The sequence below is a fragment of the Chelonia mydas genome, chromosome 6 (assembly GCF_015237465.2).
Source record: "Chelonia mydas isolate rCheMyd1 chromosome 6, rCheMyd1.pri.v2, whole genome shotgun sequence".
Lineage (NCBI taxonomy): Eukaryota > Metazoa > Chordata > Testudines > Cheloniidae > Chelonia > Chelonia mydas.
Window position 1 is genome coordinate 16,743,474 of NC_051246.2, and position 69,516 is coordinate 16,812,989.

The 69,516-nt window shown below is 54.6% G+C and overlaps 2 protein-coding genes across 4 annotated transcripts; both read left to right on the top strand.

The window, feature by feature from the left end:
• Positions 1-2,158: 2,158 nt before the first annotated feature.
• On the top strand, positions 2,159-16,623 carry ANKRD13D (ankyrin repeat domain 13D). Of its 2 annotated transcripts, XM_037899362.2 has the most exons (15): positions 2,159-2,376; positions 4,781-4,916; positions 5,359-5,483; positions 6,269-6,314; positions 6,710-6,853; positions 7,261-7,450; positions 9,176-9,242; positions 9,604-9,685; positions 10,714-10,775; positions 11,012-11,142; positions 11,525-11,682; positions 12,826-12,990; positions 13,208-13,371; positions 13,804-13,883; positions 15,477-16,623. In XM_037899362.2, exons 1-15 carry the CDS (start codon positions 2,287-2,289, stop codon positions 15,766-15,768), a joined length of 1,932 nt encoding a protein of 643 aa, XP_037755290.1. In that variant the 5' UTR covers positions 2,159-2,286; the 3' UTR covers positions 15,769-16,623. The 2 variants fall into 2 exon arrangements, with proteins under 2 accessions (XP_037755290.1, XP_037755291.1); XM_037899363.2 differs by lacking the exon at positions 12,826-12,990 and having other exon boundaries at positions 2,182-2,376.
• A 140-nt stretch (positions 16,624-16,763) lies between these two features.
• On the top strand, positions 16,764-48,545 carry SSH3 (slingshot protein phosphatase 3). Of its 2 annotated transcripts, XM_037899358.1 has the most exons (15): positions 16,764-17,298; positions 19,032-19,255; positions 21,552-21,589; positions 22,309-22,474; positions 24,147-24,265; positions 24,656-24,727; positions 26,032-26,097; positions 31,194-31,388; positions 31,746-31,839; positions 32,085-32,213; positions 32,576-32,622; positions 33,065-33,211; positions 46,315-46,515; positions 46,730-47,189; positions 47,387-48,545. In XM_037899358.1, exons 2-15 carry the CDS (start codon positions 19,190-19,192, stop codon positions 47,939-47,941), a joined length of 2,355 nt encoding a protein of 784 aa, XP_037755286.1. In that variant the 5' UTR covers positions 16,764-17,298; positions 19,032-19,189; the 3' UTR covers positions 47,942-48,545. The 2 variants fall into 2 exon arrangements, with proteins under 2 accessions (XP_037755286.1, XP_037755287.1); XM_037899359.1 differs by lacking the exon at positions 19,032-19,255.
• Positions 48,546-69,516: the final 20,971 nt, after the last annotated feature.

Genomic DNA, 69,516 nt, shown 5'->3' on the forward strand with positions numbered 1-69,516 from the left:
TGGCAGTAGACAGGCAGGGCTGGCACTAGGAGGTGCTGTGCTGTGCTGAAGGGAGCAGGGTGGGGACTCAGTTGAGGGCATTGTGTCCCCTTGCAGTCAGTGCTGACCCCAAAGTACCTGCAGAGTGCATGCTCTGGGGGAGGGGGGGTGTCTTTCTCATGCCTAGCCAATCTGTGCCTTGTGCCCCTTGTGGTGGGTAAAGATCCCTGGCACGTTTGGGGAGAAGCAAGTTCATCATCCTGGCTTCCCGGCCAGCTTGACTGACTCCAGCCTGCCTCCCTGCATTCCTTCGTCGGCATTCCCCATGATTCACCATCACTGCCTTTCCTAACCTCTCATTATCCCTGCAGAATGTGGTGCCCTGTACCCCGTGGGGGGGCACCTCCCCAGATCCAGATGCCCTCGTGCCAAACCAGCTCTGCCTGCAAACAGGAAGCACAGATGGCAGCAGGGCTTGCATCACAGCAACTGACCCAGCCTCCCTGAGATCCTCCAAGCTGGCCTGAAGCAGCCAGGATGCCCAGGGTAGCCAAGTCCCGGGCTTGCAGCGAATGCAGGACCCCAAATTGGGAGATGCCTCAGCAAGCTCCCAGGCAGAGGTGTATGGGTGGGAAGCAATCAGAGCAAAATGTAACCATTCCTGCTAGCCAGATTTTTGTGATGGGGGTTGCTCTGGTCTTTTAAACTGCCACTATGGCTCACCCCAGAGGTGACTGCATCTCATCGTTGGGTAATGCTTATAAATATGGCTGCTGCATCCCACCCCAGAGGTGGCTGCATCTCCATGTTGGGTATTATTTATATATATATGGCTGCATCTTAGTGCCTGGTTTTAGTTATATATACAGCCACTGCATCCCACCCCAGAGATGGATACATCACAGTGCCTGGTATTACTTACATATAGAGCAGCTGCATCCCACTCCAGAGGCACCTGCATCTCAGCACCAGGTGAGGGATCCCAGTGTAAACAGCTACTGCACCATGCCCCAGAAGAAGCTGCATCTTAGTGCTGCTGGATTAAGCAATTCCACCCTCATGCTATGTAGCTGGTTAAAGAACTTTCTGGTCGGCCAAGATGAACAGTGCTGCAAAAAGGGGATGAGCCAATTTGAGGCTGATTTCACTGGAAACTACATTCCACCCATAGGGGCAGCGGTAAGGTTGCAGGTAGTTATTTACATGGTAGTAGCACAAGAGCCCAGCAGTGTACCAGGACCCCTGTTGTGCTAGGTGCTGTACACACAGAACACAGTCCCTGCCTCAGAGAGCTGACAGTCACAGGGTACAGTGTTACAGCCAGTGGAGGTGGCAGACCTGTGCTAGCCCTAAACTAGCCGGGGTAGGGAAGAAAAGCCATAATGATATGGCGGTTTGGGCTAGCCACCCCAATACCAGCCTGTCCTGGAGCCTGAGTACAGGCTGCGGGTGCCAAGAGTCCTGCTATGGCCAAGACTCCATGCATCTGAAAAAGTGGGCTTTTTACCCACAAAAGCTTATGCCCAAATCAATGTTAGTCTTTAAGGTGCCACCGGACTCCTGGTTGTTTTTGTGGCTTCAGACTAACATGGCTACCACTCTGATAAGAGTCCTGGCATTGCTAGTCCTGCCCACATGACAACTGCACCTTCACTTTGGAGTGTAGACGCATACTGTGTGCTTCCACAGTACAATAAGGTACTATTATCACGGCTTTATCACAGGGGGCGGCTCAGGTGACCTATGGGGCAGGCAGGGCTAAGATGCCCAAGGGGGACAGTTAAGATGCAGGTGGCCCATGGAGGGGGGCAGTTAAAATGCAGGAGGCGGGCAGAGCTAAGGTGGCCTCAGGGGAAGGGAACAGGGATCAGATGCCCCAAAGGAGGGCAGTTAAGATGCAGGGGGCTGGGCTAAAATGCCCCAAGGGGGCCAGTTAATCTATGGCTGGGCAGGGCTGAGATGCCCCAAGGGGGTAGTTAGGGTGCAGCGGGGCAGGGCTGAGATACCCCAAGGGGGGGTAGCTGGGGTACAGCGGGGCAGGGTTGAGACTCCCCCGCGGGCAGTAAGCTGGGGGGCAGGCGCGGGGCGGCCCCCCAGGGCGGTGTAGGGCTCGGGCGGAGCAGGGTCGGGGGCGCCAGGGCCCAGCGAGGCCGCCCGCCGCGCTCCGCCCAGCGACGCGCCGCGCTCCGCCCCGCCGCCCCCGGCCGCTGCAGCGATTCCGGGCCAGGCCCCGCGCCCGCCGCCCGGAGCCGCCAGCGCCGCGCAGGGCAGCCGCAGCCTCGGCCGGGCTGGGGACATGGTGACGGGATGGCCCGGGCCGGAGACGCCTTCCCGCTACACCTGCTGGCCTGGCACAACCTGCACCAGGCGCTGGAGAGCGAGCTGCGCACGGGGCAGGTGCGGGACCCCCTGGGATTTTCCCCACCCCGCCGGGCACCCGCGGGAACCCCCACCCCGCCGGGCACCCGCGGGACCCTCTCCGGGACCCCCCACCCCACCCTGCGGGACCCTCTCTGGAACCCCTACCCCGCCGGGCACCCGCGGGAAGCTCCCTGGGACATCCCACCGGACCCCACTGGCACCCCTGGGGATCCCCCCGCTCTGTTGTGCACTCCTGGACCCCCCGGGATCACCTCACCCCACCAGGCACCCCTAGAACCCCCCTGCTCCACTAGCCCTGGGATACCCCCCACTCCGCTGGGCACCCCTGGGACTTCCTACCCAGCTTTGCCCAGCACCCCTGGAACTCTCCCCAGGACTTATCCCACCCCACCAGGACCCCCCACATCCCGCCAAGCACTATGGGATCCCCTAAGCTCCCAGAATCCCCCCATCCCATTGTGACACCACCAGAACCCCTCACTCGAGCACCCACTACCCTACCAGGCACCCCTGGGCAACACATTGCGGGCACCCCCACCCTGCTGGGTGACTCCCTATTCCTCCAACCCCCCACCCCCACCCCCACCCTGGACCCCCTTGCATTCTCCACCCCACCAGACACCAGCCATTCCTTGACTCCCCAGCACTCTCCACCCCAGGACCTCCATCCCGCGAAGCACTCCCCATTCCACTGACCCCCGTCCCAGCAAGCACCCTGCCAGTCTGCTGGGTACTGGTCACCTGGCAACCCCTATACCCCCAGGACCCCCCATTCTGTTGGGACTGCCCAGAATCCCCCACTCCACTGGGCATCCCTACCCTGCTGCAGCCACCCGTGGTACCCCCTGGGGAACCCCACCCATCAGGCACTTCTGGGACTCCCTAATCCCACCAGGAGCCCCACCCTACCAGGCACCCCTCAGGACCTCTCACCCCACCAGGCGCACTTGGAACTCCACACTGCTGGGACCCCCCAGGGCACCCCACCCCCCCATGGGTAGCCCCACCACAGGGACCCACTAACTCCTCCCAGGACCCCCACCCCACTGAGCACACCCCTCCCCTGGGGCTCCCTCCATGGGGACCCCTGGGACTTCCCCCACCCCATCAGGAACCCCCACCATAGGTACCCTGTAACCCACTTGGGATATCCCACTCTGGCGCGCACACACACACACACCACTGAGCATCCCCTACTAACTCCTATTCCTACACTAGGTACCTCCCACCCCTGAACCTCAATCCAGCATCCCACTAACCCTGCATCACCACTCTCCAGGTGTCCCCTAATCCCATATCCCCCCACTGGGTACCCCCTAAACCCGGGTACCCCCTAATCCCCATTCCTCTACCCAGGATCCCCACTCTCCATTTCTCCACTCTGGTACCCCCACCCCAACCCAATACCCTCTCTACTCACCCCTCTGGGTAGCCCCCATCCTCCATCCCTTCACCTGGTACCCCACACCAGGACCTCTATCCTTTCCACTTTGGTACCCTCGCTAGGTACCCCCTAACCCCCTCCTTCTGGTACCCCCCAGTACCCCCATCGAGGAGTCACCCCACATCCTCACCCCAGTATCTGCACCAGGTACCCTCTTAATCCTACCCCTATCATTGCCCCATTATATACCCCGACCCTGGTACCCCCACCCTCCATTCCTCCACCTGACGCCTCTACCCAGCATCCACCCCACCAGGTACCCCCCACCCCAGGTTCCCCTGGTTCCTCTTTCCCTCCACCTGCCCCCTCCCTCTCCACCAGCATCACTCCAAATGGCACCAGGTACTGGAGAGCAAGCAGCACCCGGGCAGCCCGTGGCCCTTACTTCCCAATCAGCTCCCCCTGCCCCAATCCCTCTCACTAGGTCCCCACATTCCCCAACTGGTACCAGGCACTGGAGTGTGATCTGCTCACAGGGCAGGTGTGGGATCCACCCCAACCCATAGCCCAACCAGCACTGGGCTCTGGAGAGTGATCTCGGGGCATAAACCCACATCCCCTGCCCTCAGCGCCCCCCATGACCCGTATCTGCCTGCAGCCCTCCAGAACCACAGTCAGGAGCTTGACAAGAAGTTGGGAGGAGCCATAGGGGAAGGGGGCAGGACAAGGCACCCCCACGTCCCCTCACTGCCATGGGAGGGGCACCTCTGTGCATAAGTGAGGCTGAGGAGCTGGGCAGGAGAGTCCCCTTGTGGGAGAAGGGGGCAGGCAGGAATGGGACCCAGGAGTCCGGGATGGCAGTGGGGGTGTTCACCCATAGAGGCCCAACAGCTTCCAGCCCCAGCAGAGAGGCCAGAGCCCAGGATGGTGAGTGGGACCCAGGCCTCCAGAACGGCAGTGGTACAGTTGGGGCCCTAGCTTAGCCCATTGGGGAGTGGGGGGTGTACAGCTGTTGACCCTGCGGTTCCCGTTCAGCACGATATCGAGTTGATCGACCCACGGGGCCGCACGCCCCTGGAGCTGGCCGTGTCGCTGGGCAACCTTGAGTCGGCCCGGGTGCTGCTGCGGCACAACGCCAACGTGGGCAGGGAGAATGCCAATGGCTGGACAGGTACTGGCAGGGGGAGCACACGGAGCTGGGGGAGGGCAGGTATTGGGAGCTGGGGGAGGGCAGGTATTGGGAGTCGGGCGGCTCTGGTGCCAGCCCCTCTGCTGCATGGCTCCTGCCCTATGGCACGGAATTTCTCCCCCACCAGCTGCTGGAGGTCTCAGCTGGAGTCTCAGCCTCCCCTCTGCCATGCTCCTCGGGGCTGGTGCCCATGGACCTGGCATTCAGACCTGGACTTTGCCAGCAAAGGGCCCTGTGTTGTGCCATTGGGTACCTGGCTTTGCCTGCCCAGGGCAACGGGTTGGTGCTGGCCATGCCCGGAGGTGTGTGCAGGGGAGGGAGCTGGCTTGGATGCCAGTGTGCAGGGGGGACAGGCAGTGCCCTGCACCTGATGGCTCCGTGTTGCTCCCTCTCTACTCCCCCTCTCCTGCCGTCCCGCCCCCAGTCCTGCAGGAGGCCGTCAGCACTGGGGACCCTGAGATGGTGCAGCTGGTGCTCCAATATCGTGACTACCAGCGTGCCACTAACCGCCTGGCTGGCATCCCCGAGCTGCTCAACAAACTGCGCAGGGTCAGTGTGTGCGTGTGCCCCCAGCCAGCTTTGCCCTGGGGTACAGACACCCCCCCGGGACCCCAGCCCCCTGGCACCCCCATTCTGGGGTACAGACACCTCTCCCGGGACCCCAGGCCCTTGGCACTCCCGCCGTGGGGTACAGACCGCCCCGGGACCCCCGCGTGGGGTACTGAGCCCCCGGGACCCCAGCCGCCTGCCAGCCCTGCCCTGGGGTACAGGCCCCCCTCCCCACCCCCCGGGACCCCAGCCTCCTGCCATCCTCGCCCTGGAGAACAGACCTCTCCCAGAACCCCAGCCCCCTGGCACTGCTGCCCTGGGTACAGATGCCCCCTCCCCGGGACCCCATTCCTCTGGCACCCTCCCCCTGCCAGCCCCTAGGTGCTCCCTGAAAGCTAAGCCCTGGGCACCTGCAGTGCAGTGGATCCTCCTGCTGCCCCTCTGGGGATGCATCTGGGATCCCCCAGGATCTCGGACAGGAGCACACCTCGGATCTCACCCAGCCCTGGGGATTTCCCAGTCTGAGATCTGTCCCCCAGGATCTCTGCTGGGATCCCCTCACTTCCCCTGGGATCCTGTTCTTACCCCCCACTCCCAATCAGGTCAGGGAATTCCCCTCATCTCCAGATCCGGATCTCTCTTCCCCTGCCCCTCCCCGATCTGATCACTGCAGGGAATCCCCCCATGATCTCCCAGACCCCAATCTCTGCAGGGATTCCCCCCTCCCCGCAGACCCTGATCTCCCCCAACCTGATCTCATCCCTTTGCTGTCTCCTCTCTTCCAGGCCCCTGATTTCTACGTGGAGATGAAGTGGGAGTTCACCAGCTGGGGTGAGTCCGTCCCTGGGGGCTCACAGCAGGACACCCCCAGTCGCCTTCCCCAGTGCCAGAGACCAGGGCTATCCGGCTACATGGAGGGGGGAGACTAGAGCCCCTTGGTCATTGTGCCCACCCAGCCCCTATCCTGCCCCTGATCTGCCAGCAGCTGGTGCCTCCCTTTCTGGGAGCTGAGCCCTAGGGTGGGGGTTTGGGGTGAGGGAGCACTGCCTGGCAGTGTGAAGCCCAGCCCCATACTGGAGTTCCCGGTGGCTGGGAGGAGGAACTGCAGGCATGTAGACACAGACCCTCCCCAGCAGGGCGCAGGGCTGGGCTGTCAGCATGCAGGTGGGGCAGCTGCCTCCACTGCCACGCCCCTCCCCTGCTCACTCTCTGTCCCTCCCCCACAGTGCCCCTGGTCTCCAAGGTGTGCCCAAGCGACGTGTACCGGGTGTGGAAGCGCGGCGAGAGCCTGCGGGTCGACACCACCCTTCTGGGCTTCGAGCACATGACCTGGCAGCGCGGGCGGCGCAGCTATATCTTCAAGGGGGAAGGTCAGAGATGCCCCCAGCCTCCCCGGGTGGCAGGGCCCCCACCCCGTTCCTGTGCCCCTGGGGGAATTGGGCTCTGCTCCCTCTGGATGTCTGTGCAGGATGCACCTCCCCGATCTGGCTGAGTAGTAGAGCTGGGCCTCTTTCCACTCCCCCACATGAGGAGCTCCCAGAGATGGGACTGAGACCACAGCTGGCCCAGCCCCAGGGAGGGGAATGGGGTCACTGCCAAAGGGAGTTGGTGCTCCATTGGGATATGGCTGCTGGGAAGGGCCAGGGAAGCAGTCTGCCTGCACCTAGAGTCCCAGAGGATCCTGGAGGGAGGTGAGGCGACATCACCATGGCACCTCCAGCCCAGCCACGGGTGGGGTGCGGCTGTGGCACTGATATGTCCCTTCTCCCCCGGCCAGAGGAGGGCGCCGTGGTGATGGAGGTGGATCACGACAAACAGGTGGTCTACACAGAGACGCTGTCGCTGGCCCTGCACGAGCCGGAGCTGATGCTGGCTGCCATGCAGCCCACCGAGGAGCATGTGGCCAGCCGGCTGACCTCACCCATCGTCTCCACCCACCTCGACACCAAGAACATTGCCTTCGAGCGGTGAGCTGGGGAGTGGAGGCACGCATGGGGGGCATTCCTGCAGGCTGACCGCATGGGAGCGGGCCTCTGAGAGGGGAGCAAGTGTGGGAGGCAGGGTGCACGAGGACATCCATGAGGGAGGTGGGGGAGTACATGACTGGGGAGGGAGGCTAGTGAAGGAGGAGCATGCGAGGAGTGCACAGGTGGTGGATGAGGTGGCTGTGCACGAGATGTGCTTGTGCTAGAGGCTGTGGACAGTGGGGGAGGGGGGATAGGCACAACTGACATTTGTGTGGTCGCAAATGGTGAGCGGGGCCGTGGATCCATGTGTGTGATGGGCCCTTGTACAACCACGTGTGCTAGTGAGCAGGGCAGGGGACCTGCATGTGTGATGGGCCCTTGTGTGACCGCGGGCGCTAGTAAGCGGGGCAAGGGATCCGCATGTGTAATGGGCTTTTGTACGACCGCATGTGCTAGTGAGCGGGGCAGGGGATCTGCATGTGTGATGGGCCCTTGTACGACCACGTGTGCTAGTGAGCAGGGCAGGGGATCCACATGTGTGATGGGCCCTTGTACGACCATGTGTCCTAGTGAGCTTGAGGTGGGGGGATAGTCTGTGTGTGCGACAGGCCCTTAAACAACCATGCATATTAGTGAGATAGGCAGGGGATCCTCATACAACTGCATGTGCTAGTGAGAGGGACAGAGGAATCCACATGTGCAACAGGCATTCATGTGACCACATGTGCTAGTGAGTGGGATGGGGGTGTCTTCATGTACAACGGACCCTTGTACGACCGTGTGTGCTAGTGAGAGAGGCAGGGGGTCCACATGTGCAATGGGCTCTCGTATGACCACATGTGCTAGTGAGCGGGGTGTAATCTGTGTGTGTGATGGGCACAACAGTGTGCGCTAGTGAGTGGGATGGGGCAGGAGTCCACATGTGCAATGGGCTCTCGTATGACCACATGTGCTAGTGAGCGGGGAAGGGGGGGTCCGCATGTGCAACCGGCCCTTGTATGCAATGGGCCCTCATATGGCTGCATGTGCGAATGAGAGGGGTAGGGGGTCTGTATATGCAACAGGCCTTCATGTGACTCCATGTGCTAGTGAGTGGGGTGGGAGATCTGTGTGTGTGACAGGCACAACTGTGTGTGCTAGTGAGTGGGTCGGGGGGTCCGCATGTGCGATGGGCCCTCATATGGCTGCGTGTCTGAATGAAGGGGCAGGCAGTCCGTATATGCAGTAGGCCTTCATATGATTGTGTGTGCTAGTGAGCAGGGCAGGGGATCTGCGTGTGTGATGGACACAATTGTGTGTGCTAGTGAGTGGGACGGGGGGGTCCGCATGTGCAATGGACCCTCATACAACTGCATGTACTAGTGAGCAGGGTGGGGGGATGTGCATGTGACAGACCTTCATACGACTGCTCATGCTAGTGAACAGGGTTGAAGGGTGACCAGGCCTTTCCTTGGGCATCTTGTCCTTCAGCACCATGCCTGCCCTTGGGGCTGGGAGGTGCACGTGCCTGCAGCTCTTGTGCAGCAGCCCTACTCACACCTAGACACTGAAAGGAAGCGCCAGGGAGGAGCAGAGCTGGGCTTGAGCAGCTCCTGACTGGAGGGAGCCTGGGGGAGACGCAGCCAGGCATTGGGGCATATGGGGGAGGGGAGGGGTCTGTCTAGGGCAGGCTGGGGCAGAAGTGGAGGAACGCAGCATCTGACCCGGCCATTCCCATCTTGGCAGGAATAAGTCTGGGATCTGGGGCTGGCGCTCAGAGAAGATGGAAGTGATCAGTGGCTATGAAGCCAAGGTAAATCCCCATCCTGGGGGTGCAGGGGATGGGAACCTTAACTGGGAGGGGAAGACTGGGATGGGGTGGGACCTAGACCTCTGGGATGGCAGTGTGAAGTCCTTGCTTGTAGGGGCTTCACAGCTCACAGTTCCCCGAGGGAGGAGAGACTAGGACGGGGAATGGGACCCAGGTGTCTAGGAGCAGGAGGAGGTGCTTACCGATACGGGCCTCGTACGACTGCATGTACTAGAGACACCAAACCAGCAAATGGGACCCAGGTGTCCAGGATGGCAGCACAAGGTGCTCACCCCTCAGGGGAGTAGCTTATGGGTGGGCCAGGGGGGCTGGGAAAACTGATTTGCACCCCATGTCCTGGCAGGTTTACAGCGCCAGCAACGTGGAGCTCATCACTAAAACAAGAACCGAGCACCTATCGGACCAGGACAAGTCCCGCACCAAAGGTAACACGCTGTCCCTAGCCAACCAATCAGAACATGCAGTCTGCAATGACCCGCCCCCTTCCCCTCTGACACACCGACCCTGGACATCCAATCACAGTGCCAGATCCACACACATGCACAGCATAGGATTGCCAACTTGCTAATATTCAAAAGCTGGGTACTCCAGCAGGAGTGCCGGAACCTCCCTTGCCCCGCCTCTTCCCCTGAGGGGCCCCCCCTACTCCTTCCCCCCCCCTTCATCCCTGTTGCTCGCTGCTTTTCCCCTCCCACCCCCCGGGTCAGGATGGGCTTGCCTGCGGAGCCAGGGCTGGGAGCTGCAGCTGCCCGATAAAGGCAGGAGGTGGCCGTGGCTGAGTGGGGCTGGAGCAGGTGATGACCCAATGCCTCTCCACCTCCCACACCCGAAGTAACTGGACACTGGGCGTCCAGTCAGTAGATCTGACCAGACACTGTCAGGTCCCCATTTCAGTCGGACTTTCCAGTTGAAAACCGGACACTTTGCCACCCTAGCACAGCACCCCTTCCCCTGCGACTGTCCACTCTGGCCCCAGCCCTCTGTTCAGACTGCCCCCTCCTACTCTGATATACCCACTCTGGACATCCAATCACAGCACCCCAACCCTCCCCCTCTGACATGCCAACCCACTGTGCCCTGTACTTCCCCTTTTGACAGACCTTCCAATCACAGCACCCATCTACAAGGGCCTGGCCCCACGCCCTGACCCTCCCATTACAGTACCACACCCATCCCTCCCCTCCAGTCACTACCCCACAGACAACAGCCCGTCTCTCCACCTGTCCATCATGGCTCAAGCCCCACTCCCCGAGCACTTGTGTAAGCTGCCCCCCGTGCTGAGCATTCTGTATCCACACCCACATCAGACCTGATTGGCCCTAGCAGATTAGCCTACCCCAGTTCTCAGAATGAGCGTGGTGGGTGTTTCCTCAGGGGGCGGGGGAGGTGTGGGAGGGAATTCATACACTCTAGGGAGGTCTTTGAGTCTAACCTACTCCCACCCACCCCATAGGCTCCAAGACACCCTTCCAGTCCTTCCTGGGGATCGCCCAGCAGCATTCCTCCCACAACGGGGTGAGTGATGGGCCCCGCATCTGCTCTGGGAACTCGAGACGCGCGCCTAGTGTGGCAGGGATCAGGGCAGAGGTGTCACGTTCCCAGCCACGAGGGTAGAATCTGGGGATGGGGCTGTTTGAGGGTTAGGGGTGGGGGGAATACAGCAAGTGAGGGGGAATTCAGCACAAGGGGCACAGCCAGAGAGCATGTGAATGGGGGATCTGACTCCCCCTCCTCATGCCTGCCCTCTCCAGGCCCCGGTGCTGCAGTCCGCCACCCTCACCAACCCCACGGCCATCACCCCGGAGGAGTACTTTGACCCCAGCTTCAACCTGGAGGCCCGCAACATTGGCCGCCCTATCGAGATGTCCAACAAAGTGCAGAGGTGAGGTGCGGGGTCGGAGTCTGGGATGACAGCAGAGTGGGAGAATGCGCTAGAGGAGTGGGAAGAGTCGCTCTGCACTCTCAGCCAGTGATACGGCGGGGCATGGAAAATCCACCCTAATTCTAGCTCCCCTCTGCCAGAGAATGGGACCCAGGTGTCTGGGATGGCAGGGCAGGTGTTCACCCCTAGAAATTCCTGCAGCTCCCAGCCCCCAGAGTGAAGGAGAGGCCAGGACAAGGAATGGGACCCAGGCATCTGGGACAACAATGTTGAGTGCTCGCCCCTAAAGGGCGCCAGGCCTGGTCCCTTGCTCTGCGTAGCCAGTGCTGTGCAGGAAGAGGGGCTGGGGCAACTGGTTGTGATGCTCCCCCGGCCATGACAGGTTCAAGGCCACGCTGTGGCTATGTGAGGATCACCCCCTGTCACTGGTGGAGCAGGTGACGCCCATAATTGACCTCATGGCCATCAGCAATGCCCACTTCGCCAAGCTGCGTGATTTCATCACCCTCAAGCTGCCGCCTGGATTCCCTGTCAAAATCGGTGAGTGGGGCTTTTGGGGAAGGGACGGGGCTGCAAACAGGGGAGGGGCAGTGGTGAGGGAGAGAAGGGAGTAGATCTGATGGGGAGTGGCCTGGCTGGATTTGGAGAGCAATAGACGTGGGCAGGGGATGGGTGGAGGGGAAGGAATGGCTAGTATCTGGGGAGTCTGAGGGGCACAGGGATGGCTGGAGATGTGGTGGGAATTGGGGGAAATGAGGGCCAATTGTGGGGGGGATGAAGGTTGGCAGGGGTCCCCCAGAGTGGGGGGGAGTTGGAGTGGGGTGGCAGGGATTGGGGGCAGGGGAGTTGGGAGGGGTGGCAAGGATCATGGAGAAGGGTGACTGGCATGATGGGCAAGGAGTAGCAGGGATCATGATGGGGACAGGTGGCTGGGGGCCATGGGGAGCTGGGTTGGGGAGAATGGGGGAGCTGGAGAGGGGTGATTATGGGGCAGGGGAGGGGCAGCAGGGATCACGAGGGGGACTGGAGGATGGGGGAGCTGGGGGGGGTCTGAGGGGCAGAGGAGGTGTGGCAGGGATCATGAGAGGGAGGGGTGGCTGGGGTTGTGAGGAGCTGGGCCGGGGGAGGTGGGGAGGGGTGGCAGGGATCATGAGAGCAGTGGGGTCTGGGGGCCAGGGAGGATAGGGCAACTGGGGATGAGGGGCGGGGGAGGTGCAGGGGGGGGGGAGGTGCAGCAGGGATCATGAGCAAGGAGGGGTGTCTGAGGGCTGTAGGGAGCTGGGCCGGGGGGGCTGGGGGACGGAGAGGATGGGGGAGCTGGGGAGGGGCAGCAGGTATCCTGAGGGGGAGGGAGGCTGGGAGCCAGAGAGAGTGGGGGAGCTGGGGAAGGGAGTCTGAGGGGCAGGGGAGGTGCGGCAGGGATCATGAGGGGGAGGGGTGGCTGGGGGCTGTAGGGAACTGGGCCGGGGGACTGGGGAGGATAGGGGAGCTGGGGAGGGGTGGTTATGGGGCAAGGGAGGTGCAGCAGGGATCATGACAGGAAGGGGTGGCTGGGGGCCATGGGGAGCTGGGCTGGGGGGGCTGATGGGCGAGGGGCATGTCTGGGGGCTGTACCATCTGTTGCTCCCAGTGTCTCACGCTGTCATGTTCATACACACACACACACACACACACACACACCAGAGATCCCCCTCTTCCATGTGCTCAATGCACGAATCACCTTCAGCAACCTGTGCGGGTGTGATGAGTCGTTGAGCTCCGTGCGGGTCTGTGGCCCTGCCCCCAGCTCCTCTCCAGGGGACGCCAGAGAGCCAGCTGCAGGGGCAGAGGCGCCCCCCAACCCCAAAGGTAGGGGAACCTGCAGGGGGCTGGGGGGCTGTGCACACCAGGCATCCCACTGCAAATCCCACAGTGACCCCAGTCTCCATGGGGTCGAGGGCCAAGGCAGTGTGTGTGTGGGATGGATGTCTCTCTGGGCAGGGCAGACTCCTACGGGTGGAGCAGTGTGTCTGTGATCCCAGTAGGGTATGGGACCCCCCACTCTCACCCCTCCCCCTTTCCCCAGTATTCCCGTTCCCCTGCGAGGTGGACCCGGTGGTGTTCGAGGTGCCACAGGGCTACGCTATGCTGGGCGCTGGCCGCAACGAGCCCATGCGGGACGAGGATGACGACCTGCTGCAGTTTGCCATCCAGCAGAGCCTGCTCGATGCTGGCACCGAGACTGACCAGGTGAGATCCGGGCCGGGACTTTTCCCTCTCAGGGTGCCAGCTCCGATCCGGCCTTAGGGTGGGGGGACTGATGGGCTCAGGGGGGCAGGGAATGGGACATGGGACCTCTCCCCACGTGGGGCACTGGCTCTGATCCAGCCCCAGGGTGAGGGGACTGGTGGGCTCAGAGGGGCAGTGAATGGGACATGGGGCCTTTCTCCTCTCGGGGGCACTGGCTCCAATCTGGCCCCAGGGCAGGGCACTGGCTGGCTCAGGGGGACCCGGAATGGGGGACAGGGCCTTTCTCCTCCAGGGCATGCCAGCTCCCTACTTTTGTTCCTGTCCGGTTGATGTGGGGAGCTGTCTGGCTGGTTCAGGGGTGTGGGATTTGGGGTCTCTGATTCAGCCAGGGAGGGAATATTCCCGTGTTCTGATTGGTGCCCTGGACTGCAGGTGACTATCTGGGAGGCGCTGACCAACACGCGCCCAGGCTCCAACCCCCCTTCCTATGATGAGGAGTTGCAGCTGGAGCGGTGAGTGCTGGGGTGGGACAAGATTCATCCCAGGCCTCCATGGGCAGCAGGCCCCTACCTTCCATCCCTGGCCTCCCACATAGCCATTCTCTGGGCTGTGTGGAAGTGGGTGGGGGATGGGGCTGTGAGATGCAGGTGTTGGTGGGTGGGGGCAGAGCTGTGATCGAGGGGCTGGTCGGCAGGTCCGTCCCTAGCTATTCTGGTATCTTACGCAGCCCCAGGCCTCCACAGGCAGGAGCAGGGGGGGGAGGCGGCTGTGTGGGCCCCACCCCAGACCTCCACGGGATGAGGGGGACTGGCCACTTCCTGGAGGAAGTGGAATGACCTGGCCCCAGCCTGCTCCGCTCCCCTGGCTTTCAGCCGTGCTGCCGGCGAGTGATGGGGGGGCGGTTCCCCCCAAGTGTGGGAGCCAGGGGAGCGGAGCAGGCTGGGGCTGGGTCACTCCACATCCCGCAGGAAGTGGCCAGCCCCTGTCTCCCACAGAGGCCTGGGGCCCCACACAGCCCCCTCCCCCCGTGGAGGCCTGGTGCCAGCTCCCCCTGCTCCCACCCGCGGAGGTCTGGGGCCCCAAGCTGTCATCCTCCCCGGCTCCCGGATGCAATCTTCAGGGGAGTGGGGGCAGGACTGGGGAGAGGCGGGGTGGAGCAGAGGCGGAGGCCCTGCGCAAGAGCCGGAGCAGGGGCTGGAGGAGCACGCAGCTGCGCCGGGCACCAGGAAATTTGGTGCCCCAAATTTCTTGGTGCCCTACGCAGCTGCGTACTTTGTGTATGGGTAAGGACGGTCCTGCTGGACGGTGGCGGGGCTGTGAGAGGCAGGTGCTGGTCAGTGAGGGGATGGGACGGGACTGGGAGAGGCAGTTCCTGGTTGGTGGGAGAAGAGCTGTGAGGGAGGGGCTAAGGACTGTGTGGGAGAGGCTAGTCGGAGGGGGCTGTGAGGGAGGGGTGAGTTGGTGGGGGCAGAGCTGTGAGGGAGGGGCTGGTCGGTGGGGGCGGGGCTGTGAGGGAGGGGTTGGTCATGGGGAGCGGTGCTGTGAGGGAGGGGCTGGTTGGTGGGGGGCAGGGCTCTGGGGGGGGCTGTGCGGGGGCTGTGCGGGAGGGGATGGGACTGAGAGGCAGGTGCTGGTCGGTGGGGGCAGGGCTGTGAGAGGCAGGTTCTGGTTGGTGGGGAGCATGGCTATGGAGAAAGGACGGAGCTGTGAGGGAGGGGCTAGTTGGTGGGGGCAGGTGCTGGTCGGTGGCGTGATGGGACTGTCAGAGGCAGATGCTGGTTGATGAGGGTGGGGCTATGAAGGAGGGGCTGGTTGGTGGAGGGTGTGGCTGTGAAGAAGGGGCAGAGCTGTGAGGGAGAGGCTGGTTATGGGGGCGGTGCTGTGAGGGAGGGGCTGGTTGGTGGGTGGCAGGGTAGTGGGAGCGGGGCTGGTTGGTAGAGGGACAGGGCTGTGAGAGGCAGGTGCTGCTTGCTGGGAGTGGGGCTGTGGAGGGGCTAGTTGGTGTGGGGAGTGGCTGTGAAGAAGGGATGCAGCTGTGAGGGAGAGGCTGGTCTTGGGAGGCAGGACTGTGAGGGCAGTTGCTGACACGCATCTCTCTCCCCCAGGGCCATCCAGGAGAGCATATTCCTGCAGTCGGGGCAGGGCCTGGCTGCAACTGAGTCTGGTGGCGGAGGCAACGGCAACAACAGCATCGTCCCTCCTGAGGACAGCCTGGCACCCAGCACCAATGGCTCCTCCTCCTCAGCCCTGCCTCCCCCGGCCTACCCCAGCTTCGACGAACAGCTGCGCCTGGCCATGGAGCTGTCATCGCGGGAGCAGGAGGAGCAGGAGCGCCGGCGGCGTGAGGAGGATGAGGAGCTGCAGCGCATCCTCCAGCTCTCCTTGACGGAGAAGTAATGCCCCGCCTACCAGCAGGGGGCCCTGAACCCAGCCTCCCCCAAGACTCCCAGAGGTTCCCCAGTGCCCTGGCTTTGCTGTTGTATTTTTAACCTTGAGGGGGGTACCCGTCCCATTCCCCACCCCCTGTCTTGCAGGGGGCAGGACTGGACTTGACGAGACACCCTCTGCCTTTCCCAGGGCTCTTAGTCCTGCCGCCTCTTGGGTCTTATTTAATTTAACTCTTTTTTTTTTTATGGTTATTCTATTCCCCCTGCCTGGTGGAGGAAAGTTTTGTACAGCTAGGAGGAAACTGAAGAATGAGGGAACAGAGGAGAGGAGGAGCAACAGAGTGGCAGAGGCTAAGGAGAACCCTTGGCTATAGAGAAAGCAGTTTCCAACTGGACTCTTAATACATGTTGGTGGAGGTAGTGGGATTCTGAAACTGGGACACACTCACTCTGTCCTGTCAGCCCACGTGGGCAATAGAGGTGAGGGCAATGAACGGGGTGGGGTTAGAGATGATGGGGCAGGGCCAGAAACCAGATGACTAGGGTGGGGATGCTACATTCATGGGAGCTGTGGGATGTGGCACTCAAAAATAGAAGCAGGGCCAATAATTTTCAGTCCTCTGTTTCGCCTCCTGAACCCCCTGTGTGTAGCTGCCATGTCCTCTCCTGCCTGTTTAATTTATTTTATTTATATCTCTGCAGCTCTAGAATGGGGAGGGCGAAGGATGGGTTTTGTTTTTTTAACTCAACTCCAAAGGTTGGAAAGGGAACAGCTGCGTTGAACGGTGGCTCCTGGCACCTGCAGGGGCTGGGTGCGGGCCTCTGTGCAGCAGGAACCATGAAATAAAAAGGAGAAACCAACCAACCCCCTGGCTCCAGCTCCCTTCATTCTGCATGTTGCACCCTTCGGCCTGGGCCTTTACTGGTGCATCAGCTGCCTGAGAGAGGGAATGGAGCCAGCATCCTGCTTGGAGCATTCCCTCCGCTCTGGGGTCCCTCTCTGGCCAGCTTCCCCCAATGCAAATGGGATCCCCAAGGGGGCACCGTGTCCTGCTGGCACTGGGAGGCCTTGCTGCTTATCTGGGGGCTTGGTTGCATCTTGCTTCTTTACAGGACAGAAACACCCAGGTGTGCTAGGCCTGGCTATGTGCCCACTGCTGTTCCGGGTGGGTTCTTGTGGTTTCTAAGACAGAGCACAGTGAGCGCTGCTAGAGGGCTCACATGCCAGTGGGCAAGGGAGCCATTTCTGCGCCTGGGAGTCTAGAGAAGAGAAGGGGCCAAGTGGTTGCACTGGCTTTCATTAAATCCATTAATCCCTGAGCTGCAATTCAATATCCACCCCCTAGTTTACCCCCTTCTTGTCACCCCCACCCCATTAGTAATGTCTTAGGAAGAAGAATTTCTGCTCTAAATTGTGTGCTCATCAGTTGGAAAGAACAGAGGAGAAAGACTTGCACATACGAGCGGATTACAGGATAACGATGAGCCACCAATGTGATATGGCCGTGCAAAAGGCAAATGGAATCCAAGGATGTGTCAGGTGAGGTATTTTCTGTACCGGTAGGGAAGTGTTCGTGCTGTTGTACAAGGCACGGGTGAGACCTCATCTGGAGTAGTGTGTGCAGTTCTGGGCACCTGCGTTCAAGAATTCAGAACTGGTGCAGAGAAAAGGGTCACTAGGATGTATGACGCAGGAGGTAACTGTCCCGCTCTACTTAGCTCTAGTGAGTCCACAGCTGGAGTCCTGTGTCCAGTTCTGGGTGCATGCTTTGGGAGGGATGTGGGCAAACTGGAGAGAGGCCAGAGGGGCGCAACAAAAATGGTCAGAGATTTTAAAAGGAGGAAAGGTTAAAAACAGCACGTTTAGTCTTGAGGGGAGAACCTGATAAGTCTTCAAATATGTAAGGACTGTTATAATGAGGCTGGGGATCAATTGTTCTGTGTGTCCACTGAAGGCAGGGTGAGAAGTAACTGGTTTAATCTGCAGCAAGGGAGATCTAGGTTAGATGGTAGGAAAAACTTTCTAACTCTAAGGGGAGTTCAGCTCTGGAACAGGTTACCAAGGGAGGTTGTGAAATCTCCATCATGGAGGTTTTTAAGAACAGGTGGGACAAACCCCTGTCTGGGAATGGTCTAGGTTTACTTGGTCCTGCCCCAGCATTGGGGGCTGGACCTGATGACCTCTCATGGCGCTTTCCAGCCCTACACTTCAATGGCTGTATGAGCAGGGGCCTGTTTGACAAGAAAAGACTTGGGAGAGTTTGGCTTGTTTAGCCCAGCAAAACAAAGCTGGAGCGGGGCTGTCTCTATAAGTACAGCAGGGAGGGAGATGAGCGATTTAAAATAAAGGACAATGTTGGCACAAGAATGGAGGGGGAGAAAGTGGCCAGGAATAAACAGATTGGGAACTAGAAGGTTTCTATCCACTAGCGGAGTGAGGGGCTGGTTCACCTCCCACTAGGAGTAGTGGGGCAAACATCTGGCCTGGTTTTAAGGTGGATCTTGGTAAATATATGACCAGGATTATATGATGGGGTTACATGGGAGAGCAGGGGACTGGATATGATCACCTGGATGGTCCCTACCAGTGCTGTGTCCCCATGGCAATGTTTCCCATCTCCCCATCAATTTTCCCTATTAGATCCCAAGAGTTGCTGTCAACATGGCCTTGAACTGGAGCAATCAAAGCACACCCCTCCCCCCAGCCGATGGGCAGCTGCTGCCTGGGTGGGAACAGGGTGTTATGTCGCCGGGACAGAGAGGTGCTGCCCTGGCCCATCCAGCTTCAAATTCCAAAGCACTGCGTTCCTGGGCATTGGGTTTGCTGGGGCTCCAAACCCTGTGCACCTGGGACATGCAGGCCTGGGGAATTGGGAGGGGCAAGTGCCTAGGACAGGAATAGCAGGTTCAACGGCTACCAGGGATTGAGGTGTATTAACAGAGCATGGGCTGGGATAGCAGGGGGTGGTGGGGCAGAACAGAGGGGCCCCTGGCAGAGCTGTGGGGGGCAGCCCAGGTGGGGTTGTGGGGCAGGACCCAGGGGCACTGGCAAAGCTGTGGGGGCCAAGTCAGGACTGGGAGAGCAGGCAGAGCTGTGGGGCAGGGCCCAGGGCTGGGAGAGCAGGGGGCTGTGGGGCAGGACACAGGGGCACTGGCAGAGCTGTGGGGGTCAGTCCAGGACTGGGAGATCAGCGGCTACGGTGGGGATTGAGGGGCGCCACCCTGGGGAACGCTAGCAGGGGCTCAGCTCACCCCACGCCCCCTTCTCGGCAGCCCCTGTCGCCCGGGGAAGCCCAGGGGCCGGGCTGTCCCTTTAAGAGCCGCCCCCAGGGGAGGCGCCTGGCGCTGCAGCCTCCCGGCTCTTCCTGGTCCAGGCGGCGGCGGACGGCCGGGGGCGCCCGAAGTTTGTGGCAGGTGGGGCCGGGGAGCGCATGGCGCTGGTCACCGTCCGCAGGTCCCCGGCCGGCAGCGGCCACAGCTCCCCCACCGGCCGCAAGGTGAGTGCCTGTCCCGGACCGGCCGGGAGCGCTGCCCGGACTTCCCTAGGGACCCCTGCCCAGCCCCAGCTGGACTCCCCGAGCCGGGCTCCCCCTTCCCTGACCCACCCCCGGGCCACCCAGCCCCTGTCCCAGCTGGGCTCCCCTTCCTCCCTTCCCATCCTCTCCGTACCTCGGCGCTAGTTCCTGCGCCGGCTTTGGGGTTGTCTCTGCTCCCTGCCGAGCTCCATGACTGGGGGAAGGAAGCTTGTGGAATGGTTAGTGCCCTGCAGCGCTGGCTGTGGGGTGTACCCGGCTGCTCCATCCCCAGCCTCTCGCTGCAGGGAGCGGGGTGGGAGCCCTGGCTGTGGGGTGTGTCTGGCTGCCCCAGCCCCTCGCAGCAGGGAGCGCTGTAGTGCACGTGTCAAGAGGGCTGCCATCACACATGGGTGCCCAGTGCCTGTGGCTGGCTCTAATTCCCCTTGCGCAGCCTGTGTTGCCCTGTGGTTTATCAGGCACCGGTACTGACTTGTCATTAAGTTTCACAAACGGACACTTCCTTAGGAGGCTGCTTCCCCTTCAGTTAGTGTCTTGCAGTCTGCAAAGTCACGCTGAGTGCACCGGGATCCAGGGCCCCAGCGCCTGGGCTCACGCCCCAGTGCCCCTCCAGCAGGATCCACACCCCAGGCACTAGGGCTAGGATTCACCCCCCCAGTCCCCCTCCAGCAGGATCCACACCCCAGGCACTAGCATTAGGATTCATACACCCAGCCCCCCTCCCCCAAGCAGGATCTATGCCCCCAAGCAGGATCCATGGCCAGGATTCGGACTCCCAGCTTCCCCTTGTACAGCCGTCTCCAGGCTGCGTGGGCTTGTGAGCATCGTGTCTGGTTGCATGCACTCTGCTGGGAGCTGCCGCTCAGGAAGGGTTGGGATGCTGTTAATTTTATTTTCCACACTAAAAAATGTCAGAGGAAATTGTTGCTGGGCTGCTAGACCCGTTCCGGCTCCCAGGAGGGAACAAAAAGATCCTGATACGCACGCTGAGGCTATGGATGATGCCCGAAAGGGCTCATGGCCCAGTTGATGCTCCAAATAGGTGGGAGGTGTCAGGGTGATGCCTGCCCCGAATGTGGCCATTTCCCCGTTGCAGCGTGGCAGTGGGTGGCAAACCCCAGCCAAGGTTTTGGAACTCCAGCTTCCTGTGTTAGCGAATGACGTCAAGCGAGTGCCTTGCAGGCTGGAGGGATCTGCAGTAGCTCCAGGCTCCATTGGAGTAGAGGGCACAGGGTGCAGGAGTCCCTGACCCTGCTGCCAAGCCTGGCTCCTCTGGCACATCAGCCACACTCCCCTGCTGTCCCTTCAGCTCTCTGTGCCCACTCCTGGGAGGAGCAGGAGTCAGGTGACCCCTGCGGGCTGCCAGAGCTGAGCAGGAATCCTCCTGCAGGATGCTTCTTGGACACAGGGGGGCGCTGCACTGAGGGCAGGGGTTCTCTCCTCTCCCCTCTGCTCCCCCCTGCTAGGGCTGCTATCTCTGCTATGTCCGCAGTTCCCCCCTAGCCTGCCCCTTCCCCACCTACATGCCCCCAGGAGCCCTCCCTCATTGACTTTCCAGGCATCCCTGGCTCCCCTTGCTCTGTTGCTCTCATGGGGAGCTTGGCACACCCCACCCTCAGGAGAAATGCCTGGTACAGGGTGGATGAACCAGGCCTGTGTTTCAGACTCCCAGCACATGCGTGTGCCTGGCAACACTGCTGTTTTGTTTACAGCCTTCACGAAGTATTTTTGCTGGGGAATTTCCCCTGTTGTTTAAAGGAAAGTATTCAAGAACGGGATACAGGGACTGTGATCCTCCCCTGACTCCAGCTTCTTGTTTTTAGGTCTGGGGCACTAAGGGTGACACAATACAAGGCCACCGTCTCTGAACTGAGAGCTTTGCTGGCAGAGTGTGAGACTCCATCGGCACCACTGGGCCCCTGGCAGGGTGATCAGTTGGCCGGCTCCTATTCAGACATCTGCAGGCGCTAGCTGCTGCCCAGCACTGCCGCTCAGGAATCTCCCTGCGGCCCTGCAGTGTCAACTTGTTCCTGGGGGGCTTGAGGTGCCGTTCACACCCCAGAGGGTTGGAGGAGTTGCCCCATCCTCATTCCTTGCTCTGGACCTGCCCACCCTGTGCTGGAGTTTGGGGGATGGGACCACCTCATCTCTGGCCCCAGCTGAGTGCCATGGGGTCATAGCCCACACGCCCACCCCCTGCAGGGGAGCAAGTCCTGCACCCAGCCTGGGGCTGATCTATCTGTCTGTGGTTCTTTTGCAGGATGAAGAGCTTTCCAGGAGGAGCCAGCTGCAGCGACGGTGAGGTGCCATCCCTATAACCTCCCCCCCCCCCCCCCCCCAGCCAAAGGGGAGCTGGTTCCCAACCCCAGCCCCCCTCTACCTGCTCCCTGGTCACTGGCGGGAGATGGGAGGCAGGTAAGGGGGTCCCACCAGGGAGGAGCAATGACCATGCACCCTGCTGTTTGGAAGGAGGAAGTGATGCTGGGATTCCCACGCTGGGCCCTGCCTGTTGCATTTGAAGGTCTTGCCCTATAGCGGCTGGATAGGAGAAGGGATTGTGCCCCATATTGGCCCCCCAAGCATCCAGGCTGCTGAGTGGGTGGGTGTTCCTATCAATCCCTCTTCACCCTGCTGACTCTTGAGTCCTGCCCCCATGAATCACCCCAGCCTTCCAGAGCCCCAGGGTGAAACTAACCTGCCCCTGGAGAGTTTTACCTCTGCCCCCTGCAGGCATCTGATCACCTGCTCTGAAATTGACCAGGGGCTTGTTAGTGGCCAAGCTCTGAACAGCTGCTGAGGCACAGGAGCCACCTGCCTGAAGACTCAGGCAGATGCCTCACATCTGGGCAGTTGTCTTCATAACCCTAAGGGTTACAACTCATTTCTTTTTCTCAGTGGAAGCTGGCGTGCCCAAATTTGACAGAGTAGGTCCCTCCCCTCCCCTGGGGCCGGCTTCCTTTGTAGGTGATGGATGTTCCTCTGTCTCATGCCCATGTCCCCTCCCCATCTGCCCCCAGCCACAGCTTCGTCATGGTCAAAGGGGCCGCCCTGCTCCTGCAGGAAGAGGAGAAGCTGGAGACAGTGCAAGAAGCCCCGCCCTCCCCGGACCAAATGCAAAGCCAGCAGGAGCAGCACCTGCAGCTGATGATGGGGCTGCTGCGGCAAGAGGACGCCATCCACCTGGTGAGACGGGGCACAGCTGGCACAAGGTGGCTTCCAGGAGAGACCAGACCAGGGGGCAGAAACAATGGAACAGGGGGCAGAGATGGGTGATGGGGACAGTTGCCACATCAGATCATCAAACCATTGGGTCCATCCAGCCCAGGATCAACGCTTCCCTTTACCTCCCTCCTTGCCAGCTTGCGCCATATCAGCCCCATGGACCCATCCAGTCCAGCATCCCCCCACTGTGCCCCATATCAGCCACATGGGTCCATCCAGTCCAGCATCTCCCCCGCCGCCCCAGATCAGCTCTATGGAACCATCCAGTCCAGCATCTCCCCACCATCACCCCTTACCCCAGATTAGCCCAATAGGCCGATCCAGCCCCACAGGCTCCAGTGATGCAGGAGCAGCTATCTCTGTGTACCCACAATGCATTGCTCCCACCCCCCTCGTCCTGGCACCCCCATTCGGGGGGCTGAGGTCCCCAGCCTGTGCTCTGGGCGGTGAGGGTGAGCACAGCTTGGAGCAGCCTAGCGGGTTTGCTCCTGGTGCTCAAGGAGGAAGCAACAACAGGATATATACTGTAGGTGGGGAGGGGAAGGGGCAGACTGCGCCCTCCATGCCTGTGTCTCCCTGCACTCCTACTGCCCCTCTCCTGAGCCCTGTTACTCACTGCCCCGCCCCCTCCCTTCTTCCCAGTCCCAGCTACAGCTGCCCCTCCCCATCCTGACTGCACCGGCCCAGTTCCTGCAGCACCCTCTTCCCCCCCCATCCCACTCCCCACAGCCCTGTGTGCACAGACTCCCTCCCTGGCAGGCTGGCTCAGGGCTGAAGTCCATCCATTGCATGAGCATTATTCATTGTTTGCAATCCCAGGCCTGGTCCCTCCCCCTCCCTGTCCCTGGCACTGGCCCAGCCTGACTGGAGAATTGTTAACCACTCCGGCGCGTGGGCTGCTCCACTGACCGGCAGGGTACAGGATGTCATGCCAGGCTGGAGAGGGCAGGGCTGGGCTGGGCAAAGTAGGCTCCTCCCCCCTCCCTGGTGTCACAGTACCCCTTGCTGGGGAGGGCAGGGCTGGTCAGGGGAAGGTGGGGTGCTGTCTGTGTGCAGCATGGAGGTTGTTGGGGGAGGGGATCCCTGCCTGTGGAATTTCATTTCTGAGCAGCCAGTTCCCCATTTATGGCTGAAGGGCTCTTGCTCTCACCTCCTGGGCTGGCAGCCAGAGCCAGCTGCACAGTCCAGCCCAGGGGACTCTGCAGGGAGCTTCCCTTGCTTGCAAGGCTGAGTCACGCTGCCTATGCCCCCAGGGGCCCCCCAGCCCTGAGAGCTGTGTGTGGATTGCTGAGCCCCAGTCACACACTGACCCCCAGAGCAGAACAGAGACCCAGGGGTTCATCTCTTAACATCCCCCTTACAGAGCCCTGACACTGAGCTGGGAAACCACTGCCCAGCCCTGCCCTCTCCAGCGGGGGATGCTGGGAAATTGGGGAGAAGGAGGCGCCTTCACTGCCCAGCCCTGCCCTCCCCAAAGGGGGTGCTGGGTCACCACAGAGGGGGCGGAGCCTACTCTGCCTAGCCCCGCCTTCCACAGCAGAGGGCACTGTGACACAGAGGCAGGGGCATATCAGGGGCACCGGGAGGTCACATGAAGAGGCAGGTCTCAGTCTGCCTTTGGCTTCATCTCCAGGCTGTGCGACTGGAGTCAACCCGACCCCACCGGATCCGGTATCTATTGCTCGTGTCGACGGAGGAGCTGGAGGGCAAGAGCGAGACAGTGCTTCTGGGCGTGGACTTCCCTGAAGAGGGGTGAGAAGATTGCGGGGGGTGCAGTGAGGAGCACGGAGGGATAGGGGATGCAAGGAGTGTGTTGGCGAGTGAGGCATGGGGAGGGGGAGCACAGAGGAGAGGGGAATTAGGGTGGGGGGGAGCAGGACTGAGGAGTGGGGGGTTCATGCCCCACGACCCATGGGGGGAGCCGCCTGAGCTCTCAGCACCAGAGTGGCCAAACTCTTTGCTCTGCCCTTGGGCTGCCCCCCAGCACCAGAGCAGAACCCTGGAGAGGCACAGGGAGCTGGAGTCTGTGGGGTCCTTGTTCCAAGTCTTGTCCTTGTTCCAACCTCCCCCATACCCCAGTGGGGACCCCTACACTCACCCCCTAGTCATGCCGTGCGCTCTGACCCCTCTCTCTGCCCCTAGGTCAGCCAAATGCACCCTGGGGATGGTGCTGCCCCTCTGGAGCGACACCCAGGTCTTCCTCGATGGCGATGGGTAAGAGATCTCAGTCGTCTGTGCTACCACACTGGGGAGATCTCCTGTGCGGGGAGAGAGGGAAATTCTGCCTTGTGTGCAATCAGGACTGCGTTTCACCCCCCCACATGCCACACACAGTGCCCCCAGCGAAAACCTGTCCTGCCCTCTGCTGGACGGAGATGGGAGTACAGGCTCCAGACTCATTGCCTGAACCACTGCCTGGCACACAGCTCCCCCTCCTCTCTCTGAACAGGGTCGTGGGACTCTGAGAGCCAAGCCAGCTCCCACAGCAGCACCACCAGCCATGGCCCACGCGAGGTGCTCAAGGTCCCGTGTGCTCTGCTGGGGCAGCTGCATCTTAACCAGCCATCACCAGCCCAGTCAGCAGTGAGAAATTGTACCAAAATGTTTCCTAACGTAGGAAATGTTTATGGGCCACCCTTACATTTCAGAGTCAACATCATAAACTGATACACATTTGTACCTCTCCCAGCTGTTGCTCTGAGCTGCCTGCATACTCAGGCAGATGCCACTGTGGTGATCTAAGCAATAATAACAACACTTGGCTCCTATCTAGGGCTTTTCATCAGTAGATCTCAAAGCACTATACAGAGAAAGTCAGGAGCATTAGCACCATTTTACAGATGAGGAAACTGGGGCACAGAGGGGGAAGTGACTTGCCCAAGATCACCCAGCAGACCAGAATCCAAGCCAGAAATAGAACCCAGGTTTTCTGAGTCCTAGGCCAGTGCTCTAACCACTAGCCTCACAGACCTCCTTAAACAGGAAGCATGTATTAAAGGAAACAGCCTTCTGTTCTTCAACTTGAGTCCCAGCTTTTACTCTTTTGTTTACCAGGGTCCTCCCAGTATTTGGAGCTCTTTAGTGCACACTGCGACCTCTGGTGGCTGTATGAAGTACTGCAAGGCCCAGATGTCACTTTTTCTAAAGGAAGCTGAGAGTCTGTGTGGGGATGGGCTTCTCAAATGGGCAGGGCTTGGTTTGTGGGGCGGAGGGGGAGAATACCAACACACTCTCCTCCCCCTGCAAATGGCTCATGTGGATCAGTGGTGCTGGCGCTGCTGTATGGAGCAGAGAAAGCCCAGCTTGACTCTCAGATCCCAGACGCTGCAACCCACCCCACCTCTGCTCATGCATGTGATCTGGGTTCCAGGGAGCTGCTGGGCTTGCACTGCGCATTTACAGAGCCTCTCAGTCCAGCTCTGTGTGTGAAGGGTGAATGTCCTCCTCTCCTCCTGCATCCAGCCCCCTCTCCCTGCCCAACCCCCCTGTGAAATCCCTGCCTTGCTCTCTGTGTCTAGGGGCTTCAGTGTGACGTCCGGGGGGCAGACGCGCATCTTCAAACCCATCTCTGTGCAGACCATGTGGTGAGTGACCCCCACACTGCCTGTCAAGTGCAGCTGGTCAGAGCTTTGGGATTATGCGGGGGATGGAATATCACTGTGGCTGGGACCCACTAGAACAAGGGTTTAGGGACAGAGTGGGAGAGACGGGATTTGAGCTGGACTGTGAGCTTTCCATTTGTTCCCCCCATCAGACTTGGAAAACAGGGGATATCTGTGGGGATAGCCCCAGGGAGGAGGTGTCATGGCTGCAGAAAGTAGAGGGATACCTCTGGGGTTTCCTTTGGGGGAGCTGTCAGGGCCACTGGGGCAGAGGGATATCTATGGGGATTGTCCTGGGGTGGAGGTGTGGTGGCTGTGGGAGACAGAGGGATATCTGTGGGGATTACCTTGGGGTGGAGGTGCGGTGGCCACAGGAGGTGGTGGGATATCTGTGGGAATTGCCCTGGGGTGGAGATGTGGTGGCCACAGGAGTTGGAGGGTATCTGTGGGGATCTCCTCCCCCTTATGTGTCCCTGTGCCGAAGCCCTGCAATCAATGGAACAGGATGTCAAGACTGATTCCCCACTCTGGCACTTCGAGTGCAGAAGGTGGGGGCCCGCAAGGATTCTAAAAATTAATACTGGCCACTCCAGGCTGGTATTGAACTCCCAAGGTCACGGTTTCTCTATGACCTTGGATGGGTAGCCACCCAAGTGCAAAAACCTCTTTGGGACCCAGGAAGGCTCACTTGGGAATTCCTTCCTATGGCATACCCTCAAGCCCTTTCACCCCCACCCCCCCACCAGGGAAGAGCTGAGAAAGAAAACAAAGGAAATCAGCTGTTGCCACCAACTAATTAAACAACATCTGCACAAACCTCTTAGGGACACAAAAATCCAATCCTGTTCTTAAAAATGGTAAATTTTATTAAACCCCAAAAGAAAGGAAATACATTTGGAACCTAGGCTTTTTGCTAGATCTTAAAAAAACAATTACAAAAATTAAGTATCAAGATAGCTCTCTTGAGGTTCAGCTTAAAAGTTACAAGCAAACAAAAGCATCTGGGGTTAGGACAGAGGAGTCCACAAGCCAATAAGAAATAAAAGAAATAACGCTAACTGCGTCTTCCTAGACATTCGCTGATTATTACATATTTGGGGTTTCAGATAAGTAGGGTTGAGGTATCATTTGATGCTTTTTCATACCTGGTTTTAAAGCTGCATACAGCATTGCTGCTCCGCTCTTTCCCGGAGAACCACAACACAGACAAAGGGAAGTTATTTCCCTATTTTAAAAAGTTCTAGCCTTCCCATTGGCTCTTTTGGTCAGGTGCCCACTCCTTTCCTTTTACCTGTGGGCTTGTTAACCCTTTACAGGTAAAGCACAGAATCATAGAATATCAGCGTTGGAAGGGACCTCAGGAGGTCATCAAGTTCAACACCCTGCTCAAAGCAGGACCAATCCCCAACTAAATCATCCCAGCCAGGGCTTTGTCAAGCCTGACCTTAAAAATATCTAAGGAAGGAGATTCCACCACCTTCCTAGGTAATGCATTCCAGTGCTTCACCACCCTCATAGTGAAAAAGTTTTTCCTAATATCCAACCTAAACCTCCCCCACTGCAACTTGAGACCATTACTCCTTGTTCTGTCATCTGTTACCACTGAGAACAGCCTAGATCCATCCTCTCTGGAACCCCCTTTCAGGTAGTTGAAAGCAGCTATCAAATCCCCCCTTATTCTTCTCTTCCGCAGACTAAACAATCCCAGATCCCTCAGCCTCTCCTCATAAGTCATGTGTTCCAGTCCCCTAATCATTTTTGCTGCCCTCCGCTGTACTCTTTCCAATTTTTCCACATCCTTCTTGTAGTGTGGGGCCCAAAACTGGACACAGTACTCCAGATGAGGCCTCACCAATGTCGAAAAGAGGGGAACGATCGCGTCCCTCGATCTGCTGGCAATGCCCCTACATATACATCCCAAAATGCCATTGTCCTTCTTGGAATCAAGGGCACACTGTTGACTCATATCCAGCTTCTCGTCCACCGTAACCCCTAGGTCCTTTTCTGCAGAACAGCTGCCAAGCCATTCGGTCCCTAGTCTGTAGCGGTGCATGGGATTCTTCCGTCCTAAGTGCAGGACTCTGCACTTGTCCTTGTTGAACCTCATCAGATTTCTTTTGGCCCAATCGGCTAATTTGTCTATGGCCCTCTGTATCCTATCCCTACCCTCCAGCGTATCTACCTCTCCTCCCAGTTTAGTGTCATCTGCAAACTTGCTGAGGGTGCAATCCACACCATCCTCCAGATCATTTATGAAGATATTGAACAAAACCGGCCCCAGGACCGACCCTTGGGGCACTCCACTTGACACCGGCTGCCAACTAGACATGGAGCCATTGATCACTACCCGTTGAGCCTGACAATCTAGCCAGGTTTCTATCCACCTTATAGTCCATTCATCCAGCCCATACTTCTTTAACTTGCTGGCAAGAATACTGTGGGAGACCGTGTTAAAAGCTATGCTCAAGTCAAGGAACAACACGTCCACTGCTTTCCCCTCATCCACAGAGCCAGTTATCTCGTCATAGGAGGCAATTAGATTAGTCAAGCATGACTTGCCCTTGATGAATTCATGCTGACTGTTCCTGATCACTTTCCTCTCCTCTAAGTGCTTCAGAATTGATTCCTTGAGGACCTGCTCCATGATTTTTCCAGGGACTGAGGTGAGGCTGACTGGCCTGTAGTTCCCAGGATCCTCCTTCTTCCCTTTTTTAAAGAGGGACACTACATTAGCCTTTTTCCAGTCGTCCGGGACTTCCCCCGATGGCCATGAGTTTTCAAAGATTTTGGCGAATGGCTCTGCAATCACATCCGCCAACTCCTTTAGCACTCTCGGATGCAGCGCATCCGGCCCCATGGACTTGTGCTCGTCCAGCTTTTCTAAATAGTCCCTAACCACTTCTTTCTCCACAGAGGGCTGGTCCCCTCCTCCCCATGCTGTGCTGCCCAGTGCAGTATTCTGGGAGCTGACCTTGTTCGTGAAGACAGAGGCAAAAAAAGCATTGAGTACATTAGCTTTTTCCACATCCTCTGCCACTAGGTTGCCTCCCTCATTCAGTCAGGGGCCCACACTTTCCTTGACTTTCTTCTTGTTGCTAACATACCTGAAGAAACCCTTCTTGTTACTCTTAACATCTCTTGCTAGCTGCAACTCCAGGTGTGATTTGGTCTTCCTGATTTCACTCCTGCATCCCCGAGCAATATTTTTATACTCTTCCCTGGTCATTTGTCCAATCTTCCACTTCTTGTAAGCTTCTTTTTTATATTTAAGATCAGCAAGGATTTCACTGTTAAGCCAAACTGGTCGCCTGCCATATTTACTATTCTTTCTACACATCGGGATAGTTTCTCCCTGTAACCTCAATAAGGATTCTTTAAAATACAGGCAGCTCTCCTGGACTCCTTTCCCCCTCATGTTATTCTCCCAAGGGATCCTGTCCATCAGTTCCCTGAGGGAGTCAAAGTCTGCTTTTCTGAAGTCCAGGGTCCATATTCTGCTGCTCTCCTTTCTTCCCTGTGTCAGGATCCTGAACTCGACCATCTCATGGTCACTGCCTCCCAGGTTCCCATCCACTTTAGCTTCCCCTACTAATTCTTCCCGGTTTGTGAGCAGCAGGTGAAGAAGAGCTCTGCCCCTAGTTGGTTCCTCCAGCACTTGCACCAGGAAATTGTCCCCTACCCGTCCCAAAAACTTCCTGGATTGTCTGTGCACCGCTGTATTGCTCTCCCAGCATATATCCTGGTGATTGAAGTCTCCCATGAGAACCAGGGCCTGCAATCTAGTAACTTCCGTGAGTTGCTGGAAAAAAGCCTCGTCCACCTCATCCCCCTGGTCTGGTGGTCTATAGCAGACTCCCACCACGACATCACCCTTGTTGCTCACACTTCTAAACTTAATCCAGAGACACTCAGGTTTTTCCGCAGTTTCATAGTGGAGCTCTGAGCAGTCATATTGCTCCCTTACATACAGTGCCACTCCCCCACCTTTTCTGCCCTGCCTGTCCTTCCTGAACAGCTTATATCCATCCATGACAGTACTCCAGTCATGTGAGTTATCCCACCAAGTCTCTGTTATTCCAGTCACATCATAATTCCTTGACTGTGCCAGGACTTCCAGTTCTCCCTGCTTGTTTCCCAGGCTTCTTTCATTTGTATATAGGCACTTGAGATAACTCGCTGATCGTTCCTTTTTCTCAGTATGAGGCAGGACCCGCGCGCTCCTGCTCGTGCTTCCTCTCAGTATCCCACTTACCTCAGGGCTTTGGTCTCCTTCCCCCGGTGAACCTAGTTTAAAGCCCTCCTACTAGGTTAGCCAGCCTGCTTGCGAAGATGCTCTTCCCTTCTTCGTTAGGTGGAGCCCGTCTCTGGCTAGCACTCCTCCTTCTTGGAACACCATCCTATGGTCAAAGAATCCAAAGCCTTCTCTCCGACACCACCTGCGTAGCCATTTGTTGACTTCCACGATTCGACAGTCTCTACCCAGGCCTTTTCCTTCCACGGGGAGGATGGACGAGAACACCACTTGTGCCGCAAACTCCTTTATCCTTCTTCCCAGAGCCACATAGTCCGCAGTGATCCGCTCAAGGTCATTCTTGGCAGTATCTTTGGTGCCCACGTGGAGAAGCAGGAAGGGGTAGCGATCCGAGGGCTTGATGAGTCTCGGCAGTCTCTCCGTCACATCGTGAATCCTAGCTCCTGGCAAGCAGCAGACTTCTCAGTTTTCTTGGTCGGGGCGGCAGATAGATGTCTCAGTCCCCCTGAGGAGAGAGTCGCCGACCACCACCACCCGCCTCCAAGCAAGTAGAGAATAGCTAGAAACGGGGATTTTGCAGCTAACTGGCTGGCTGGGTGTCCACAAAAGGGAGCTCTCCCCCGTCTCATTTGTCACACAGGGGCTGTGACAGTAAAGTAGTTCTAGTGCAGATGCCCCATTCCCAGGCACTAGCCAAGCAGCAGGGGAGCAGGTGGGGTTCTACATGGGGAGGACCCCCTCTCCCGCCAGTGGGCAGGAGTCTGTGCCTTGCGCTTGTTGTGTCTCCAATCTGATGTCTGTCTGCCTGTCTGCTCCCCTCCCCCAGGTCGGTGCTGCAGGTGCTGCACAAAGCATGCAATGAAGCTGTCCACAACAACCACTTCCCCGGGGGCAGCGCTCTGGGCTGGGCTGAGTGGTACCAGCGCACCATAGCCTCAGAGCAGAGCTGCATCAATGAGTGGCTGGCCATGTCCGACCTGGAGTCCGTGCGGCCCGACTCCCCTGCTCTCTTCTCTGACCGGTCAGTACCAGTGCTGTGGGCGGGGAGGGGTGGTATCGGCACATGGTGGGAGGCCGGGGGGCTCCCCCAACCAGCTTCATTCAGCGAGCCACACATGTCCCCCTCTCCCTGGGGCAGTCCTCAACTTGGCAGCCAGTGGGGATCTGGACAGGGCAGGGCTCCACATAAGAGCCTCGAACGCTGGATGCTGATTGGCTGGAAGAGTTCCCACCCCCTTGCTGGAGCACCAGGTTTGAATTTTCCCTAGAGTGTGTGAATTGGTTGGATCTAAGCCAAACCCTAGTAGGCGGATGGGGTCTGGGGGCAGAATCTGGGAGCCCTGTGGGCTTTGACACCCTACCTATTTCTGTGCCCCAGGCCAACAGAGCGTGAGCTTATGGAGCGGAAGATCCGGGCCAAACTGCGTGAGCTGATGGCCACGGCTGATCTGGAGAGCATCACCTCCAAGGAGGTGGGATGCATGGGGAGGAGGGAGAGGCGGAGGAATGGGTGGTGGAGGAAGGGGTTTGGGGTGGAAGATGGGGATGGGCATGCATTTGTGGGTAAAGATGGGCCTGGGAAGCGATTGGCTGCGGGAACGGGAAGGAAAGAGGGGCAGGATGTATGGGTTAGGGGGAAGTGGAGTACCAGCCAACCTTGCCTCCCGCCCTGGGGCCAGAGTGGGATCTTCCCTCTGATGCTCTGTTCCCCTTGCAGATCCGCACGGAGCTGGAGCGCCGCACTAGCTGCAGCCTGAAGGAGTACAAGGAGTTCATTGACAACGAGATGCTGCTCATCATGGCCCAGATGGATCGTCCCTCCAAGATCTTTGATCACCTGTACCTAGTGAGGAGCTGCCAGGGGCTGGGGAAAGCTCTGTCCTGGCCTCTTCCAGCAGGGGGCACTGCAGGGAGTGGAGCAGGAATGCAGGCTGTGGGGAGAGCTCCCAGCTATTCCAGTTCTGGCCTCTCCCAGAAGGGGGCACTGTGGGAAGTGGGGCAGAAGCACTGGTTGTTAGGGGAGCTCCCAACTACTCCAGTTCCATCCTCTCCTAGCAGGAGGAGCTCTTGCAGTTACTCAGGGCTGGACGTAGCCCCCTGGGGGTTGGACTTTCCTTGAGAAAGCGCGAAGGGAGCGGCTGCAGTCGCTGCCCCGGATTTCCCCATTCGTCCATTCACCCTGCTGTCCCCCTCTCTGCCTGTCTCTAGGGCTCCGAGTGGAACGCAGCCAACTTGGAGGAGCTGCAGCGCAACAGGTGTGTGCTCCGGCCCTGGGGGAGGGTTGGGGGAAGATTCCTCACCTGGCCCGTGTTGACCCAGGGCATCTTTCCATTGCCCTGCAGTGGCCAGACAGTGTAGAGAGGTTAGTGAGTCTGCTGCTGCTCCTAGGGCAAGGTCTGTCCCCACAGCCATCCATGACCGAGGTGCATACCTGGAGCCCAGGTGCTGGGGGATGGGCGTCTTGGAGGGCTCCTGCCCCTGCCTGCCTATTGTTCTCCAGGATGCAAGGGGCTGTCTGAGCTGACTTTGAAACCTGCCTCCTGCACTGCCTCACTGCACTGCTGGTGCTCCTAGTGGTGGGGCAGGGCAGCTTGTCTCCAAGGCTGCCTGCTGGGATGGGCACTGGGAGTAGGGTGTTTCGGGGTGTGGTAGTACTGGGGAGCCCCCAGCACCTCCCTCACTCCTCCTCTGTGTCAGAATCAGCCACATCCTCAACGTGACCCGGGAAATCGATAACTTCTTCCCGGCACTTTTCACCTACCTGAATGTGCGGCTCTATGATGAAGAGGCTTCTCAGCTGCTGCCCTACTGGAAGGAGACATATCACTTCATCTCGGCTGTCCGGTAAGCGGGAGGCTTTGGGGGAGGAATCGTACATGTGCTGATAACCGAGCGAATCTCCCCTCCCATCCCTGGAGAGCTGCTGCCTTGTCTGCTCCACACACCCCGGCCTCTGTCACTGGAGCTAAATGAGATCCCCAAGATGGTAGTGGCAATTGGTCCTTTGTCCTCTCTGTGCCTGCACTGTGGGCTGCAGCCTCTAGGTCGGGGCGGGCAAACTTTTTGGCCTGAGGGCCACATCAGGTTTCTGAAATTGTATGGAGGGCCGGTTAGGGGAGGCTGTGCCTCCCCAAACAGCCAGGCATGGCCCGGCCCCCACGGGACTCCTGCCCCATCTAACCGCCCCTGTTCCCTGACGGTCCCCCAGGGACCCCTGCCCCATCCACCCCTCCTTCTCTCAGTCCCCTGACCGCCCCTGGACCCCCTGCTCCTAACTACCCCCCCGGGACCCCTGCCCCATCAAACCACCTCTTCTCCCTGACCGCCCCTGGACCCCCCATCCCTAACTGCCACCACCACCCTATTCAACTGCCCCTCTCCTTCCTGAGTGCCCCCTCCCCGGGACCCCTGCCCTGCTCCCTGTCCCCTGACCACCCCCCACTGCCCCATCGAACCCCTCCTCTCCTTCCTGACTGCCCCCCCAGGACCCCTGCCCCCATTCAACCCCCCTGTTCCCCACCCTCTGACTACCCCGACCTCTATCCACGCCCCTGACCACCCTCCAAACTCCCCTGCCCTCTATCCAATCCCCCCTTGCTCCCTGCCCCCTTACTGTGCTGCCTGGAACACCTGTGGCTGGCAGTGCAGCTGCATCAGGACAGGCAGCTGCTCTGCGCAGCACAGAGCACCAGGTCAGGCCAGGCTCTGCAGCCCCACCGCCCAGAGCATTGCGCCGCACGGTGACATGGCTGCAGGGGAAGGTGGACAGCTGGGGAGGGGCCGGGGGCTAGCCTCCTGGGCCAGGAGCTCATGGGCCGGGCAAGACGGTCCTGTGGACCGGATATGGCCCGTGGGCCATAGTTTGCCCACCTCTGCTCTAGGTGGCAAGATAAACTGCCTCTTGCAGAGTCCATTAGAAAAGGAGTGAGTGTGGGGGAAACATGTCCAAAGACGTGCATGGGAAGGATCATATGTAACCTGGGTCACGTGTGGGCACTGGAAAAGGAAGCGTGGAGGGCATCTCTGAGATAATCATCATAGCTTATTACTCCAAAACAGCAGCCATGACCTGGTGGTGTCTCTAATCTTAAACAGCTCCTCAGGAGGACAGATGTTGACGGGGGAAGCATTCAGATATTTGCCTAGGCTCTCCACATTCACATCTGGGGCTGTTCCTCAGCTTCCACTTGATCGTATTGTCACCTGTCTCTGCCACCCCAGCTCTCACTCCGATTTAGGAGTACATCTGTGTGTGACGGAGCAGGAATTTTCTGTAGTATTTTTACGAGCCCTGTGTGTACCTCAGTTTCCCCTATACCTTGCATGGCGACCTGGTGTGGGGAGAAAAGTTTGCTCTCAGTGAAGGCTGAGACATGGTGCGTGTGTGTGTGTTTGTGTGTTCATTCATATGGCCTAGCTGACATAAAATGGGTTGTTAAAAAAGGAGTGCGGGGGTAGCTCAGTGGTTTGAGCATTGGCCTGCTAAATCCAGGTTTGTGAGTTCAATCCTTGAGGGGGCCATTTAGGGATCTGGGGCAGAAATTGGGGATTGGTCCTGCTTTGAGCAGGGGGTTGGACTAGATGACCTCCTGAGGTCCCTTCCAACCCTCCTATTCTAATACTAGCAGAGGCCGACCCATATCAATGGAACATCTGAGAAGACAATGGAAAGCCCACTCACCAGGACATTGACACCTAGCAACCAATGACCCCAGAGGGCTGAGGATTTCCCTGCCTCTCAGGAGGGAAGCTGAGCAGAGAGCCCCAGAGGTTCAGGCTCAGGTGGCAGGGAGGCCATAGGGCCTGCCCTGTGAATCATAGAATATCAGGGTTGGAAGGGACCTCAGGAGGTCCTCTAGTCCAACCCCCTGTTCAAAACAGGACCAATCCGCAATTTTTGCCCCAGATCCCTAAATGGCCCCTCAAGAATTGAACTCATAACCCTGGGTTTAGCAGGCCAATGCTCAAACCACTGAGCTATCCCTCCCCCCAGAAGGAGACTGCTTCGGTGTCTGGCACCACAAAGGGGGTCCCCCAAGAGATTGTTCAAATTTGGGGTGTTGCACCGCCCTTGGGGATCCGCAATGCAGGGTTTTCGTTCAAGGTCGTGCCTGGAGGGAGTGGTTGTGAGGGAATCAGGTTCTCCAAGTTCTTCTGCCTCTTTATTACTCTGGAGCTTGCCACAGAGGTATTTGGGGTAAGGGGTTTTCAGAGACACAGCTCTTTCAGGACTTCAGCCTCATGGATGAAGAGAACTGGATAAATTCATGGAGGTTAAGCTATTAACCAGGATGGGTAAGGAATGGTGTCCCTAGCCTCTGTTTGTCAGAGGGTGGAGATGGACGGCAGGAGAGAGATCACTGTTAGGTTCACTCCCTCTGGGGCACCTGGCATTGGCCACTGTCGGTAGACAGGATACTGGGCTGGATGAACCTTTGGTCTGACCCAGTATGGCCGTTCTTATGATGGTGGAATGTGTCCGTGCAGTGGGTATCTGGGATCATATACCTGTTTTGGTCTCTCCTTTCTACCTCACTGACGATCGTGTAGTCCCTGCAAGGCAGTATAGCTACAGTTTAAAAGTGCCTGTGATGATCCTGTGGGATTGATTGAGTTTCAGTAACAATTTTGTGTGCATAACTCATGCTGGACCATATGGGGCACAGTACTCTGGAGCTAGTACCACAGGGCAAGACTGGTTAGTTGGTGTGCTTTGGGGTAAGCTCCCCTTTTATGTGGGCCAGTTTTTGGAGTATGCAATTCCTGGAGTTCACTTTCTTTTTCAGTTTCTTGATGTGCTCTTTGAGTGCCAGCGTTCTGTCTGAGGGAAGGGAACAGAAGGAGACTCCGCTGATTGGAAGGCATGAGATGCACTGTCCTAGGGTTGGGGGTTCCACGACCACCGCTCCCAAGAGGCGGAGGTGGGTGGTAGTGGTCGGGGACTCTCTCCTCAGGGGGACTGAGTCATCTATCTGCCGCCCTGACCGGGAAAACCGAGAAGTCTGCTGCTTGCAAGGAGCTAGGATTCACGATGTGACGGAGGGACTGCCAAGACTCATCAAGCCCTCGGATTGCTACCCCTTCCTGCTTCTCCACGTGGGCACCAAAGATACTACCAAGAATGACCTTGAGCGGATCACTGCGGACTACGTGGCTCTGGGAAGAAGGATAAAGGAGTTTGAGGCGCAAGTGGTCTTCTCGTCCATCCTCCCCATGGAAGGAAAAGGCCTGGGTAGAGACTGTCAAATCATGGAAGTCAACAAATGGCTACGCAGGTGGTGTCGGAGAGAAGGCTTTGGATTCTTTGACCATGGGATGGTGTTCCAAGAAGGAGGAGTGCTAGCCAGAGACGGGCTCCACCTAACGAAGAGAGGGAAGAGCATCTTCGCAAGCAGACTGGCTAACCTAGTGAGGAGGGCTTTAAACTAGGTTCACCGGGGAAGGAGACCAAAGCCCTGAGGTAGTGGGATACCGAGAGGAAGCACGAGCAGGAGCGCGCGGGTCCTGCCTCATACTGAGAAAAAAGGGACGATCAGCGAGTTATCTCAAGTGCCTATATACAAATGAAAGAAGCCTGGGAAACAAGCAGGGAGAACTGGAAGTCCTGGCACAGTCAAGGAATTATGATGTGACTGGAATAACAGAGACTTGGTGGGATAACTCACATGACTGGAGTACTGTCATGGATGGATATAAGCTGTTCAGGAAGGACAGGCAGGGCAGAAAAGGTGGGGGGTGGCACTGTATGTAAGGGAGCAGTATGACTGCTCAGAGCTCCACTATGAAACTGCGGAAAAACCTGAGTGTCTCTGGATTAAGTTTAGAAGTGTGAGCAACAAGGGTGATGTCGTGGTGGGAGTCTGCTATAGACCACCAGACCAGGGGGATGAGGTGGACGAGGCTTTTTTCCGGCAACTCACGGAAGTTACTAGATTGCAGGCCCTGGTTCTCATGGGAGACTTCAATCACCAGGATATATGCTGGGAGAGCAATACAGCGGTGCACAGACAATCCAGGAAGTTTTTGGGACGGGTAGGGGACAATTTCCTGGTGCAAGTGCTGGAGGAACCAACTAGGGGCAGAGCCTTCTATGACAAGATAACTGGCTCAGTGGATGAGGGGAAAGCAGTGGACGTGTTGTTCCTTAACTTTAGCAAAGCTTTTGACACGGTTTCCCACAGTATTCTTGCCGGCAAGTTAAAGAAGTATGGGCTGGATGAATGGACTATAAAGTGGATAGAAACCTGGCTAGATTGTCGGGCTCAACGGGTAGTGATCAATGGCTCCATGTCTAGTTGGCAGCCGGTATTAAGTGGAGTGCCCCAAGGGTCGGTCCTGGGGGCCGGTTTTTGTTCAATATCTTCATAAATGATCTGGAGGATGGTGTGGATTGCACCCTCAGCAAGTTTGCAGATGACACTAAACTGGGAGGAGAGGTAGATACGCTGGAGGGTAGGGATAGGTTACAGAGGGCCATAGACAAATTAGCCGATTGGGCCAAAAGAAATCTGATGAGGTTCAACAAGGACAAGTACAGAGTCCTGCACTTAGGACGGAAGGATTCCATGCACCACTACAGACTAGGGACCGAATGGCTAGGCAGCAGTTCTGTAGAGAAAAGGACCTAGGGGTTACAGTGGACGAGAAGCTGGATATGAGTCAACAGTGTGCCCTTGTTGCCAAGAAGGCCAATGGCATTTTGGGATGTATAAGTAGGGGCATTGCAGCAGATCGAGGGATGTGATCGTTCCCCTCTATTCGACACTGGTGAGGCCTCATCTGGAGTTACTGTGTCCAGTTTTGGGCCCCAAACTACAAGAAGGATGTGGAAAAATTGGAAAAGAGTCCAGCGGAGGGCAACAAGAATGATTAGGGGGACTGGAACACATGACTTATGAGGAGAGGCTGAGGGAACTGGGATATGTTTAGTCTGCAGAAGAGAAGAATGAGGGGGGATTTGGTAGCTGCTTTCAACTACCTGAAAGGGGGTTCCAAAGAGGATGGATCTAGGCTGTTCTCAGTGGTAGCAGATGACAGAACAAGGAGTAATGGTCTCAAGTTGCAGTGGGGGCGGTTTAGATTAGATTATTAGGAAAAACTTTTTCATTATGAGGGTGGTGAAACACTGGAATGCATTACCTAGGGAGGTGGTGGAATCTCCTTCCTTAGAAGTTTTAAGGTCAGGCTTGACAAAGCCCTGGCTGGGATGATTTAGCTGGGGATTGGTCCTGTTTTGAGCAGGGGGTTGGACTAGATGACCTCCTGAGGTCCCTTCCAACCCTGATATTCTATGATTCTAATGTGACCATTAAGTATACTGGATATTCATAGAGCTCAAGGATTGTACCAGCCCACGATAGTTTTGCTTGGCCTGATGGTGTTTCAGGTGGAAGGCATAAGCTGGTGTCTTGGTAGGGCTGGCATTCAGGATCCATGTGTGATAGTACATTCGGGAAGCCAGTTAGAATGTCCTCCAATCTTTCCGACTGGGTAGTGATGCAAAGATCATCTGCCTAAATAAATCTTCACACATTGGGAATTCCAGCTGGTCATTTGTGTAGACATAAACCAGAAGGGTGACGCCACGGAACCTTGGGGCAAGCCGTTCCATTGAGAATGACATAGACTTTTCTGGCCATCCATCACAACAAAAAAAGGTCACTTTCTGAGCAGGCAGGTGACTTGGGCCACCTTGCTACTTCAGTAGAAGCACACAATAGTTAACAGGGTTATAAGTAACTGACAGGTCAACAGCACAACTTCTCTTAATTTTACAGGCTTTGAAGACATTTTTCGATGTATTGAGTTAGGTTTACAACTTGGCCACAGGCAGGAAGGTCCCTGGGCATGGTCATCAGTCAACTGCCCTTCTACTGCTGGTGCTATTCCATCTGCTATTGTCTGTTCATATAGCTTGTAGGGCAGGGGTGGGCAAACTTTTTGGCCCGAGGGCCACATCTGGGAATAGAAATTGTATGGCGGGCCATGAATGCTCACAAAATTGGGGTTGTGTTGCGGGAGGGAGTGAGGGCTCAGATTGGGGGTGTGGGCTTCGGGACGGGGCCAGAAATGAGGAGTTCAGGGTGTGGGAGGGGGCTCTGGGCTGGGGGGGGGCAGTGGGGTGCCGGGGTGGGTGAGGACTCTGGGGGTGTGGGCTCTGGGGAAGGGCTGAGCATGAAGGGTTTGGGGTGCAGGAGGGTGCTGTAGGCTGGGATCAAGGGTTTCAGAGGGTGGGAGAGGGATCAGGGCTGGGGCAAGGGGTTGGGGCATGGGGAGAGGCTCAGGGGGGCAGGCTCCATGTGGCTTCCAGAAGCAGCAGCATGTCCCATCTCTGGCTCCCATGTGGAGGTGCAGCCAGGCGGCTTTTGCACGCTGCCCCGTCCACAGCGCTGCCGCCTGCAGCTCCCATTGGAGCGCCGGAGGGGGCCATTGGAGCTGGAGCCTAGGAGCCGGAGCGGGGCCATGCTGCTGCTTCCGAGAGCTGCATGGAGCGGCCCCCGATCCTGCTTCCTGGCCAGAGTGGGGCAAGCCCCAGACCCTGCTTCCCAGCAGGAGCGCAATGGCCAACTTAAAACTGCTGGCGGGCTGTAGTTTGCCAACCCCTGTTGTAGGGTAAGCAGAATAAGGCTCTTGAGTGGTAATGTTACAGAGTTTAGGGTCGTTATGTGGTTTGAGTAGTGCGACAGCTTTGGCCTGTTTTCACCAGTGTGGGTACCTCCATGCAGGAATCAAAGAAGTCAAACAGCCACTTCTGTGCTCCCACCCTGAAGCAAGGGTACCAAGAAAAATGGGGAGCAGGGGGCCATGGCCCCATCACATTTTACCGGCTGTAAGGGTGAGCGATGGGGGGCGGGGTCTTGGGGGGAAGAGGTGGCACGAGGGCAGAGGCTCAGGAAGAAGGGGTAGTGTGGTGGGAAAGGGCTAAGAGTACATTCGATCTCCCAGAATCCAGCTGCCTCTCCATGTTCCAGCGTTTTTGTGGCCGTGTCAGCTCCTGGTGTTGGAGCTGATCGTTGTGGACTTTGCTGTCTCCTGCTTGACTTGTTCCATTCAGCACACAGCTGCGTGGGCGGGTTTACGGGTTGTGATGCATCATCAGATGACTGCGGCGGTGCACTTTGGTTGTAGTCCATGGGGGGTCAGCTCGCGAATGGTGGCCTGTGCTTTTTTGCTTTCATGGCACAAGTTTGTTGCCAGAGGGATCCAGGTCAAACAGGTCTGAATATCTCCTTGAATTGCTGGTTTGTCTGTTCTGAAGCCCCAGTACAGATAGTGTCCGAAGTCCCTGGGACGCTTCCTGGCGGTACCCAGGATTGTGCAGCACCTAACTACCACCTGCCCTTAGCATGAGAGAGCCTTGTCTGTGCCTGCCAGAAATCAGCTCCGTGACTCCACCAGCAACTCAATCGCCCCACTCTCAGTCTGCACAGACACCGCTGTCCCTTTGCAGATGAGCAACAGGCACGCTTCAACCCCTGAGCATCCCCCTGGAGCATTCAGCCCCTGCTCCACTGGACACTCGCAGTATGTACCGATCCGTTGTTCGTTTGGGACCGTGCCCCGCAGCTTCCCACGTACATCTCAGCTCACCGTACTGCAATACATTTATAGGGAAAACAAGGTGAGGCAAAATAACTTGTTCGCCTCAGCAGGCTCAGTCCTTTTTAGCCTTGGAGACTCAGGTCTGGGACAAGGTGAATCCTTACAGGTGGCACAGGGTCCTGCTACTCCTCTCCTCAGTCAGTCCCTTGTGCTTGTTTTCCTTCCCTTCTGGGGAGTGAGTGCAGCCTCCCTACTGGGAAGGTCAGGTGTCTTGCTGCAAACAGCCTGCTGGCAGCTTCCCTGCTCCTCTCACTCCCTCACTCTCCCGCTCCTACCACCCAGGGGAGGGTTTAAAAAGGTCCCAAGTAGTTGGAGTCAGCTGACCCTAATTGGTTCCCTAGCAGCCCCTTTTCCAGCTGAACCTTATTGCCCTGTGGTTCTCTCTCCTCAGTGGATAGGGAGGGGCCTTTTAATCTCTTGGGACTAATTACTACCCCCCTTTTGTAGCTGTTTGTCCTGGGTTTACCACATATCTCCCCCCCCCCACCCCCTTGTCAACACTACGGGGTTGGGCTACTTGGGTCGGCAAACAGTGCACTCTCGACAGGGCCATCCCGCATTGCCATGTTGGATTCCAGACCTATGTTGTACTCTGAAGTGGAAGGGTTGAAAGCAACAGGAACCATCTCGTCACTCTCAGCCATTTTTGTCTTTATTTTGGTGTATCCACTGCAGAGGGGCATGGTCCGTGACAAGGGTAAACCTCCGTCCCAGTAGATAGTAGCGGAGGCTTTCTACAGCCCATTTTACCGCCAGGCATTCTTTTTCGACAACGGCGTATTTCCGTTCCCTAGGCAGGAGCTTCCTACTAAGGAAGAGGATGGGGTGTTCATCATCCCCGACCATTTGTGAAAGTACTGCCCTCAACCCTACATCAGAGGCCTCGGTTTGTAGGATAAACTCCTTCCCCCAGTCTGGGGCCACGAGTATGGGGTCAGTGCAGAGGGCCGTCCGTAGATCTGAAAAAGCGTCTTCAGCCGCGGTCGTCCATCTTACTATCCTGGTTGCGTTTAATCAGGCTGATCACTTCAGATCATTGCTCCGGAGTCAACTCTGGGGATATTCGCACTTGATGAGGCTGGTCGCTTTTAGGGGATGGTGCCCCTAGCGCAACCACATGTGCTTCTCTATCCTGCCATGGTTTCAGCAGGTTTCTATGGTAGATCTGCTCCAGCTTCCGGCAACCCGGCTGTCGGACCTTATAGTCAACTTCTCCTATGGCTTCTATTATCTCATATGGCCCCTGCCACCTGGCCAGGAGCTTGCTGTCTGCCGTGGGTATGAGCACCATTACCCGGTCTCCCACCTGGAACTTCCGAGTCGTTGCTTGGTGATTGTAGTATGTCCGTTGGGTCCCTTGGGCCTTCTCCAGGTGTTCGCACACAAGGGGGGCGACTTGGGCTATCCTGTCTTTCATTTGCAATACATGTTCAACGATGTTTCTCCCGAGGTTCGGCTGTTCTTCCCAGCCCTCTTTGGCCATGTCCAATACGCCTCTGGGGTGGCGACCATATAACAGCTCGAATGGGAAGAATCCAGTGGAAGCTTGGGGAACCTCCCATACAGCAAACAGCAAGTAAGGTAGCAGGGCCACCCAGTCTTTCCCATTGTGACTAACCACTTTCCGTAGCATGTTCTTCAATGTTCTATTGAAGAGTTCAACAAGACCATCGGTCTGGGGATGATAGACTGACGTCCTGAGGGTCCATATATGGAGCATTGTACATAGGTCCTTCATTAACTTAGACACGAAGGGGGTCCCTTGGTCCATCAGGATCTCTTTAGGTATCCCTACTCTGGAAAAAATCCGGACTAATTCTTTGGCTATGGTCTTGGACATGGTGTTCCGTAGGGGTACGGCCTCTGGATATCGGGTGGCATAATCTAATACTACCAGAATGTACTGATGACCCCGGGCTGACTTCTCCAGTGGCCCTACTAGATCCATAGCTATTTGCTTGAATGGGATTTCAATAATTGGTAGAGGTACCAAAGGGGCCCTTAGGTGTGGTCGGGGCTCATGTAACTGACATTCCGGACAGGAGGTACAATATTGCCGGACCGCTGCATAGATGCCAGGCCAAAAAAACCTCTGCAGAATCTGATCAAGGGTCTTATCTACCCCTAGATGGCCCCCAAACAGATGGCTGTGGGCCAGATCCATCATGTCCCTCTGATGCTTCTGTGGGACCAAGAGTTGTTCTACGACTTGCTCTTGGACCCGGACTACTCTGTGTAGCAGATCACCCTTAATCACATAATATGGCCCTGGGCCCTTGACTCTCCCCTCGACGGGGACCCCATTTACCTCAACTACTTCTTTATGAATATTGCTTTATATTGGATCATTGGCCTGATCCTGACCAAAATTCCCGAGTGAGGTCCCCATTTGTCCAAACTCAGGGGGATCTACCTCTGTCTTCCCCTCGGGGAAAACCCCCGGGGAACTAGGTCCAGCTATTAGTTCGTTGACCTCCTGCCCCACCCCGCTGTCCGTTGAGCCACCTCTTTCCTCTACAAGCGTAGATTTTTGGTACTGGGTCAAGATCCTCGTTCCCCTCCTTTTATCCACCCTCCATTCCCTCTGAGTCTTCCGGGGCTTTCCCAGTGGGGAGAACAAATCCTGGCCAAATTCGTGGAAGGCTCGGGGGGGCGTTATCTATCTGGGCCACCCCCTGGGTCCCGGGTTCATTATTTTCTTCCACTTTCTCCCCAGGGAGTAGGCTATCAAATCCCGGGACGTCTCGTCCAATAAGGACTGGGTAGGGGAGTTTCGGAACTACTCCCACCGTCACCTTAGTGGGGTTTCCGAGAACTTCTATTTTTACGGGGATGGTTGGATAGTAACTGACATCCCCATGCACACAGGATATTCCTGAGCATTTGGCCCGGGACAGTTGGTCCTGCCCGACCAGCTTTCCTGAGACCAGCATGATTGCACTTCCCAAGTCTACTAACGCGGTGGTCTCTATACCATTCATCTTAAGGGGTCTAGTGTATCTATGAGGGACCATCGCAACCCCTACTAGACTTATTAGATCACATGGTCCCCCTATATCTCCCAGTTCGTATTTCATGGGCTCTTCTAGATTTGGGCATTGGGCAAAGATATGCCCCAGTTTGCCACATGCATAACATCAGTACTCTGCTCTTGGCAGCCCCCGATTTTTCGGGCTGCTGAGCTTTATCCATAGCTGTCTCTGTGGTCATGTCGAAATAGGCCTTCTGGGGCTTCCCACACAGAAATGGAGCCAGGATACCTGCCCACAGTGCCATCCTCCCGACTATCGTCCTCTGTAGTCATCTTCTGTAAATAGTTGCTTGCCCGCAGCGGCTGGATCCCCTGGGGCCCGTGCGTCAGTGTGGTCAGGGCTTTTAACTGGTTCATTAGTTCATTCAGGGTGGCTCGATCTTGAGCCGCCTGGTTCATCAGTAATTGGTTCGTCTCCTGTCCTGACTCTTGCTGGGCAGCCATCTGCACCCTGGTAGCCTCTTGTTGGGCCGCAGTGGCCTGTACCAACGCCTTCACTACATCCTCCATTTTTACCCTGCCCTGAGATGGCTTGCCACAGAGCCTTACTCACTCACCACATCCCACTTCTGACACCATGTGTGGCAAAATACCTTGTTCGCCTCAGTAGGCTCAGTCTTTTTTAGCCTTGGAGACTCAGGTTTGGGGCAAGGCGAATCCTTACAGGTGGCACAGGATCCTGCTACTCCTTTCCTCAGTCAGTCCCTTGTGCTTGTTTTCCTTCCCTTCTGGGGAGCGAGTGCAGCCTCCCTACTGGGAAGGTTTGATGTCTTGCTGCAAACAGCCTGCTGGCAGCTTCCCTGCTCCTCTCACTCCCTCACTGTTCCCCTCCTTCCACCCAGGAGAGGGTTTAAAAAGGTCCCAAGTAGTTGGAGTCAGCTGAACCTAATTGGTTCCCTAGCAACCCCTTTTCCAGCTGAACCTTATTGCCCCAGTGGTTCTCTCTCCTCAGTGGATAGGGAGGGGCTTTTTAATCCCCTGGGACTAATTACTAGTCCCCTTTTTTAGCTGTTTGTCCTGGATTTACCACAAAGGATAAGGTTATTTATCAAAGAACAGAGATTGAAATAACAGCAAGTAGTTAGAAGCACTGGAAGCAGCTGGTTACCTCTAAAACAAAATCATAACCTGCCTTCTAGAGCTTAGACACTGTCCTGTCTCGTACAGGCTTAGCTTACCCAGAGTCATTTTCCCAGCTATTAACCAGGCCAGCTGTTGCCCTCCATAAGACAAGCCACCTCACAGCTTGTCCCCTAGGTGAAGGAATATAGATGTCTTTCTGCATTCTCCCCATATACCAGACTAATTCTTTGATCTTAGTCAGAACCTGGCAGCCTCCCTGCTGGGTGTTCCTTCCTGTAGACATTGTGAGAGTTTGTTGCCCTCACGGTCTTGATTAGCTGGTGGCTTCGTACGCAGATTGATTTATATTGTAAGCCACGCACAACACCGTGGTCAGTCAGGGAGAGAGAAGCGCCTCCACCTTCCTGAACAGAACCTGTTCCTTCCTTTCATAACTTACATACCTGACAGAACAAGGAGCACTGGTCTCAGGTTGCAGTGCGGGGAGGTCTAGGTTGGATATTAGGAAAAACCATTTCACTAGGTGAAGCACTGAATGGGTTGCCTAGGGAGGTGGTGGAATCTCCTTCCTTTGAGGTTTTTAAGGCCCAGCTTGACAAAGCCCTGGCTGGGATGATTTAGTTGGGGTTAGTCCTGCTTTGAGCAGAGGGTTGGACTAGATGACCTCCTGAAGTCTCTTCCAACCCTAATCTCCTATGATTCTACCTTAAGAATGAGTGTCCTGTAGATACATTCACATGTCTCACCATGATTAGGGCAACTGGAGCATTACTGGCGCATTACTGGCTGTTGGTAGAGACCTCACGTGCCTCCCTTCGGTGCATTATTATGTAGAAGTTAGACCCAGGGGAATCCCTGTAAAAATCCTGTGCCCCCTTATGCCCTCTGCCAGTTGGCACCAAAGGGTCTCCATGTAGCAGTCCCCAGGGATGTGCTCTGGGGCAATCGTCAACACTGGGAGACAAATTCTCCCCAGCGCTCACACATTGGAGTGATACTACTAATGGACTTATCCACTTCCAAGTTAAAGCAGCTGTTCTGTAGGTGAATCTCAGCCAGTACTTAGCTTGCACCACAGCCTCTGTTGTCACTTGCGCGGCCTGTGCTGCAATCTTGGGCTCGCTGCTGTGAGCTCCCTTCAGGAGTTATCTGCAGACAACTGGGGAAGGGGAGGTGAAGAAAGTGCACTGAGCCCCTTGTGCCTGCCTCACCAGCCCCTATCCTGTAACAGGGCCCAGAACTCGCGGGTGTTGGTGCACTGCAAGATGGGTGTAAGCCGCTCAGCCTCCACGGTGATCGCCTACGCCATGAAGGAGTACGGCTGGTCGCTGGAGCGGGCCTACCGGCATGTGCAGGATCAGCGCCCCATCGTGCACCCCAACCCCAGCTTCATGAGGCAGCTGGAGTTCTACCAGGGCATCCTGGATGCCAGGTAACTGGAAGGAGGGGGAGAGGCCTTGCCCCCCAGCAGGGGTTCTGTGACATCAGGGAGGGGGAGGAGACTGCCCAGCCCTGCCTTCCCCAGCAGGGGGCACTGTGACATCCAGGTGGGGGAGGAGCCTACACTGCCCAGCCCTGCCTTCCCCAGCAGGGGTTGCTGTGACAACCGCAGTGCCTCATGTTCAGCTCAATGTGTCTCTGCATAGCCGACACAGCAGCCTGTGGGAGCAGAAGGCAGGAGACAGCCAGTGGGAGGACACGGTGAATGGGAGTGACACTGGCAGCGACCAATCGGAGAGTGAGGGGAGCCTGTGCCAGGAGATGCTGAGTTTGGAGGAGGAGCCAGGGCGGCAGGAGGAGGAGCCAGCCACGACACCCCAGTATTGTTTCCGGCCCCTGCGGGAGCCCCCTGAGGAGCCAGCCCAGACCCAGGCCCCAGCAGGGGGCAAAGGGCCCCGGACCTTGGTGCAGGAGGCAGAGGAGCCAGGGGGCTCAGACGACTCAGGGGCTGAAGAGGTCCGGGGGCACCTGGCCGTGCTGCAGGTGCCAGAGATACCCAGGACACCGCGCGACCGGCGCATCAATCTCTATGCCGTGATGAGGAGCATCAGTGAGATGGACAGCCCTGATGCCCCCACCCCGCTGGGGGGTGCTGCAGAGGGGGAGGTAAGTGGCACAGCCAGCAGGCATCATGGGGGAGGGAGGAAGCCCCAGGTGGTGAGATCTAGGGCTGTGGGAAGGTGCCATGCAGCTGGAGGTGGGGCAGGAGAGGAGGGATTGGGGCCCAGCAGAGAGAGAGCCTGGGTCTATCAGTGACCCGGGCATACCTGTTCTCTGATCGCCGCCTCTCCTCTTTCCTGCAGGTGTTTGTTGCCTCAGGGCACGAGTCCCCTGTGGAGTGCCCCCACCAGGAACCTGCAGTCCCACCATCACCGCCACAGGACCAGGAGGAGCCGGGGGCATCAGCGCCAGGTTCCAAGGCCAAGCAGCACCCACCGCAGGCCCCAACAGACAAGACAGGCAAGCGACGGGGCCGACAGCGCAGCCGGCATGTCCCTCGGAGCCATGCCCAGGCGTGCAAGCAGATCTCCTACCACCCGGTGCCGGGCAAGGTGCACAAAGCCTTGAAGCACGTGGAGGGCCCCAGCCCCAGAGCCACAGCCCCACACCGGGCTCGTGTCATGGAGCACCGCTACTCCGTGGCCCAGCTCATGGATGCTGCCCTGGTACTCAGCCGCACCAGAGAGTTCGAGGAGCGGCTGGAGGCTGCTGGCCGGGAAAGACCCACAAGGGAGGATCCTGCTAGGTCCCCGCCCCCATCACAGGCGCCCCAGCCTGGAGGAGGCGCTCTCCCCCCATCACGACCCAGAAAGATGGTGCGGCAAGCCAGCGTGGACCTAGATCCTGGCTCGGGGTGAGACTCCACCCCCTTAGCCCCGCCTCTGGCTGTGGCTCTGCCCCCATATCCCAGGGTACTGCCATGGATGGTATTGGGGCCTAGCAGCTGCCCTGTGCCGTTTGGGGGCAGGACATTTGATACCGGAGACCTCAGTGCAGATCACCCTTGGGGGGCAGGGCCTGAGTGCTGCTGGGGGTGTGGCCAATGGAAGAGAGGGACTCTATGGTGAAGACAGCCCCTCCCCCAAATATGCATCCCTCCCATCCCCCCGCAGATCTGGAGGAAGGATGGAACATTCCCCTGTGGGGATTGCTCTGTCCGCCACTCATGCTGCACAGGCCCATGCTGCCCTGAGGCTCCTGCCGTGCAGTTGAGCAGGTATTACTGGGGGAGGATGGGGGGGCATGATGCCCTGTGTTGTCCCTCCCCACTAGCCCTTTGCTTTTGTGCCATTGAGCACTGCTTTGGTCAGTAGGGTCAAAAGGTGCCAACCCCGTCACTGTGCCTGAGGAGAGAGGGGGTGAACCCCTCCTCCCTTTCCCAGCTCTGCACACATGGACACCATACCATTTCGCTCTGTGCCAGCCTCACTCCGTCTGTGAATAAAGAGTTAATTCACTTTGCAGTTGGCTCTGGGCTCCTCCCTTCCCTGGGGTCCCCCTTCCCACTGGGACATGGGCTTCTGTGCCCCCTGCTGCCTAAGGATGGGACAGGAAGCAAGGAGCAGTCACCCAGGCCAACGCCCTGGGAGGTGGGGTCTGGGACCCAGCCATCCAAGGAAGAACTAGGGAAAGGTGCTGGCTCAACAGCACTGTGATCCCTGATGCTCAATAGATCAGGGGCACTGGTGGTTCCCCTGCCCCTGCCAGTCAATTCCCACCCCACCTCTGGGGGACAGAGAGGCTCTTGGACTCCTCCTCAAATTGAACTTAAAGCAATTTACACACATGGGTGCTGGCTCCAAAGAGGGAAACTGAGGGCAGGAAGGCCTTGCTCGCTTGCTGTGGCTAGGGTGAGAACACAGGCTCCTGACTCATGTGCTCTGACCATTAGCCCCATGCTGCTCCAGAATGAATCAGCTCAAACCCAGGAAATGCAGCATGAAGGGGACACTTCCTAGTGCAGCTCCACACCTTTCTCTCTGCCCCACAATTGAAGCACAATGGCTAACCCCTCCTTGGTCTTTGCCAGGGAGATTTCTGCCAGCTTGCAGCAAGTCCCCACCCACATCAATGGGCCCGGAGTATGAACACAGCCCTGATCTTGCTGGGGGGTGGGGAAAGTGCAGTTTGGCTCAGGGAGGTTCTGCCTGTTGGAGTCTCTGTGGGGCAGCACTATGGCTGTGTGAGCGATGCCATGGTGGGAGCTGGGTGCATTAATGAATTATGCTTGCCCCGCTGAGAACTGCCCCTCCCTAGCTGGTATCAGTGCCTGCTCAGCACCACAGCCCAGAGGGCGTGGCCAGAGTGCACAGCACATCAGCTAGGCTCTGCTTTCTGCTGGGAGCAGAGCATAACTTAGAGCAGCTGCAAGGCCGCCTGGCCACCCAGCACAGGGAGCACAAAGGTGGCTTAAAGCCCCGTCCTAGGCATGGATGAGCTGAGTCATGGCCTGAGGAGGTTTGAACATCCCCTAGCTATCAGTCCAGTCTCAATCCCCTGATGCCTCTGCCATCCACCACCAGGTTCTGTGCCCACCACCGGAGTGCCTCGCCCTAATAGCACACCCCTCTGCCATTCAGACAAATCCTGTCATCAGAAATGGGGGTACAAGGTGATTTGTGTCCCTGCGCCAGCCCCCCCAAACCCTCTGGTGCCTCCCAGGCTATGACTCAGCATGGAACCAGCTCCCACAGGGCAATGAATTGGGCTGAAATCAGAGTGGCTGGGCAGGAGTGACGGATCCACAGGATCAGTGCTCCACCCCAGCTTTTAAACTGTCCCTTAGAGGAGCCCCTTCAGTGTGCCAGTCCCCCGAGGGGGCTCTCTGTTCCTCCAGGGCTGGCCACATGGCCTCAGTGCCTCTGAGACGGAGCCGCTGGGCTCCAGCCCTCCTGCTTTGTGCCGTGAGCTCTGCCCTGCAAATCCAACTGAGCCAGGAGCCTGGTCAGAGATATTTACCCTCTCCAGGCACCCCAGCCAGTCTGCAGGGACACCAGGCTGCCTTTTCCAACCAGAGCAGGGTTCGTTAGCCCGCTGGCACACGGCCCAGGGAGTCCTGAGGGGAGGAACAGAGGGCCAAAGGTTAAGACATCATCCATCCTGGCCAAGCTTGTGCTCCACCCAGCCAGCCTGCTGTGGAATCCATGGTTGGCGCTCTCCCTCTGTGTGTTTCAGGCTCACATGAGAGCTGCTGTGTCTCCAAAGGGCCAGTGGGTCCCAGTGCCGTTGTCCTGCAGAGCCACGCTGAGTTCACATCTTCCCCATTGTTAGATGGCAGTCATGCAGCCCTGGGGGTCCCCATTGTCTTTCTAGGCCCTTTGTGGATAGGGGTTGCTTTCAGCCAGGCCTTAATGACCCTGCATTCCAGCCTGGCCTGGTTACGTGACACTAACCCCTTGTGGCTCCTGCTCCGCCCCAGGAGTCGCTGTCACTGCCAGGCAACCCATTCATAAAGCCACTGCAGGAAATTCCCACTCCGTCCCAGCAGGGAACCGGGCACCACTGGCTTTCCCCTTGGCCTGGGCAGGCTGGCTGATGCAGGCAGCTGCCTCCCTGAGGAACACCAGCTGTCTGGCTTGGGTTTCTGCAGCTGGCTGGGAGTTTTCTGCCAAGCCTGGTTTTCAACAGAAAATAGGATTTCCCCAACTGGAAGCAAGTAGGCACCTAAATAGCTTTGGGGAAGCAGAGTCAGGCACAGAGCCCTGCCCCTGCCATGTGCCTTCTGCATTCAGGGACACCCTCGGCTGCTTCTGTCTCTGCACCGGAGCATAGTCTCCCACAGTATTCTTGCCAGCAAGTTAAAGAAGTATGGGCTGGATGAATGGACTATAAGGTGGATAGAAAGCTGGCTAGATTGTCGGGCTCAACGGGTAGTGATCAATGGCTCCATGTCTAGTTGGCAGCTGGTATCAAGTGGAGTGCCCCAGGGGTCGGTCCTGGGGCCGGTTTTGTTCAATATCTTCATAAATGATCTGGATTGTACCCTCAGCAAGTTTGCAGATGACACTAAACTGGGAGGAGAGGTAGATACACTGGAGGGTAGGGATAGGATACAGAGGGACCTAGAGAAATTAGCCGATTGGGCCAAAAGAAATCTGATGAGGTTCAACAAGGACAAGTGCAGAGTCCTGCACTTAGGACGGAAGAATCCAATGCACCGCTACAGACTAGGGACCGAATGGCTCGGCAGCTGTTCTGCAGAAAAGGACCTAGGGGTTACAGTGGACGAGAAGTTGGATATGAGTCAACAGTGTGCCCTTGTTGCCAAGAAGGCCAATGGCATTTTGGGATGTATAAGTAGGGGCATTGCCAGCAGATCAAGGGACGTGATCGTTCCCCTCTATTCGACACTGATGAGGCCTCATCTGGAGTACTGTGTCCAGTTTTGGGCCCCAAACTACAAGAAGGATGTGGAAAAATTGGAAAGAGTCCAGCGGAGGGCAACAAAAATGATTAGGGGACTGGAACACATGAGTTATGAGGAGAGGCTGAGGGAACTGGGGATGTTTAGTCTTCAGAAGAGAAGAATGAGGGGGGATTTGATAGCTGCTTTCAACTACCTGAAAGGGGGTTCCAAAGAGGATGGCTCTAGACTGTTCTCAGTGGTAGCTGATGACAGAACAAGGAGTAATGGTCTCAAGTTGCAGTGGGGGAGATTTAGGTTGGATATTAGGAAACACTTTTTCACTATGAGGGTGGTGAAACACTGGAATGCGTTACCTAGGGAGTGGTGGAATCTCCTTCCCTAGAAGTTTTTAAGGTCAGGCTTGACAAAGCCCTGGCTGGGATGATTTAGTCGGGGATCGGTCCTGCTTTGAGCAGGGGGTTGGACTAGATGACCTCCTGAGGTCCCTTCCAACCCTGATATTCTATGATTCATAGCAGCTGGAAAAGCCAGGCTGGTCAGCTGACTGCGCCTTTCCAGAGTGCATCCACACCCACAGATGGGAACAGGCCCATCACATGCAAAGCATTACTAGCAGCCATGTTTGCCAGCTGGGATAATCAAGGCACAGAGAGGCAGGGTGCTGGCTCTCTAGCTTTGGGCTGCATACTGCTGCCCCTCACTGCTCTTGCTTTGAGGACAGATCACCAGTCTGGGGCTGAAAAGACCTGGGTTTTTATTCCTGGCTCTGCCTCACTAAGTGAGCTTGGGCAAATCACTTCCCTCCATCTCTTGTCTATTTAGTGTGTAAGCTCTGTGGGGCAGGGGCCATCTCTCTCTGTGCGTACAGCACAGTGGGGTCTTGGGCCACGCCTGGAGCTCCTAGGTGCCAAAGAAACGACAAGGAATCTGGTGGGACCTTAAAGACTAAGATTTATTTGGGCATAAGCTTTCATGGGTAAAAAAAACCACTTCTTCAGATGCATGGAGTGAAAATTACAGATGCAGGCATTATATAATGACACATGAAGAGAAGGGAGTTACCTCACAAGTGGAGAACCAGTGCTGACAGGGCCAATTCGATCAGGGTGGATGTAGTCCACACCCAATAATAGATGAGGAGGTGTCAATTCCAGGAGAGGCAAAGCTGCTTTTGTAATGAGCCAGCCACTCCCAGTCCCTATTCAAGCCCAAATTAATGGTGTTAAATTTGCAAATGAATATTAGTTCTGTTGTTTCTCTTTGAAGGCTGTTTCTGAAGTTTTTTTGTTCAAGTATAGCTACTTTTAAATCTGTTATAGAATGTCCAGGAAGATTGAAGTGTTCTCCTACTGGCTTTTGTTTGTTACCGTTCCTGATGTCCGATTTGCGTCCATTTATTCTTTTACATAGGGGCTGTCTGGTTTGGCTAATGTACATGGCAGAGGGGCATTGCTGGCACATGATGGCATACATAACATTAGTAGATGTGCAGGTGAATGAGCCTCTGATGGTGTGGCTAATATAGTCGGGTCCTCTGATGGTGTCGCTCGAGTAGATATGGGGACAGAGTAGGCAACGAGGTTTACTACAGGGATTGGTTCCTGGATTAGTGTTTCTGTGGTGTGTAGATTTAAAAGAAGCTATACTTGAACAAAAAAACTTCAGAAACAGCCTTCAAAGAGAAACAACAGAACTAATATTCATTTGCAAATTTAACACCATTAATTTGGGCTTGAATAGGGACTGGGAGTGGCTGGCTCATTACAAAAGCAGCTTTGCCTCTCCTGGAATTGACACCTCCTCATCTATTATTGGGAGTGGACTACATCCACCCTGATCGAATTGGCCCTGTCAGCACTGGTTCTCCACTTGTGAGGTAATTCCCTTCTCTTTATGTGTCATTATATAATGCCTGCATCTGTAATTTTCACTCCATGCATCTGAAGAAGTGGCTTTTTACCCACGAAAGTTTATGCCCAAATAAATCTGTTAGTCTTTAAGGTCCCACCACACTCCTTGTTGTTTTTGTGGATACAGACTAACACGGCTACCCCCTGATACTAGGTGCTATAGTAATACAACAGTGCATATTTGTAGTATGTCAGACACACAAAATGCAGCAGGGCTTGTTATTAGAAATGCCAGCACTGCTCACTTCTTTGCTTTAATGATCTAATGACTCACCCTTTCTATTCATTTCATTTTTTTAAAAAACGTGTCTTATTTACCAACCCAAAAGGAAACAGGAAAAGATGTTTTTTTAAAAAAAACCCCACCCACGCACATACCTGGGAAATGCCCAAAACAAAACACTTGGTTTCAAAAACCAGTTATGATCCTTGCTAAGTGTCGCCAATCTACTTCCTTCTCTTTTCATTTGCAAATATTTAAAAGCAAGGCAATTAATGGTTAAAGCCACACCTCACTCTGATGCTACGCACGCACTCCACGTCAGCAGTCTCTCTAAGCATGAAGCAATGCATTTTTCAGTACAACCTTAATGTCTAATTAAGGTAATATTAAATATACATAGGCTTGGCCAGCCTTCAGTTTGTATTTTTTTTATAATTTTGATGGATAATTGATGTTGATTTTAAGCATTTTTTCTATTTTTATTTATTTAAATTTTCAAAGTTGTATAAAATTAGGGGTTTTAAGCATTTTTTTATTATTTGTATCTATTTACATTTTTACAGTGGTAGGAAATAATCGGGGTCAGACAATAATTCAAACATGTTAAAGTTTTATATACAAGGGAGATTTAGGTTAGATAGTAGGGAAAAGTTTTTGACTACATGTTGTTTGCAGTGTTGTTGTAGCTGGGCTGGTCCCAGGAGCTTAAATTCACAACTTTGCTAGATGCTAAAAATAATGCATTTAATAAAGACTCTGGATTTATGGTTTAGTCCAACAATCTGTAATCCACTAGCCCTCCCCCCCACCCCTACTTTTTGTTCTATGACTGGAGGGGTGTTAACAGGCCACATCACCTTGAATGATCTCTTACAATATGTGGTAACTACTTATGCTAAACAATTGGTCTCACCTTGTATTTAGCTGTGACCCTCTGAGTAGCTCGAAAATTTGTCTCTTTCACGAACAGCAGTTGGTCCAATAAAATATATTACCTCACCCACCTTGTCTTTCTAACTAGGTAATTCAGCTCTGGACTAGGCTTCCAAGTGAGGTTGTGGAATCCCCATCACTGGAGGTGTTCAAGAACAGGTTGGACAAACACCTGTCAGGGATGGTCTAGGTACACTTCGTCTTGCCTCAGCACTGGGGGCTGGACTTGATGACCTCTTGAGGTTCCTTCCAGCCCTACATTTCTATGATTCCATGAAAACAAAAATTGTCAATGTCACATGTTAAAATATATACACTAAATATCCTTAAATCAAACTCTAATCAGGTCTTAAAAGCAACATTTTTCTTACGTGGCCTATCTATGAATTTTCATGATTATTGATGGAAATAGTTTTAGTTGGTTTTTGTGTGCATGGTGAAATAGACATTCACTGATAAAAACTTAATCTGTCTAAGCCTAAATATATGTTAGTTTCATTAATAACCTCAAAATATAAATTACAGGTCACCTGGAAATGAAATATAGGTGAATGATAGATGCTAAAGCCAGAAGGAAACCTTGTGATCATATAGTCTGACCTGCATAACACAGGTCATAGGGATTTCTCTAAATTAATGAATGAATCAGTTATAACAGAGGGACACATTAATTATACTGATTGACCATTCTCAGACGTGCACCAACAATATTTTTACCATAAATTGATAGAAATCAGATCTTCTTATAAAACTATATGTACAACATGATTCTTGGGACACAGCAAATGAGCATATTGTACCAACAATCGATAAGCCTAATGACTGATCATCTATCCCCATTGAACACATTGAGCAATATCATTTGCAGAGCCATTGGCCATTATCTATGAAAACTCGTGGTGATCAGGGGAGGTCCTGAACAGTTGAAAAAAGGCAAATATAATGACCATCTTTAAAAAAGGGAAGAAGGAGAATCCGGGGAACTACAGGTCAGCTTCACCTCAGTCCTTGAAAAAATCATGGAGCAGGTCCTCAAGGAATCCATTTTGAAGCACTTGGAAGAGAGGAAGGTGATCAGGAACAGTCAATATGGATTCACCAAGGGCAAGTCATGCCTGCCCAACTCGATTGCCTTCTATGATGAGATAACTGGCTCTGTGGATATGGAGAGAGCGGTGGACATGATATATCTTGACTTTAGCAAAGCTTTTGATATGGTCTCCCACAGTATTCTTGCCAGTTAAAGAAGTATGGATTGGATGAATGTACTATAAGATGGTGTCATAAATATAAAGGGAAGGGTAAACCCCTTTAAAATCCCTCCTGGCCAGAGGAAATCTCCTCTCACCTGTAAAGGGTTAAGAAGCTAAAGGTAACCTCGCTGGCACCTGACCAAAATGACCAATGGGGAGACAAGATACTTTCAAAAGCTGGGAGGAGGGAGAGAAACAAAGGGGGTATGTGTGTCTGTCTATATTTTGTCTTTGCCGGGGATAGACCAGGAATGAAGCCTTAGAACTTTTAGTAAGTAATCTAGCTAGGTACGCGTTAGATTATGATTTCTTTAAATGGCTGAGAAAAGAATTGTGCTGAATAGAATAACTATTTCTGTCTGTGTATCTTTTTTGTAACTTAAGGTTTTGCCTAGAGGGGTTCTCTATGTTTTGAATCTAATTACCCTGTAAGGTATCTACCATCCTGATTTTACAGGGGGGATTTCTTATTTCTAATTACTTCTATTTCTATTAAAAGTCTTTTTGTAAGAAAACTGAATGTTTTTTCATTGTTCTTAAGATCCAAGGGTCTGGGTCTGTAGTCACCTAGGCAAATTGGTGAGGCTTTTTACCAAACCTTGTCCAGGAAGTGGGGTGCAAGGTTTTGGGAAGTATTTTGGGGGGAAAGACGTGTCCAAACAGCTCTTCCCCAGTAACCAGTATTTGTTTGGTGGTGGTAGCGGCCAATCCAAGGACAAAGGGTGGAATATTTTGTACCTTGGGGAAGTTTTGACCTAAGCTGGTAAAGATAAGCTTAGGAGGTTTTTTTCATGCAGGTCCCCACATCTGTACCCTAGAGTTCAGAGTGGGGGAGGAACCTTGACAGATGGATAGAAAGCTGGCTTGATTTTCAGGCTCAACAGGTGGTGATCAATGGCTCGATATCTAGTTGGCAGCCAGTATCAAATGGAGTGCCCTAGGGGTCGGTCCTGGGGCCAGTTTTGTTCAACGTCTTCATTAATGATTTGGATGATGGGATGGATTGCACCCTCAGCAAGTTCGCAGATGAAACTAAGCTTGGGGGGAGCAGTAGATATGCTGGAGGGTAGGGATAGGGTCCAGAGTGACCTACACAAATTGGAGGATTTGGCCAAAGAAGTCTGATGAGGTTCAACAAGGACAAGTGCAGAGTCCTCAACTTAGGATGGAAGAATCCCATGCACTGCTACAGGATGGGGACCAACTGGCTAAGCAGCAGTTCTTCAGAAAAGTACCTGGGGGTTACAGTGGATGATAAGCTGGATATGAGTCAGCAGTGTACCCTTGTTGCCAAGAAGGCTAACGGCATATTGGGCTGCATTAGTAGAAGCATTGCCAGCAGATCGAGGGAAGTAATTATTCCCCTCTATTTGGTTCTGGTGAGGCCACATCTGGAGTTTTGCATCCAGTTTTGCCCCGCCCCAAAAAAAACTACAGAAGGGATGTGGACAAATTGGAGAGAGTCCACCGGAGGGCAACAAAAATGTTTAAGGGGCTGGGGCACATGACTTATGAGGAAAGGCTGAGGGAATTGGGCTTATTTAGTCTGCAGAAGAGAAGGGTGAGGTGGAATTTGATAGCAGCCTTCAACTACCTGAAGGGAGGTTCCAAAGAGGATGGAGCTCGGCTGTTCTCAGTGGTGGAAGATGACAGACCAAGAAGCAATGGTCTCAAGTTGCAGTAGGGGAAGTCTAGGTTGGATATTAGGAAAAACTATTTCACTAGGAGGGTGGTGAAGCACTGGAATGGGTTACCTCAGGAGGTGGTGGAATCGCCATCCTGAGAGATTTTTAAGGCCCAGCTTCCCAAAGCCCTGGCTGGGATGATTTAGTTGGCGTTGGTCCTCCTTTGGGCAGGGGGGTTGGACTAGATGACCTCCTGAGGTCTCTTCCAACCCTAATATTCCATGATTCTATGATTTAGATACCAAAACTGAGATAATTCTGTGTTTGTGCAACAGGGTCCTGGTCCATGACTGGCAGGGCTCCTAGCTGCTACGTTAGTACAAGTAATAAATAACAATGCTGCATAGCAATTGTCAGCACTACGCGGGTCAGAGTGAAGGCTGTCATGATGAAATATGCATTTTGTTGCACTTAGTAAGAACTCTGTCTCTCAGAAAGCGACTGTAGGATTTAACGAGTGCTTGATGGTTTCCTAGCTTCGAAGCGCTGGTGCTTTCTAAACGAAGGGGTTGCTGTTTGCATTGTGGCCACATAGCAACATTAGCTGCTTTCGGAGATGAAGCACTCTTTGAATGGAACAGCCATTAGAGGAGCACAAGGAATACACTGGCCTCATAGGGTTGCCAGTTTTGGATGGATGTATTCCTGGAGGTTTCATCACATGACATCTTTAATTAATGATTAATTTTTAATTCCTGGTGACTCCAAGACAATCCTGGAGGGTTGGCAACCCGAACTGGTCTCGTGAATGTGATCATGATGCTGATTCAATAGAGTATATAACTGCTGGACACAGTTACTAATAGCAGAGTAACTCTTTATCTCCAAAACAACGAGTAGTCTGGTGGCACCTTAAAGACTAACAGATTTATTTGGGCATAAGATTTTGTGAGTAAAAAAACCCACTTCTTCAGATGCATGGGGTGAAAATTGCAGATGCAGGCATTATTATACTGGCACATTAAGAATACAAAGGGACAAAGCCCAAGATTTTGGTGCTGAAAGCCACATATTTGACCCCCCGCCCCGCCCCACTTAGTTCCATAGCAAACCAAGGTTTAAATAATAGAGCTAGGCCAGGGTGGAAATTTCCCATCATAACTGTTCTTTGGTGGAAAATTGGGGTTTTTAATAAATGATTTTTTGTGAAAAATGTCTGCAGGAAATGTGGATTTTTCATGACAAATCTAAGCCCCAAAATATTTCATTTCTGAAATGCAACCGTGATGCCTCTTGGGAGTTTTAGGTCGGATGCCTCATGTCCCTGTTCTCCTGTACAGACAGGGTTCTCTAGCTGGACTACATTTCCCATGGTGCACTGTGGCTGCCATGTTGTGCCACCTCCTTTTCCATGAGGTGCACTATGGGAGATGTAGTCCAAGAAGGAAGCCCGGCCTACAACTCCCATGAGGCATGTCTGAACCAAAATATTGGCCATCTAACAAAGCTTTCCCCACCTGCATATTCCCCCTTACTCTTGTCTGCCCAGCCCAGCACCAGCAGGGGGTGTCATGGTGAGACCCCAGTTCCCTGTCCTCCCTGGCCACAGGGAGATTCACTCTATATGGGGCAGGAACTGTGATGCATGGCTGAGCTCGCTCATTTTCATTGGGCTGGGGCAGGGGGTTGGGGTGTAGGAGAGGCTGAGGGCTCCAGCTGAGGGTGTAGGCTCCAGGGTGGGGTCAGAAATGAGGGATTCAGAGTGCAGGATGGGGCTCTGGACTGGGGCAAGGGATTGGGGTGGGTGAGGGGTGTGCAGGCTATGGGCAGTGCTTACTTCAGACAGCTCCCAGGAAGTGGTGACATGTCCCTCCAGCTCCTAGGCAGAGGCACAGCTGGGGGGGGGAGGGGGCGTCTGCACACTGCCCCTGCTTGCAGCTCCTATTGGCCCTGGTTCCCAGCCAATGGGAGCTGCGGAGCCAGTGCTTGGAGCGGGGGGCAGCAGACGGCGCCTAGGAGCTAGAGGGACATGCTGGCTGCTTCCCAGGAGCTGCTCTGAGCCAGGCAGGGAGCCTGCCAGCCCCACTGCACAGCCAACCAGACTTTTAACGGCCCGGTCAGCAGTGCTAGCTCCAACTAGCCAGGGAAGGCCATGTTTGCAGTGTTGCCAACTCTTGCAAGCTGACCGTGGGGGGACATGATTTTTGTGTCTGCAGGACACGCTGTTGTAATGACACAAGAACCTCCTCCAATCCCATGGTTTTCACAGCTGGGCATTTGGGCAGAACACTGTGCAAGAGCCTCAGGGATGAGACTGCAGCACAGCCACTGAGCCCTATCTGCATGGATGGGCCTAGAGTGGAGAGCGGGTCCTGGGGCAGTGCAAGGCACAGGAGGGGGGAAAATCAGTGAAGTGGGCCTGCTGACTCCCAGGTAAAGGAGATTCCCTGGGGCCGGAGAGCAGTGGGGAATCGAGGAAGCACCAGGACAGCAGGAGGTGTCGCCGCTGGGTCAAGACCGTAACAGGAAATGGATGGCACCTCTCTTCACAGTAAGGTCAGGAAAGGGTTAGTGGAGTTGCCGTCTAAGCAGCCAGGGAAAGGTGTGTATTAAAGGTTGACTTTTCCACCTGCAATTATCACACACACATTGGCAGAGGAGTAGAGGGGAGTTAAAAAGACAGACTAAAAAACAAATCTATTTGTAACCCTTCTGCCAGTCAGAGTTGGGTTCAGTATCTAGTGGTTACTTTTCAACAATACAACACAAAACCGGCTCGAGCCTCCACCCAGTGACCTGGGACAATTACACACCACCCCCAGGCACCCTCTAAGAGGCAATATTTCCCCTCTCACAAGCACAGAGTCTGAGTGTAGCAAAAAACTTTTAATAAAAAGGAGGGAAATAATGCAGCATTAATTTAGGGAAACACTGCAAACAGGGGTTATAAAGATAAACCATGATCAAAAGACCCACCAGCAAGTAAGTTGTGCAGTGTCCTTTCCCCCTCAGGTTCTTAAGTCCAGCAACCCAAAAGTCCCTTTAACATGCCCATCCCTTCTCTGCACCCCACTCTTAGTTGCTGTCCTTGGTCAGCGCAGACCCAGAGTTCAGAGGTACATCTGCAGAGTCTACCTCCCACCCTGGGGGAAGGGGGAGCAAGGAGGCACCTTACTCACTCTGCTGCTCAGGCATTCATTCACCACCCCTCTCTACAGGACTCTGCCCTTGCAATCTCTGCCAGCCCCCCTACTGGCTGCACCACTCCACCAGCCCTGCTGCTGGCCACTCACCACACCAAGATGTCTTCAGGGCCCCCCACTTAACACATCTCTGTGATTCCAGTTGTTAGTGGGGAAGCCTTGCTGCTGGTGCACACCTGTCCCAGAGCAGGGTTAGTACTTGAACCCAGGTATCAGTGATTTCAGCATTGAAGCATGCAACAAGACTGTCACTTGAGTCTAAATTAGTTCTGTTATTATACAGTGAAGAGGGGAGGGGAGGGCTCAAGTACTGTCTGAGGCACCTTGGCTACTACCCAGCCCAAATACCTATTCCCCCTGCCCCTCTCTCCACTCACTAGGCTTTGGAACCCATGTCCCCGGCCTAGCGAGTGCAATTTAGTTGAGGGTGCATCCTTCAATCAGGAAGTGCCAAGTACAAGTCTGTGGCCCCTGGTTCACACAAAGATAACAACCCTTTATTGCTCCTGCCACAATAACAAGGAGACTGGGGATCCCACACCAGCCAAAAGTGACCATTTGGGCAAGCAATCCCATCATGCTGAACACCTAGGCAGGGTGGGTGTGCCCATGCAAATGAGATCAACTCCTGAAGTCCTTTTCCACAGCTCACCACTAGATGTCAGGGGAGAGCTCATTCAGACTCTGCTTACCTATTTTTTAAATCTCATGATTTCTGAGCTCTTAAGGAGGTCTGACTCTTGGGTTTTGATCACTGAAGGTTGGTAATACCAAGTCTGCATCTCTTCTTTGGTCCATAAAGGTTCTTGTGACTGCAGCTCCACAGACGACCTATCTCCAAAGGGGCCACGTTCTTCTGATCCAAACTGCTGAGGGAGTTACTCAGACCCCCCCCCCCCCTCCACTCCACTGCCTCTTTAGAGGAACAGTCTAACACTTGGCTAGTCTCAGCAAACAAGGTCAGCTGGAAGTGGGAAGGGAGACAGTAGCCAAACAGGAGAATGGATTTGCAGAACAGAGCTAGATGTAAAGGTCTCATCACCTACCATAGATAAATAAGCAAGAGAAGAAAATTTTGCCTGCCTGCCTGCGGCCTCCGTGCTATTGGTGGTGAGAGGGAAAAGTGGCATGAGAAACAGTAGGTCATGGGATGGAACAGAAGGCAAACTACCACAATCCACTGAGCAGAGTGCTGGTATTCCACTATATGCTGCAAAAATTTCCCACAAGGCAGTGCACCAGATGGGAGCATTGGGATGTCTCCCCCAGTGCCATGTCTTTTACCATAAGAGCCAGATGCCGCCAGGATGCACTGGCCTTACAAAGGCAGCCAAATGTGAATGCCCTCTGCCCAAATAGCTGTGTCAGTAGCTGTAAACCAGCCCAACTTTTGCCAGTAAAGCTTTCTAGTGTGGACAAGACCTTAGTCATGCAATAATCTTTAGGGCCCAACTCCAATGGGAGGTAAGTGCCTAAACACCATTGAGGATCTGGGCCTAGGTGCCTTCTGTATGACCCTCTCTTGCCAAAGACCTGCACTCAGCTGCCTGCCTCCCTTTTGTCTCCTCCAGGGCCTCTGCTCAATCTCCCAGGACCAGGACCCATTTTGCAAGATCAACATTTAGCCCATCTCCAGATCACGGGTGTTTCCAGAACTCATTATAGATTCATAGATTCTGAGGCATGGTCTACACTACATGGTTGGGTCGACGTAATCTGCCTTGCATCAACCTAGCTGAGGGAGTGTCTTCACTTAAATTTAGTTCCTGCCAATGTAAATGCCTCTGTATGCCGATTTAGTAACACCACCGCACCTCCCCAAGTGGTGTTGAGTCACGGTTGATGTAATTAGGTTGATACAGTATCAGCGTAGACACTATGTCGACTGTTACTGTGTATGTGCACCACTGACACAAGGAGCCACATGTGCACATACACAAATGATTTAATAACTCCAGTGGCTGTATGCCATCATAAGCTAGGTTGACATAATTTTGTAACGTCCAGAGAGGAACCACTGATCATCTGCTCTGGCCTGCGTTATACAACTTTCCCAAAACCATTCCTAGAGTAGATCTTTTAGAAAAACATCCAATCTTGATTTAAAACTTTCCAATGATGGAGAATCCACCTCCGCTCTTGGTAAATTGTTCCAGTGGTTAATTACTCTCACCACTAAAAATTGACATCTTATTTCCACTCAATGTATCTAGCTTCAGTTTCCAACACTAGATCAATCTAGCAGAAGAGAGGTATAATATGAAGAGCCATTATTTGATCCCCATGTAGGTACTTACAGACAGTAATCAAGTCACCCCTTAACATTCTCTATATTAAGATAAATAGATTGAGCTCCTAGAGTCTGTCACTACAAGGCATGTTTTCTAAGCCTTTGATCATTCTCGTGGCTCTTATCTGAGCCATCTCCAATTGATCAGCATCCTTCTTGAACTGTGAACACCAGAACGAGTCACAGTAATCGAGTAGTGGATGCACCAATGCCAAATACAGAGGTAAAATAATCTCTCTATTTCTACTCAAGATTCCCCAGTTTATGCATCCCTGGATCACATTAGCTCTTTTGGCCATAGCACCACGCTGGGAGCTCATGTTCTGCTGATTATCCACCATGACCCTTAAATCACTTAGTATCACTACAGAGTCTAATGGTTCCTATTATGACCAAGCATGCATTGTTGTTGTTATCAATTTGTATTTATTTGTATTAGTGTAGCACTTAGGAGAGCTAGTGTGACTGGGATTCTGGGGGAGCCAGCTGAGGTCACTCAATTAAGGTGAACTGCAAATAATGGGCCAGACAACTCCCAAAGCTGATGGATATTCCAATACTTAGATTTACCAAACCAGCACAAAACAGCTTCTATAATACCTCACTGGTTACCCAGAAGTCCAAACAACACAGTTCCCTTAAAGTAACCCAGCCTCAGGCCTCCACTTAGTTACCCAAGTCAGATATGATGAGGATTAATGAAAATCTTATTCACCATAAAAAGAAAAAGGTTCTACCAATCCCAAAGGATCGGACACATCACCTGCCACGTTAATGAATATTCCAGATCTTACCCAAATACATGCTACAGCCAATTCTTATTAACTAAACTAAAATTTATTAAAAAAGAAAAGAGAGTATGGTTAAAAGAGCAGCATACATACAGACATGAATACAATTTTTGAGATTCAGATTCATAGCAGAGATGGTGAGCTTATTAGTTGCAAAGAGTTCTTTTAGAATTTAGTCCATAGGTTATAATCCAATCATAGAATATCAGGGTTGGAAGGGACCTCAGGAGATCTAGTCCAACCCCCTGCTCTAAGCAGGAACAATCCCCAATTTTTGCCCCAGATCCCTAAATGGCCCCCTCAAGGATTGAACTCACAACCCTGGGTTTAGCAGGCCAATGCTCAAATCACTGAGCTATCCCTCCCCCCAATATCAAATTCATGGTGTTCCAGCTTAACTGGGACCTCAGTCTTACGACTCAAACTTCCCCTGATGAAGCTTAAGCAGATCTGAGATGACAGGATCAGGACCCAAGGGTCTTTTATACAATGTTCTAGTATCCACTTGACTATACAGTCCTGGGTAAACAATGGGCAATCAGGGCAACTTTGAAGTCGGTCTACTTCCTAAGCATCCCTGGTAATTATTCACACAGATTAACATAAGGCAATTGCCTTTTCCACCATTTGCAGATGATCGGCTATACATTTCAAAGAGAGATGAATATAGCAATATCCCATTGTTTACAGTTCATTTAAATGGTTCTTTTGCTCTCTGAATTAACAGAATACAACATAGACAGGGACTGCTGATTACATTGTTGACCACTACCAATATAGATGTGAATACAGAAAAACACAAACATTATCTCCCCATATGTCTTTAAGGGTTGAATTTGAGTCAGTGTACAGAAATGTTTGCTGCCTTTCCAATTTCAAAGTCCCATTCCATTAATTTATATTTAAAGTTTGTATAGCGTTGCCTGTTTTTTGCACATTGTTTTTCTGCACTGTTTTTGCACATTTCTGTTTATGGAGCACAAAATTATATTTTTTTTAGTTCATCACACATACTGCCAAATGCACAGTGCTACTCAAAACACATAGTTGTTGTAAATATACAGCAAGCACCGCACAACTCATAGGTTTTGGAAAAGTCATATTTATAAATGTACAACAAGCGCTAGACAGTTCCTTCTGCTCCAGGGCCAGAGGACAGCCCAGCACAGAACACTACTTTGGCTGACAGTTAAAGGGCTCTTTCAAAGCCTCCCTCACCTGGCATGGCTCCATGTTGAATTCTTCTAATGGCCCTTGTATCTCGCTGTTTGAAGTCATCAGAGAGCCGCTCCACCACCACCCTTGATTCTGGCAGCAGCTTTTCCCCCTTTGCCTCACAGATAGTGTGCAGGACACAACAGACAGCTATAACCATTGGAATATTTTTCTCATTGATATCCAATCTAGTGAGTAAACACCACCAGCATCCTTTCAATCTGCCAAAAGCACATTCAGCTGTCATTCTGCACCTACTGAGTCAATAGCTGAATTTTCCTTGGTGTTGTCAGTGTACAGCTTCTTGAACCAAGGGTACGCTGGGTCCCCCAGGATCACTATTGGCATTTCAACATCACCAAAGGTAATCCACCAGCTGGGAAAGAAAGTCCCTGCTTACATCTTTCTGAACAGTCCTGTGTTCTTAAAGATGCAGATGTCATGCCCCTTCCCTGACCAGCCAACATCGATGTCCATGAAGTGTCCCTGTTAATCCACCAATACTTGCAAAACCACAGAAAAGTTGATATACTCTGTGGTGAGGTGGTCTGGTGCCAAAATAGGGATATGCATGCTGTCTATTGCCCGACTGCAGTCTGGGAACCCCATTGCTGCAAATCCATCCACTGTGTCCTGCACATTGGTGAGAGGTGCAGTCAGGACCAGATTTAGGTGCAAGTGACCCAGGCGACTGCCTAGGCTTAGGGGGTGCCAGGCTTGGGGTGCTGTTTTTGTTGTTAGTGACTGTGATGGGGTTCACACCACTGTGGTGGCTCCGGCTGGCTGTCCTGGGGATTAGCTCCTCTGGTGGTGCCTCGCTGCCATCACTTTTGTGACGCACCACTCCCAGAACTGCAGCAACCTCTTCAGTGACTCTGCGCTCCCCCCTTCCAGGGGACAGTATCGCAGTCCCTCAGTCCAACCACTTCCTCAGTGGGAGTTGGGGCTGGGGGGACCCAGGCCCGCCCTCTACTCCAGGTTTCAGCCCAGGGACCCTGTAGATGGCCACCACTTGCTGCATCCCTTCCAACTCCTCCGTAGGCCTCCCTGGGCCACTTCCCTGCAGCAGCCTCTTTGCCCTTCCCTCAGGGCCTCAGCCTGAAGATTCCTGCAGCCCACCAGGAGCTGCCTTTAGCTCTCTGGGTCTCTGCCTGCAGCACTGCTATGTCCCGGGTGCTTGCTGCCCTTCACCTGCAAGGTAGCCAGTCCTCCTCTCTTCTCAGGCTCCAGGGAGTGACTGAAGCTGCTCTGTACAGCAGCTCTTCTTATATGGGCCTGCCCAGCCCTGATTGGCTACTCCTATAAACCCTTCTCTAATTGGCTAATTTTGTGACGGAGGGACTGCCGAGACTCATCAAGCCCTCGGATCGCTACCCCTTCCTGCTTCTCCACGTGGGCACCAAAGATACTGCCAAGAATGACCTTGAGCGGATCACTGCGGACTACGTGGCTCTGGAAAGAAGGATAAAGGAGTTTGAGGCGCAAGTGGTCTTCTCGTCCATCCTCCCCATGGAAGGAAAAGGCCTGGGTAGAGACTGTCAAATCGTGGAAGTCAACAAATGGCTACGCAGGTGGTGTCGGAGAGAAGGCTTTGGATTCTTTGACCATGGGATGGTGTTCCAAGAAGGAGGAGTGCTAGCCAGAGACGGGCTCCACCTAACGAAGAGAGGGAAGAGCATCTTCGCAAGCAGACTGGCTAACCTAGTGAGGAGGGCTTTAAACTAGGTTCACCGGGGGAAGGAGACCAAAGCCCTGAGGTAAGTGGGATACCGAGAGGAAGCACGAGCAGGAGCGCGCGGGTCCTGCCTCATACTGAGAAAAAGGGACGATCAGCGAGTTATCTCAAGTGCCTATATACAAATGAAAGAAGCCTGGGAAACAAGCAGGGAGAACTGGAAGTCCTGGCACAGTCAAGGAATTATGATGTGACTGGAATAACAGAGACTTGGTGGGATAACTCACATGACTGGAGTACTGTCATGGATGGATATAAGCTGTTCAGGAAGGACAGGCAGGGCAGAAAAGGTGGGGGAGTGGCACTGTATGTAAGGGAGCAGTATGACTGCTCAGAGCTCCGCTAAGAAACTGCGGAAAAACCTGAGTGTCTCTGGATTAAGTTTAGAAGTGTGAGCAACAAGGGTGATGTTGTGATGGGAGTCTGCTATAGACCACCAGACCAGGGGGATGAGGTGGACGAGGCTTTTTTCCGGCAACTCACGGAAGTTACTAGATTGCAGGCCCTGGTTCTCATGGGAGACTTCAATCACCAGGATATATGCTGGGAGAGCAATACAGCGGTGCACAGACAATCCAGGAAGTTTTTGGGACGGGTAGGGGACAATTTCCTGGTGCAAGTGCTGGAGGAACCAACTAGGGGCAGAGCCTTCTATGACAAGATAACTGGCTCCGTGGATGAGGGGAAAGCAGTGGACGTGTTGTTCCTTAACTTTAGCAAAGCTTTTGACACGGTTTCCCACAGTATTCTTGCCGGCAAGTTAAAGAAGTATGGGCTGGATGAATGGACTATAAGGTGGATAGAAACCTGGCTAGATTGTCGGGCTCAACGGGTAGTGATCAATGGCTCCATGTCTAGTTGGCAGCCGGTATTAAGTGGAGTGCCCCAAGGGTCGGTCCTGGGGCCGGTTTTGTTCAATATCTTCATAAATGATCTGGAGGATGGTGTGGATTGCACCCTCAGCAAGTTTGCAGATGACACTAAACTGGGAGGAGAGGTAGATACGCTGGAGGGTAGAGATAGGTTACAGAGGGCCATAGACAAATTAGCCGATTGGGCCAAAAGAAATCTGATGAGGTTCAACAAGGACAAGTACAGAGTCCTGCACTTAGGACGGAAGGATTCCATGCACCACTACAGACTAGGGACCGAATGGCTAGGCAGCAGTTCTGTAGAAAAGGACCTAGGGGTTACAGTGGACGAGAAGCTGGATATGAGTCAACAGTGTGCCGTTGTTGCCAAGAAGGCCAATGGCATTTTGGGATGTATAAGTAGGGGCATTGCCAGCAGATCGAGGGATGTGATCGTTCCCCTCTATTCGACATTGGTGAGGCCTCATCTGGAGTACTGTGTCCAGTTTTGGGCCCCAAACTACAAGAAGGATGTGGAAAAATTGGAAAGAGTCCAGCGGAGGGCAACAAGAATGATTAGGGGACTGGAACACATGACTTATGAGGAGAGGCTGAGGGAACTGGGATTGTTTAGTCTGCAGAAGAGAAGAATGAGGGGGGATTTGATAGCTGCTTTCAACTACCTGAAAGGGGGTTCCAAAGAGGATGGATCTAGGCTGTTCTCAGTGGTAGCAGATGACAGAACAAGGAGTAATGGTCTCAAGTTGCAGTGGGGGCGGTTTAGATTAGATATTAGGAAAAACTTTTTCATTATGAGGGTGGTGAAACACTGGAATGCATTACCTAGGGAGGTGGTGGAATCTCCTTCCTTAGAAGTTTTAAGGTCAGGCTTGACAAAGCCCTGGCTGGGATGATTTAGTTGGGGATTGGTCCTGTTTTGAGCAGGGGGTTGGACTAGATAACCTCCTGAGGTCCCTTCCAACCCTGATATTCTATGATTCTAATGTGACCATTAAGTATACTGGATATTCATAGAGCTCAAGGATTGTACCAGCCCACGATAGTTTTGCTTGGCCTGATGGTGTTTCAGGTGGAAGGCATAAGCTGGTGTCTTGGTAGGGCTGGCATTCAGGATCCATGTGTGATAGTACATTCGGGAAGCCAGTTAGAATGTCCTCCAATCTTTCCGACTGGGTAGTGATGCAAAGATCATCTGCCTAAATAAATCTTCACACATTGGGAATTCCAGCTGGTCATTTGTGTAGACATAAACCAGAAAGGGTGACGCCACGGAACCTTGGGGCAAGCCGTTCCATTGAGAATGACATAGACTTTTCTGGCCATCCATCACAACAAAAAAAGGTCACTTTCTGAGCAGGCAGGTGACTTGGGCCACCTTGCTACTTCAGTAGAAGCACACAATAGTTAACAGGGTTATAAGTAACTGACAGGTCAACAGCACAACTTCTCTTAATTTTACAGGCTTTGAAGACATTTTCGATGTATTGAGTTAGGTTTACAACTTGGCCACAGGCAGGAAGGTCCTGGGCATGGTCATCAGTCAACTGCCCTTCTACTGCTGGTGCTATTCCATCTGCTATTGTCTGTTCATATAGCTTGTAGGGCAGGGGTGGGCAAACTTTTTGGCCCGAGGGCCACATCTGGGAATAGAAATTGTATGGCGGGCCATGAATGCTCACAAAATTGGGGTTGTGTTGCGGGAGGGAGTGAGGGCTCAGATTGGGGGTGTGGGCTTCGGGACGGGGCCAGAAATGAGGAGTTCAGGGTGTGGGAGGGGGCTCTGGGCTGGGGTGGGGCAGTGGGGTGCCGGGGTGGGTGAGGACTCTGGGGGTGTGGGCTCTGGGGTAGGGCTGAGGATGAAGGGTTTGGGGTGCAGGAGGGTGCTGTAGGCTGGGATCAAGGGTTTCAGAGGGTGGGAGAGGGATCAGGGCTGGGGCAAGGGGTTGGGGCATGGGGAGAGGCTCAGGGGGGCAGGCTCCATGTGGCTTCCAGAAGCAGCAGCATGTCCCATCTCTG

Bases quoted from the DNA above. Each gene is read 5' to 3' on its own strand.
- ANKRD13D (XM_037899362.2), top strand. From the start codon at position 2,287: ATGGCCCGGGCCGGAGACGCCTTCCCGCTACACCTGCTGGCCTGGCAC. The intron at 4,917-5,358 runs GTACTGGCAGGG...TCCCGCCCCCAG, and splicing joins GAATGCCAATGGCTGGACAG to TCCTGCAGGAGGCCGTCAGC. The intron at 6,315-6,709 runs GTGAGTCCGTCC...CCTCCCCCACAG, and splicing joins GTGGGAGTTCACCAGCTGGG to TGCCCCTGGTCTCCAAGGTG.
- SSH3 (XM_037899358.1), top strand. From the start codon at position 19,190: ATGGCGCTGGTCACCGTCCGCAGGTCCCCGGCCGGCAGCGGCCACAGC. The intron at 31,840-32,084 runs GTGGGATGCATG...TTCCCCTTGCAG, and splicing joins AGAGCATCACCTCCAAGGAG to ATCCGCACGGAGCTGGAGCG. The intron at 33,212-46,314 runs GTAAGCGGGAGG...ATCCTGTAACAG, and splicing joins CACTTCATCTCGGCTGTCCG to GGCCCAGAACTCGCGGGTGT.